The following is a 72,089-nucleotide window of genomic DNA, read 5'->3' as shown; positions in this document are numbered from 1 at the left end:
TCTGCCAAAAGCATCAGTTGGTGTGGGGGCGGGCACAAATAGCGTGGAAATCATTCTTCCTGTGAAGCCAGGAAAAGCAAATGTAGAGGGCTGTCAGGGTTGCCATGCAGGGACAAAAAATTGCTCGATCCTGTTTGTACCCACATCTGTACTACTACTAGGACTATGGCTATTTATATACCACTTTTCAGCAATGCTTCTCAAAGCGGCTTACATAGGGGGAAAAATAATAATAATAATAAATAAAGTTCTCCCTCTTGCTAAATATGAGAGATTCACCACTTTAGAAAGTACATATCCTGAGTGAGGTCAACTACATAGGAAGGCAAAGAGCCACCAAGATTTCTAAGCCATGTATTAGGAGTTGGGAGGAATGCTTTCATAAGCAAAACCTAGGGGTGTGCGAGCCGGCTTGGTTCAAACTGAGCTCAACGTCAAGCCGGCTCAGCTTGATGGGTTTGGAGTCGAACCGGACTAACCTTTGCCTCCAAATTCCTTAGTCATGCAAATGGCCTCTGTGCATTGCGTGGAGGCCATTTTGGTTACCTTCATGCCTGCTCAGAGGCCCAAACCAGCCCAGGCTACTCAGCAGCAGGCCAGTGTGGGTGGAGGAGCCACCGCCATCCCTACCACCCTTGCCCCGCAGCTGCTGCCAGCAGCACTTGTAAGGTACTTTCTTTCCCGCTGACTCTAACTTTAGGGAAGCCCCCCCCCGCCCCCTTGCCCTTTCCTGGTAAAGGAGAATCCTCACTGGATTCCTCTGAGCCATTTTGAACCAACTCAAACCGAGTCCGGTTTGATGGTGCAGAGAACTGGGCCGGGTCAGTTTGAATCCAGTTTGGATTCGAGCCAAAACAGCTTTGCTGGGTTTGTGCACATCCCTAGCAAAACCCATTCACTGTGGCCTAATTCACACACACACAGAGCAGTCAGATCACCTGACTGACTCCATTTCAGAGACACATTATGACTATGACATTATTATTTATTTATTTTGTTTATTACATTTATATGCTGTCATTCCATCAAAGAGCTCAGGCTAGCCTACATGAGTCCTCTAACATCTCCTTTTTGAAAATCCTCTCAAGAGCCCTATGAAGTAGGTTAGGCTGAGAGATGGTGTTTGGCCCATAGTCACCCACTGAGCTGGGTGAAAATCTGAACTTGGGTCTGTGCTGTCCTGGTTCAATCTAGTCATTACATTATGCTTGCTTTAAATAAGGTTGTAACATTCAGTTATGGTCATCCACAGTCATAATCACAGTGAGATCATTATATGTCCTCAGATCCCTCAAATCATACCTTTGATGGACCTCAAATGGTCAGCCTCTTGGCTTGCTATCCTTGGCAGTTGCCTGAGAGTTTTCACTCGCATGGCTGCGGATCTTCAAAGTCCCTGAGGCCAAGTAGGAGGGAACCTGATGGAGCTGTGGATGTATTGTTGAGTTTTGTTAGTCAGAGGCAGTTATTTGGGAACCTGGTTTTATCTGGGTGTCTGGATAGACACTGGATTGGATATCACTAAGAAAGGATGATATGCTCCATGTGATGGGCTTGGATGTGGGGGACCTTGATTTACATCTTTGCTTGTTCATTATGGACCTCACTATCCTCAGTCCACCAATGGTCTTTCAGCCTCCATTCTACATGGAAGCAATGGTGACTTATGCCACAAGATCACTCTAAGGCAGGGCTGCTCAACTTTGGCCCTCCAGCTGTTTTTGGACTCTAGTGCCCATAATCCCCAACCACAGGGGCCAATAGTCGGGGATTATGGAAACTGTAGGCCAACATCTGCAGGAGGGCAAAAGTTGAGCAGCCCTGTGCTAAGGACACAGATAAAGATTAGAATGTGTTTTTAACATGAAGGTTGCAATCAGGCTGAGTGCACTTGATGCAGCCACCTTTTTGATGCTAGGCAGGCCTGGGTTGGTCAGTGCCAGGAAGGAAGAGTGCCTGGAAATCCTATGTATACCACCTTGAATTCTACCATGGAAGAAAGACAGAATATAAATAAATCCATAACCAAGCATACTTATTAGGAGTGAGCTCCTAATAATAACTCCTAAAATGGAGTGACCCCATTGAACTGAGTGAACCTACTTCTGAGCAAGCATGGGCATATCTGGCTGCACAATATATATAAATTATAAATGATAATATTGTTCTTGCATGGTCAGAATCTGAGATAAATGTATAGAAGGAATCTTTCTATGATCTGAAAAGTACAAGACAGAGTTAATAGTAACCAGTAGGCCTATGACAACTTACCCTATAAATATATCAGGGACTTGCTGCTATAAAACAGGGGTGGAGGGGAAAACCCATTCAACATAACCTTGTCATGATATCTTCACAGTTTTATTTAACTGTTCTCAGGTCACAAACTAATTTGCCAGAAAGAGGTTAACCGCAGTGCACCGAGACATCATTTCAGAGACAAGTTTTCAGGCTTGCAAATCCACACTCCAAGCTGTGTCAGATCTAAGCCTCTCAACTCTGTCTTTCCCCCGCTAAAGCCCTTGTGGTTTAAATAAATTGGTGATTCCATCTGATGTCTTGGGATGTTTGGACTTTAGGATTCAGCATTGTCAAATTGTCTGTTTAGTGCCAAGAACACAGGTTAAATAAAGGTCAGGATTGATATATAAGCTCACTAGGCTGCACAGAGATTTGCATCTTTCAGGAAATCTATAGTGGCTGTGCTGCTACTAGCTATATTCGGCTGGTGATCATGCAGTACACACACATTTTCATATACCGGAGCACACTCATATGCAAAGAACATGAAATTAAGAAGGCATGTTTCAGGGATCGATAGCATAGTTCTAAGTGTCATATTTACCTTGTGATGTTGTCAATCAAAGGGGTGGGGTGGGGAAAAGTATGTGTTTAGTCAGTCATTTACAGGGCAAACCAATGTATAGTTACTCAGAAGTAAGTACCACTGAGTTCAAGAGGGCTTATTCCCAATGAAGCATGCAGTTGAAGCCTACATGTATATTCTGCCTTGCAGTCCTAACAGAACTCAAGGTGGCTGCAAAGGTATCTAAAATCACAAAATAAAATGCAATTAACTAAAAACTGTACAAAGCTTATAGGAAAAAAACATACAGAAAACACAGCGGGAGTAATAAAAGTGTGTTTCTATAAACAAACAGGTTTATCCAATAGAGGTGTGCAAGAAAAAAGTCTTTTCCACCTCTCCATTTGTTTTGTTGCTAAAATCTTCATCGTTTGTGTGAATTTTTCAGTAATTTAAATTGTGTGTGAATAGTTAGTCCATTTCAGTAGTTTGTCTATTTCCCCCTGATTTCAGTGGCAGAACCCAGCTGCAATTCTCCTGCCTCTGACTTCACCAGTTTCTAGCCCACTGATATGAAACTTGCTGGGATTCTAGGATGCCTCTAAGGCAAGCCTGCTCAACTTTGGCCCCCCAGCTGTTTTTGGACTACATCTCCCATAATCCCCAGCCACAGTGGCCAATTGCCAGGGATTATGGGAGTTGTAGGCCAACATCTGCAGGAGGGCCAAAGTTGAGCAGCCCTGCTCTAAGGGATCACACCCCTTTATGATTTTGTTGGGCTGCTGTTTTACTGCGGCTCTGATTTCATCATTATGATTTATATACTACTCTGTCTAACGTTACTTTATTTTAATGTTGAAAGCCGCTTTGGTTCTTTTAAGACAAAAGTAGGATAAAGATATTTTAAAATGAATTAAAAAATAGATATAGACTTGCCAACTTTCAAACAGAGGGGACAAAGAGGCTCAATTTTAGAGTCCATGAAAAAGGGCATACAGCTTCCCCTTTCTCTAACTGAACAATAAATCGGACTAAAAACTATAGGCACAGCAGAAAGGTGGCCATGCTGGCTGACCTGGATGCGATGTGATGGAGCACCCAGACAGGCAGACTTTTTCAACAGGATTTAGCACCAGAGTTTAGCACGGTGACATAGGAGTGACCAGGATTTCTCCTGTAGGATAGGAATGTCGAATAACTGGGGTGTAGGGCTAGTTGTTTGGAAACCAGATTTCAAATGAACTGCTTCCATGTCCTGCTAGGGAAAGGAAGCCCTCCTCCCACTCAAAACATTCAACTCATTGTCACAGGCAACTGCTGAATAAAGAAAATGCACACAGAGTTGGAATAACGGGTGTATGGTGGGATCAGTTGTTAATCCTATTGTGCTAGTGCAGGTACCTAGCACAATGACATTGTGCAGAAAGGAACATCTGTTCTGGAGAACCTTTTGCACTAGCAGAAGATATTGATGTGTTGCACAATAGGCTGTGCCACACCTTGCACAATGGTGAGCAACTTTGTATGTGTCTTGCAAAACATCTCCCACTAGCGGCTGTGCAACGTCATGAAGTAGCACAACTTCATGAGCTCCACAAAGAGTGCATGCAACTTCTCTCATTACACTAGCCAATCCCAGTCTGGATGTCAGCCAATTTTTATTTTTTTTTAAACCCCAAAACTTAAAAAACCAAAGCCTGGCAACAAAGGCAGAATGAATGTGACCACATGTTGCGTGAGTATGTTTTGCTTCCTGAACATCCCTCCCCTTGCCACTCTGAAATTGGAGGTCTCTCTGTGTCAAGAAGCTCAACCAGATTCTTGGGCAATGTGGTTAGAACGCTTCTGAGTTCATGCTGGGACACATGATGTGTCAATTCCTCCCCTCTCTCCCCACCCTCATATCTGCTGCTGGTTAGGAGAAAGGAAATTGAAAGGGACAAACAAGCCCAAATGGGATGCAATGGTTCACTGCTCACCCAGGACTTGTTCATTCCTATTGTGTGCAGATAATCACAAATGCCAGATGGAATGAAAAGGTCCAGTTCATCATGTTTTCTCATTTGTCATGAACGGAATTCACACCCTTATTTTCTGCCCTAAAGTCAGAGAAAAGGGAGACAGACAGAGAGAACATGCTAGGCAGGTCTCTCTGGGAAGTGTATTCCACTAGAAGGTGACAACTGAGGGCAGGCAAACCCTAAGGAGGCAAGGGATTCTGGAGCAGAGCTGCTTCCACTGATGTGAGCACACAAGGTGGTGATCCTTAAGCTATTCCTGTCCAAAACTGTTTATGCCTAAACAACTTGGCATTGTTTCCCCATTACTTCAAAGAAGACTTCACTTATTAGTCTTACCATCAGGGTCTTTTCTTCATTCCTGTGAACCTTAGCATACTGGAACATAGGAACAAAGGAAGCTGCCATATACTGAGTCAGACCATTGGTCTATCTAGCTCAGTATTGTCTACACAGACTGGCAGCAGCTTCTCCAAGGTTGCAGGCAGGAGTCTCTCTCAGCCCTATCTTGGAGATGCCAGGAAAGGAACTTGGAAGCTAGATACTCTTCCCAGAGCAGCTCTATCCCCCGAGGGGAATATCTTCCAGTGCTCACACTTCTGGTCTCCCATTCATATGCAACCAGGGTGGACCCTGCTTAGCTAAGGGGACAAGTCATGCTTGCTACCACAAGACCAGCTCTCCTCTCCTCTCCACTGCTTGGACTTAAACTGTGATGACAGTAGAGAATCTGCACTGGAGCCACGATGACCATCAGTCACAATGTAATACATCTGCCCAGATTGTTTGCCATAAATAAAAACACCTGTGATGGCCTGTGGCCATTTCCATGAGGCTAAAAGGACCTCAGAAGAATTAAAACATACAAAATGTAGGTAGCTATGTTGGTCCATTAAAACAAAAAATCCCAAGGCTGGGCTGCAATTCATAAATAATAATTATAGTGGCTGACATGCTGTGCAATGGACAATCCATGTTTCCAAATTGCCAGGGCTGCTGTGCATGTGAAAGGCAGCCTTGAGAGTGTTGCAGAGGTGGGTGGTTGCACAATGACTTGAAACAGTGTATGGGTACATCCACTAGATTACTTCCATTGGACATAATGAAAGTAGCGCAATGCAATTGCCCATCCGCCTTTTCAAGTCATTGTGCAATTGCCTGCCTCCACAACACCCTTGAAGCTGTTTTTCATGTGTGCAGCAGCTCTGGTAGTCACTAGTACTACTACTACTACTACTACTACTACTACTACTACTACTACTACTATCATTCCTCTAATGTGACTCCTGAAGAACTAGTGACTCATAAACAGGTGTCATGACTGGAACACCAGATTGACATTTACTTCACTTTTTAAAAAAATGATGCTGTAAGGATGTGCGAAATCAGACAGACACATCTGTGTTCACAAGAGATCATTATAACTTTAGAACACTCTGTGCTAATGGTAAGTAATAATGGAGGGTGGGGCTGTCCTCAAGAAGGTGAAGCTAACTATTTACAAATGGGTGAACCATGGATGGTTCACCCATGCATGTGCAGTAATTGCTTTTTTTTTGGTCCCTTCATTATTCAACACTCGATATCTCAAAGCTGAATGTGGGAACTTATTCCATTAGGAAGTATTGAGACTATTCTCATGATGGGGGCGGGGGGGGACTGTGAATTCAGCCTGGTTTCCCCCCATCTTGAGAACTGCCAGGCTCGCGGGAGAGCCCGGTGCTTCTCTGGAGGGTAGCCCACCAAAGAAGCCCTCCTTTTAAACGGGGTTAGTGGAGTGAGTGCTCCACTAACCCCATCTTCCCAATCATGAATCACCATGGCACAGATCTGCGCTGCAGCAACTCACAAGGAGACCCCCGCCGGGAGGCTAAAATGAGCTTCCCAGTGTTGGGGATCTCCCCAGGATGCCCCATGCACTCGTGCGGGGCATTCTGGGACTCCTTAGGGCCAGATGGCCCTCAGTCCTTGCAGCCCCTTCCAGCTCCGTGACAGAACCAGTAGTCGTGTGGGCGGCCGATCCGATCCAGCAACGTGTGGCTGCTCGTCTGCCGGGAGAGTGGGCTAAGCCACTTCTCCCCGCAGAACCCTCCCAGGCTTTACACATGGATAGTGTATAGAGCCTCATTATGTTGTAGAGCTCGTCTATACACACATTTACCATAAAGATCATCATCCCAGTGACAAGTTTCCCATCCACCTTTGCCTCAACTCTATTGCTTAGCACAACTCACTGCATATGTCAAGTATATTACATGGGTGATTAAAGCTCACGAGTTGCTGGCCCCAACTCACATGTTGCATTGCATGCTACCAAGTGTATGTAAAAACATAAGAAGAGCCCACTGGATCAGAACAAAGGTCCATCTCATCCAGCCTGCTGTTTCCCACAGTAGCCAACCAGCTGCTTTCTGGAAACCCGTAAGCAGGGCTTGGATGCAAGAACCCTCCAGGAAGTGCTGTGTGTATGTCGTCACCACCACCAGAATGCCAATCCCAAAAGCAAGTGCAACAGATAGCGATGCTTAGACTAGATAATGTCTAGTGTTATGAAAGCTTTATCTCTAGTAGTATGCCAGGATGAAAGATCCCAGGGGTTCTTGGGAAATGCAGTTTTCTCATGGGCTACTGCAATGATAGTACACCTTTCTGGAGAAATGGCTTAGCTTATCTCTGAGCAAATCCAACACTAGCTGGAAAGACATTACCTATCACTAGTCTGTAGGGTCCCAACTGTGATGGCTCTTCCACACATGAAATTATTGATTGATGCTGTAGTTCTTGTCATGCTGAAGAAGCCAGCATTCTTGAAGGGTGGGCGGTGGGGGGAGCAGCCATTCTATTGACCTTCTTCACAAATGTACAAATGCTCAGCTAATGTTAACAATTCTTCCATATGCTCATGTTAAGACAAGCAGACCTGGCTGCAAAGAAAACACTGTTGTGCTAATCATCTGCTGTGCTCTCCGTCTGGCCAGGAACCAACAAAAGAGGCATCTTATAAGAGCAAATCTTTTCATGCTTTTTGTCACGCCCCAGAGAATCTCCTCATATTCTGTCCTTGCACTACGAAGCCTGCTGCCTTTAAAAGTCAAGAGGCTGATATAAGCCTGCACGGTTGTCAAATCACGCCTGGCTTCCTCCACAGTTCTGTATGTCCTCTGGGGATACAGTGGAAAATTTGTTTTTATATGAATCTGAGTCAAACTTAGCAAGGCAATGTCAATCTCAAATTTGTCTTCTGGGGATACGAGGGTTCACGGGATTGCTACTTTCTTTGTGACATTGCGTTTATAGGGGGTAGAACCAGAATATTAAGATCATTACTTCCAGATGCAACGATTGGAAAAGGGGGGGAATTGGCACTGAAAAGGTGGACAAACTGATGGGATAAGACTATGACATATTGAAGCAATCTAGGTGGAAGATGCAATGTTAGCCAAGGCTGTCAGATGGATACTTTTTAAAAGTGTCATTTATTTCAAGGAATTGCATATCCTGTGGTTCTCATTTTGTATATATTAACAGCTTGGGACTTCTTCTTCTGCTGCTGCTGCTGCTTCTGCTGCTTAATGCCTACTTTCAGGTAATCATTAATTCAATCACTTCCCCCCGCCCTTCCTTCAAGGACCTCACAGCTGCAGTGTTCTCTCATCCAGACACCAACTGGATCCATACCGTCTTATCTTTAGCAGATGGCTTCTTTCTGTGTCTCCAAACCATGTCCTAGGACCACATATACTCTACATATAACCTATTCTAAGCTAGTGGTTCTTAAATGAGTGCAGATGCTTACTTATAGCCAAAGGTTATTTTCTTCATACAAGTAATGGTGCAGTGCTTCCTGTAAAAATGGATATCTGATTCCCCCCAAGCCCCAATCATGCTTCTGTTTACAGAGATGCTCTTGGATGTAATTCTTAGCAGAACCTTTCCACTAGGGGGCACCTAAAGCACACAAGACGAATCGCTTCTGCATAGTATATGTAGAAATATATTTTCCAGATGTCTTGTCAGTGGAAAATGCTTAGGGCCCTTTTAGAGTTTGAATACCATTGTAAAGTATGCAGAATGCAAACTACCAGTGTACTAACTATGGTGTGTGTGTGTGTGTGTGTGGAGAGAGAGAGAGAGAGAGAGAGGTTCTAACTCTCAGCACTGGATAGTTTTAATATGTTTACTTTACAATAGACAAATGTTTGTTTATTACTTTCTCAAAGGCATTAATGGGGTTGCTTTAGAAAGCCAGCTTGTAAAGAATATAGCCCAACTTCTCATTTACATCCACCTTTAAAAATGTTGTCCACAATCTTCAGCACATTTATTTAAATCCCATTGAACAAAGTGAGACTTACCTTTGGGTAAGCAGGGTTTTTTTTTTACTGGGATGCATGCTTGTTTTATAAGCCTTCAAGGAACTGCAACATGGAACACACCACTGTCTTTATTGAAGTGGGTGTCACATGATAGATGGTGGGTATTTATCACGATAAGGGCCAATTCACATGAGAACGTCTTAGACTTATTTTTGCTCCATGGTGACTTTATCAAATCAGCCTAGACTGTGATCGAAAGATGGCAAAGGGGACAGCTGAGCATTCCGCCAGAGGCCCAAATCCCAATTTAGCATGTAAACACTTCAGAAAGATTATGTGCAATGGAGTGCTGAGGTGATCTTTTCACTATCACCACATAAAAACTGGACTGACCAAAAAAAAATGCCATCCCTGATTGAAAAATAAGTCCAAGAACCTGAATAATCCTTTAAATTCATTGGCCCTGACACAAACCACTGCTACAGCTGCAGTTCTCAACACACACACACACACACACACACACACACACACACACACTCAGTAGCAACGACTACAAAAAGCACCAGTGAAATTATTGTTGATAGTGCCAATCATCTGCTTAGAGGCCACTGAATTTCTCCTCTTTCAACAACAGATGGTCTGATCAATTTATTACATTTATATGATTCCTCCTTCTTCCAAGATGCTCAGCATGGTGTACATGGTTCTTTCCCACTCCTTTATCCCCTTGGCAAGCTTGTGGGGTAGGTTATAAAATGGAGAATGGCCCAAGGCCATCCCAGAGAGTTTTGTGGCCAGATGAGGATTTGAATCTAGGCCTCGCACCTAAGCCACAGTGCTAATGACTAAACCACACCAGCTGTCACAGATTATGTATCTGGTGCTACACACAAGAAGCTGTGGATGGGCCGGTGTTAGGAACTCTGGCTGACAACCTAATGAAATGCTGTTGCAATGGGAGAAGCACTGGTGCTCCTGAAGAATTCAACCAACTCAGCTCCACTGTTGGATCAGTGGCAGGGGCAAATTTTGACGACCTCCCTTTCCACAGGATGTGCTCTGTGAAACCTGAAAATATGTCCATGAGGGTCGCACAGAGGGCTTCTGGGGGAAGGAGGAATTGTTTAAATTCCACAGGCATTCATCTGGAACTCTTGAGAAGCACTGGTGCTGCACTGGTGCTTCTCCTGTTACACTGGTGCTGTGTTAGTCAGGATGTCCACCAATGTGTACAGCAGCTGTTTGAAGCATCTGTGCAGTCTTCCATTTGCACACACCTCTAGCTGGATTAGGGTGACAGAGTCTGTAATCTGATGTGCACTTGGGAATCATCCCTACTGAACTCAGTATACTTTTGAGTGCACATATACATATGATCAGGCTGCATATTGTCTTGTAGTTCTGTAACAATGTATGCATTGTTCCGAGTTTGTACCAAAAAATAATGCCATACTCTTTGTACAGGAGTGTCAGTCAACTCTTACCAACCCTCCCCACTCCATGTTTCAATCCATGGGTCTCTGTCACAGGAGTACCTATATTTCTCCCCAACTCACATGTAGGTAGCTAGCCACTGTTATAAATTCATTGGGCTTATTATACAGGCACAGTAGTGCCTCTATAGTTAGTGAGATGTAAAAATCTCCTTTCTGCTATTATCAGCCCTTAATATTCTATTGGTCATAAAATCTAAACCATTTGTACTATTCGCCAGAGCTATGTGACCAGAACCACTAAGTTTTCGACAGATCTGTTGAGAAATTACAGATATATTGCATTCAAAACTGATCACTTAAGAAGCTGCTTTCATGTGTTGGTGACCAAAACACAGTGAACAAACCCCTCCTAAATTGGCAAAGAGGCACCTTTTAATGTGGTGATTCTCTTTTATTTAGCAGGGGGAGGGTAACTGGCCCTATCCACCCCCAGCACAGTACCTCCAGTGACTGTTGCTGGTGTCTTAAATAATGTTTCTTTTTAGATTGTGAGCCCTTCAGGGACAGGGTTCCATCTTATGTATTTATTATTTCTCTGTGTAAACCGCCCTGAGCCATTTTTGGTAGGGTGGTATAGAAATAGTATGAATGAATGAATGAATGAATGAATGAATGAAAATCTACTGTTCTGTTTTTGTTTTTGTTTTTTAAACTTATCCTTTTAAATGCAGACCTTACTGGAATGGATTCTTTTGTTGTTTTGTCGGGGGAAACCCCATTGAATATTTTTCTAATTATTAGTTTTTGAAGCCCCCATTATAACATAGTAATGAACTGAAGATGCGTATCACTGCACATATCAAATGGTCTGACTGACCTTCCAAGTAGCAATCTTTTCTCTCAATAAAAATGGCTGTTGCTTGCATTTCTCCTGAGCTATCTGGGTCAAGTGAGCCACCATAGCAAGCTCACCTGTGTGTCTAACGTGATCCTCATTCAGAGCAGAGATTGCTTTTGTGTTTGCAGCAACTACCTAACAGTATAGTCCTTTGCATGTTACTCCTTTACCAGTAAGTCTTACAGGCTGACATCCTGACCAATGAAGCATTCACACTTCAAGGGACTTCAGGATTTTGATGGGAATGCTCGCACACTCCTCCAAATAATATTATGGCTTGATGAACATACATGCCTTTCCTTCGGCATTCCTGGGCAGTCTGCTATTATACTGATAAAAGACTATGCTATCAACTGTATTCTCAGAGTTTAGGAACATAGGAACATAGGAAACTGCCATATACTGAGTCAGACCATTGGTCTATTTAGCTTAGTATTGTCTTCACAGACTGGCAGCAGCTTCTCCAAGGTTGCAGGCAGGAATCTCTCTCAGCCCTATCTTGGAGAAGCCGGGGAGGGAACTTGAAACCTTCTGCTCTTCCCAGAGTGACTCCAATCCCCTGAGGGGAATAACTTGCAGTGCTCACACATCAAGTCTCCCATTCATATGCAACCAGGGCAAACCCTGCTTAGCTATGGGGACAAGTCATGCTTGCTACCACAAGACCAGCTCTTCTCTTTGTTGGTTTAAAATCTGTTTGTTTAAAATCCGTTTTTCCATTATTTTCAATTGCACAACAACCAAAAAATGGTTGTTGGAGGAGAAAGAAGGGAGGAGAAAAGGGACTCGGGAGAGAGAGGAAGGGCAAGTCCTCAAGGTGTTCCAAGCAGTGGAAGTGGGCATCTTTGTGGACATCGGTATAAAGAAAGGCAATCCATATCAAATGGTAGTTGTTGCCAATGCAGACCATTCAGAGACAATGGTCAGTTCTTCATTCCATTGGAGTACTGAAGGCGCAAATGTCTCCTTCCAAAGCTCCAGTGCCCATCACTTAGATACTGTAATATTAAGTAACATTCATATGATGGTATCAGAAGGGGTCGAGATGGTTCAAATGGAGCTGTACACTATGGCTGGCAACTCCTGCCTATGCTAGTCCCTGTCTATCACATCATAAGCCTTGTTGTTTAAAATAAAGAACCATTCTAAAGCAGGATTGCCGGAAAATCTAGGACCAACAAATGGAAGTATTTTTTCACACAACGCATAATCCACTTGTGGAATTCTCTGCTACAAGATGTGGTGACGGCCAATGACCTGGATGGCTTTAAGAAGGGTTTGGATAACTTCATGGAGGAGAGGTCTATCAACGGCTACTGGTCGGAGGGCTGTGGACCACCTCCAGCCTCAAAGGCAGGATGCCTCTGAGTACCAGTTGCAGGGGAGCGACAGCAGGAGAGAGGGCATACCCTCAACTCCTGCCTGTGGCTTCCAGCAGCATCTGGTGGGCCACTGTGCGAAACAGGATGCTGGACTAGATGGGCTTCCTTGGGCCTGATCCAGCAGGGCTGTTCCTTATGTTCTTAGGAAGCAGGCATTACACTGTGATAGCACAAAAACAGTAAGGCACTTGGAAAGCACCTACTTTGCCATCTTCCCATAGTTCCAATGTAATGCTCAAATTAAGAGACAGTGTCATTGGCCCATCCTCCTCACAAACTAACACTACAGCTTTTTGTTAATTTTTCTCTTGTTGTTCTGAGACTCAAAAGAGGCCTGTAATTTAACCTTGGAATAAATCCAGATTTCCTGTGTCCCAGGTCTTAACTTCCATTCTTACCCAAAGGTGACCATAAATATTTGAGATGCTCCAGGCAAGTAATAGTTTCTTCCTACTGCATTAGAAGATTCAAGTTACAAAATGAAATTTGTAGTAGGAATCCATTTCATTTCAGTAGTGTCTCTCTCTTTCTCTCTATTTATCTGTTTTCAAAATCACTTTTTTGAAAACTGCTTTGTGTATTAATGATTTCCCCCAGAATGTTTTAGCTTTCTAATGTTCCCAGAACACATGTTTATAATCACTTAAAACTTATGAGCAACTCCAAAAGGCTGTATTATCTCTGAAATCAAGTTTACCCAGGAGGGCTAGTTTCCAAGAGAATTTATTTGGGATTAGAAAATGGAATTTACTAAAGCTCCAGTGCTTTATCTGCAATCATTTTCTGAGTTTTCTCCAAAATTCTTACCCATTGTTCTTTTGTACTTTGGATATTTAGAATGTGAAGATCGTGGGAGCAAAGTCAACCCCATGATAAGAGCAAAAGAAGGGGGAGAAAAAGTCAACTTGATCCCAAATTCAATGAGTGTAATTTTTAAAAATGCTTTTTGTTTAGAGGAAGGAGCAGATGGAGGAACACTTCTCATGTAATGAATAGAGAAAGGCTCCATATCCCTGACCAGAAACCATAGTGGCAACAGCAATGGTACTGATGGTGGTCATGTGACTGGAAGCAAGAGCAAGGCATTTTATTGCTTGCAGTGGAAAATCAAAATGGCACTCCCTCTGTCAATACAGTCCATTCGTTCTCCACTTGTTCATTTCAATCCTGTTCATTTCAATGGGGCTTGTGCCTGAAAACATCCTAATTTTGCACAGCTTTGCCTAGTGTGCCAGCTGCATCCTTTCTTGGAGAAGAAAGACCTGGCTACTGTCACACAGTATTTGATTCCTTTTCAGTCTAGCATGAGAGGCCTGGTTTTGGAATAGAAATTGCTTTGATCATTCTGGTGGATAGCCTCCCAGGAAATTGATGGAGTAAGTGCAACTTAGCTGATTCACCTGGACTTCTCAAAAGCATCCAGTAGGTGCCATCAACAGTATTCTTCTTGGATGCCCTGCATGGTTGCAGTAAGGGGGCATTGTGTTGCAATGATTCAACTCATTCCTGGTAGGTTTATCTCAGAAGATGGTGCTGGAAGAATACTATTTCATCCCTTAGCCATTGAGTTTCAGAGTGTCACAAGATCCCATTTTGATTCCTGACTTTTTAATATCTACATGAAACAGCTGAGTGAAGTTTTCCACAAGCTTCAGCTGAAGTGCTATAGTATGCCCATGGTGCAAAGCTTTCCATCTTCTAAACCTGGGGAGGCAGCAGGGGTGATAGACTGATTCAGAATTGGAAGGGAGTGAACAAACTGAAATCCAGATAAGGCAGAAGTACTGTTGGCTGGTATCTCTGATCATTCGGGAAAGGATATTCAACCTCTTTTGGTCAGGGTTACCCTCCACCTGAAGCAACAAATATGTAACTTGGTGGTTCTTCTTGGCTCATTGCCTTTTCTGGATACATAGATGACAAAGGTGGTGCAAAATGCCTTTTACCAGCTTTGGCTTGTTGACCGGTTGTGACCTTTCCTAAAGAAGGTGGATTTGCTGTCAGTAATCCATGATCTAAGTCACATAGAGAGCCGTGATTTCTATGCAAAGCTGCCTTTGAAAATGATCCAGAAACTCCAGAAAGTGCAAAATGCAGCTTCCAGGATGCTTGAAAAGCTGGGTAGTGCTCCAATTGTAATTCATCTACAGCAACTGCCAACAGGTTTCCATCCCCACTTAGTCCTGATATTGACCTTTAAAACCCTAAATGGCTGATGAAGCCATCGCTGATGATGACATGGATGACCCCAATCCACCTACTCCTATATAAAACTGCCTGACCTTTACGATCAACCAAAGAGGGTCTGCTCTTGAACTGTTCATTTCAGAAATTAAGTAGGTGGGTAATAGACAGGACTTTTCTGTGAGAATCCCTCCCAGTGGAGATTGGTTGGGCTTCCTCACTGCCTGTCTTCAGATGGCTAGTGAAAACCTTTTCATCCCAGTCACTTTTTAATCTGTGATATGATGTTTTAAACCACTATTGTTAATATTTAGTTTTGTACACCTGTCTGTATAGTCCACCTTAAGTGGCACAGTGAGGAAATGCTTGACTAACAAGCAGAAGGTTGTCAGTTAAAATCCCCACTAGTACTATATCAGGCAGCAGCGATATAGGAAGATGCTGAAAGGCATCATCTCATACTGCATGGGAGGAGGCAATGGTAAACCCCTTCTGTATTCTACCCAAATAAAACCACAGGGCTCTGTGGGCGCCAGGAGTCGAAATCAACTTGACGGCACACTTTACCTTTACCTGTATAGTTTAAATAGATGCTGGTGGGTTTTGGGGTGTGTGTGTGTGTTATTGATTTGTTTTAAGTTTGTTTTGTTATGTATAAGGTTGTATTTTATTTGTAAGCTACTATGACTACTTTATGGGGAGGATCAAAGTAAATATATTAAACTGATTGCCTTGGCTACATCCAGATTAGGTTGCTGCAATGCATTCTCTTTGGGACTGCCACTGAAAAGTGTTCAGATAGTTTAGCTGTTGCAAATGGCTGCGGCAGAGAGTCAATTGGGGCCAGGTTTACAGAGCATGTTATCCAATAATGTTTAATCTTCATTCGCCCCTGGTTTGTTTCTGAGTGCAATTTAGTTTACCTCCTCCAGGACTAGGCTATTTAAAGGATCTTCCACAAGATTCTGCCATCCATGAAGATAAGCAACTGAGGCCCTACACTGTGTCCTGCCACCATCATAGGCAGGTTGGGGCTATGCAAGATAGGACCGTCTTGGTTTTGGCACCCAGATTGGACAACTCTTTGCTCCAGGAGGCTCACCTGGCTCTCTGTCTTTGTTGGCATTTCTGCACTCTGTTCTTGTTTTGTGGTGCCTTTGGGGCGGAATAATTATCACTACATCTGTATGATGATAGGTGCTGCCATGATGGTCTTTGCAGTTTGGTTAGTTTATAGATTATTGCTTATTTTATCTTGTTTTTAAATTGATTGTTGTAAGCTAACTTGGAGCTCCAATACGGGGAGTAAAAGATTAGGTATAACTATTTAACTTAATAAATGAATTGCCTCACGGTTCAGAGAGGAGCACAATTTAGTTAAAATTAGGTGGAATCAGAGGGTGAGACTTGTGGATTTCATTGGCAGATCCCTTACCTTTCCCTTGTAATCAAGCATTGTTTCCTCATCAATTTCGTGAGCAAAATAATGGGTTTTTGCCAAGTAGCCAAAATTCCAGTGATTCCAATGGTGAGTTGAAGAAATGCTTGAATATCTCCCAGTGAAATCAATGAGGCTTCAGCATTCTTATGTTTGTCTGAATTTGTGTCCTACAATAATAAACAAGTTGTTCTAGTAAAAACTAATCTGCCTACTTTCCTTTCACTGTCTCTTCAACGGTACTAAATTTGGTCCAAATTAGTTAGGCTGTTCACATGTTTGCCCATTTGTGCCTTAAATGTTCACTCATCTGCCATCTTGAATTGGGGTGGATGACATCATTACAAACTATGCATTTGAGTTGCCCCTATGCGTCCCTATGTGTACCAAGTTTTGTCCAACTCAGTTTCCACTTGTACGTCAAACATCCACATGTCTGCCATCTTGAATCAAGGTGGGTGACATATTTACAAACTATGCCCTTGAACTGCCCCTGTGTGTCCCTACACCTGCATCAAATTTGGTTCAAATTGATTAGGTGGTCCAATTGTGCCTTAAATGTTTACATGTCCACCATCTTGAATTGGGGTGGATGACATCATACAAAACCATGCCACTGAGGTATCCCTGTGCGTCACTCACTACGATTGTACCAAATTTGGTTCTAATCAGTTAGGCAGTTCACAAATTAGCCCTCTTGCTCCTGGAACATTCACGCATTTGCCATCTTGGATCAGCATGGATGACATCATTACAAACTATGCCCTTGAGCTGTCCCTATGTGTCACTCACTACAACCATACCAAATTTGGTTCAAATCGGTTAGACAGTCCACAAGTTAGGCCAAAACACCTCATACATTTAGGCATCTACCTTCTTACATTGGGATGGATGACACCATTACAAACTATGCCATTGAGATGTCCCAGTGTGTCCCTACAGCTGTAGCAAATTTGGTTCAAATCAGTTAGGCAGCTCACAAGTTAGCCCACTTGTGCCAAAAACATTTATGCATCTAACGTCTTGAATTGGGGTGGATGACATCATCACAAACTATGATGTTGGTGTCCCTATGTGTCCCTACAACTGTACCCAATTTGGTTCATATTGGTCCAGGCATTGCAAAGACAAACACACAGATGGACATAGACATGAACACACACACACACACACACACACACACGCACACACACACACACACACACACACACGCACACACACACACACACACACACACACGATCTCATAAGCCTACTGGAAAGTAGGCTAAAACATTGTGAATGTATTTCAAGACATTGTATCTGATTAGAGTCCTTAGGCATCAGTTCTTCCTTCTGTATGTTCATGTTTATTACAGTCACTCATCTTCTGTTCCTGTTTAGCATCCATGGTCTTCCTTGTATTCTTTTTTGGTGAAATTTTGGTCTACCAGTTTATCAAATGTGACAATGATTAATAAGGAATAAAATGTCTGCTTGCGCTGTGCAGTGGTTTTGGCAAGGATTTTGTCTTCAAACTTCCCACTATCTTCCAAGGAAGCAGGAATTAGCCTCTGCAGCTGTTTGGCATGTGATAGTTTGATCTTAGTATTAAGTGTTTTATTCCGGGCAGCCAATCAAATCACTTAGATTTCTAAACATTGTCTACACATTTCCTCCCCTACAATTTATTGAAACTTTCCCCTTCAAACAGAAGGGAGACGGAGCTATTACTATTTGATTTGAATAAACTGAACTCTGAATGTATTATTTCAGTGCCTGATATATTATTATGTAGTCCTTGTGGGTTGCTCTATACTCAACAATTATAAGGTGTATCATTTGTGATCTAGTTAGAATGAAGTAATTCCTTTTCATTTAACAGGCCTATACTTTGGTTGGTCTGAGATTGTTCACAAGGTGAAACGTAAATTGGGTGAAATGTACATACAAGTAGTTCTGGTAATATACATGTGATTTTCCACACTGGTGTCGGTGTTTTATGAACAGGGATCTGAATTTGTGGTTTAATGGGCAAAATGCACAGATGGCATAAGGGTAGTCCCAATCCCTGACACATTTATTTGGAGGAAAGTATGGTATGTTTCATTGATTGCAATGGAACTTACTTCCAAGTAAATGTGGACCATCTACTTAGGGAACACAGCTTGCCTGTTTTAAACCAAACTGGTTGTTCTTAGGGCTAGGTCTGATGCTCCTTGTAAATGTTCCTTCCGCAAAATCTGGCAAATGTAAATTCTGTGAATACCAGGGCATATAAATTGGTCTCTGTGTTAGATTAGATTAAATGTTTTGTACTTTAGTATTAGAATTTATCTGTTTGAGTGTTGGTGTAGCATAGCTATGAATGTGAGTTATTAGTCAAAAGGTCCTGAATTCAAATTTTATGAATGAATGAATGAATGACTAATAGGTAGACGACTGGAGTGCAAGTGGAGAAAGACTCAGCACAAATCTGACAGATTGCAACACGACCGTCGGACGGCAAAAAAGTGGTTCTTCTCTGCCCTCATCACTTCTGCAAATTCATGTCCAGCTGAGTTGTCTAGGGTTGTGAGGGGGCTAGTTCATGCCCCCTTCACCTTGAATTTGAACTTAGAACCATCTGTCACTCTCTGGGATGTGTTTAACAGTGTTTTTGCAGATAAAGTATCTTGTATTAGTGCTGAACTAGACTCCACAGTTCAGAGTCTGTCGTAGAGGTGCCCAGCAACCCCTCCTGTAGGACTGAATTGGATCATTTTCAGTTTGTTACTTCTGAAGATGTGGACAAACTCTTTCAGACTTACACCGCATCACCTGCTCTCTTGACACTTGTCCAACTTGGCTTATTTCACCTGGCAGTCATATTGTCAGAGAGGGTCTGGTAAATATCATGAATGCTTCTCTTAGGGAGGGCAGGATGCCTCCTTGTCTTAAGGAGGCTATTATGAGACCTTATTTGAAGAAACCTGCATTGGATCCCTCAGAGTTAGCTAATTACAGACCTATCTCTCATCTTTCTTGGTTGGGCAAGGTGATTGAGCAAGTGGTTGCTTCTCAGCTCCAGGCAGTTTTGGATGACACAGATTATTTAGATCCTTTCCGGACTGGCTTTCGGGTGGGCTATGGGTTTGAGACTGCCTTGGTTAGCGTGATGGATGATCTCCAATTGGCGATCGACAGAGGGAGTGTGACTCTGCTGATCCTTTTGGATTTTTTGGAGGCTTTTGGTACCATTGACCATGGTATCCTGCTGGGTCGTTTGCAGGAAGTGGGACTGTCTGGCACTGTTTTACAGTGTTTCTGTTACTACCTCTCTCCACTGGTAGATATTGTCAGGAAGTTTGGTCTGGGATGCTATCAACATGCTGATGACACAGAGATCTGTTTCTCCATACCAACCATCAGGAAATGGCATGACCGCCCTAAGTGCCTGCCTGGAGGCGATATTGGGCTGGATGAGAGATAACAGGCTGAAGTTGAATCCAAACAAAACAGAGGTACTGTCTGTAGGGGGTTGGGATCCGAGAGATAGTTTAGATCTGCCTTTTCTGGATGGGTTTACACTCCCCATAAAAGATCAGGTTCATAGTCTGGGTGTGTTCCTATATCCCAAACTCTCCCTGGTTTCTCAGGTTGATGCAGTGGCCAGGAGTGCTTTTTATCAGCTTCAGCTGATACGCCAGATATGTCCATTTCTGGAGAAAAATGACCTTAAAATGGTGGTACATATGCTGGTAACCTCTAGGCTTGACTACATGAGGCTGCCTTTGTACGTAATTCGGAAACTACAATTGGTATGGAATGCGGCAGCCAGATTGGTCTCTGGGTTTACCCGAAGGGACCATATCGCACTGATTTTAAAAGAACTGCACTGGCTGCCAATGTATTTCCAAATGAAATACAACGTACTGGTTATTACCCATAAAGCCCGTTTGGTGGCAACTCAGGACCAGGCCTTCTGTGGCTACCCCAGGGCTTTGGAATGCGTTCCCTGCTGAAACAAGAGCATCTCCTTCTCTGTTTGTTTTTAGGAGGACCCTGAAGACGTACCTATTTTCCCAGGCTTTTAAAACTGAAACCAATTTTTAAAATTTTAATGTGTTTTTGTCTATTATGATTTTTATCTTTTTTGAATTTTAAATGTTTTATATTTTATATGATGGTTTAATTCTGTACACTGCCTAGAGATTTCTATTTTAGGTGGCATATAAATGCAATAATAAATAAATAAATAAATAATAGTCATATACTGCTTTTCAACAAAAGATCCCAAAGCAGTTTATATAGATATGAATGAATGAATGAATGAATGAATGAATGAAATGGCTCCTTGTCCCCAAAGGGCTCACAATCTAAAAAAGAAACATAGACACCAGCAACAGCCGCTAGAAGGATGCTATGCTGGGGATGGATAGGCGAGTTGCTCTCCCTTTGCTCAATAAAGAGAAAATCACCACTTTAAAAAGGTGCCTCTTTGCTCAATTAGCAGGGTTATCTCAGCCATGAGCTCATTAGATGACCTTAGGCAAATTGTCTTGCAGCTTTAACTCCTACCAGAAGGGCAATATGGAAGTAATACTACATGCCTACCAAAACAAAAAACAAAAAAGGTAGAGATTAAGATAATGATTACTGAGATAAGGTAAGGATTACTGAGATAGTAGCAGCCCACATGTTTCTGCGTTATGCCAGCATTTCTGATTGGCCCAAGCTGCTGTGAGTGGCTAAGAAAGCATCGGTGATCGTGAACAAGAGTTCAAGTGTGCAAATACTTAAAAGTTGCACACTGGCACTTTGGGAGTGCAACTTACATTGGCTGACATTCTGGGCAATGTTACTTGTCCATAACACTGTGCTGTGGGACTTTGGTGGTGATCGAAGGAAGTGCTGGGGCTGCACAAATGGGGTGGTTGTGTGAGCAGCGCTTCACCACTGTCCTCATTTGGGACACCCCATTTTCACAACCCTGACGCTTTCTGCAACAGGGAGTGAGGTGCTCAAACTCACCGTCCCATAGTAAACTCCGTGCCTGAGGCCATCACCTTAGCATGCCTCATGAGGAAGCTGCCCTGGTGAGAGAGATTGTGTTTTGAATGCCAAGCGTCAAGATTCAGTCTCTAGCAACTTCAGTAAAAAGGATATCAAGCTGCTGGGCTGGAAAGGAAACCCTTGTATGACATTCGTTTGTTCATGTTGAACTGCGATCTCTCAATTAGTTTGCATTGACATGCATTATGAGAAGAGCATACTATGTATAGCTTGGATACTTCAGTTGGGCTTTCTATAAAACAGAGATAAAGTCTTTGTAAAACAAAAACAGCTCCTGACTGTAGAGATAAAAACATGCTCTAGACTGGCAGACAAGCTTAGCACTTAATTTTGTTCTCTGCTTTTGTGCCTTTCAGATTTTTCTATCAGTTGTAATATCTGGATGGTTTACAAGTTAAAAGAAAAAGAAAAAGTAATGATTGAACCTGGAACCTGCAACATAGCCAAGGAATGTGGCTATTCCATTTCTATTCCATTTCTATTCCAGTTCATTAAGATTGACTTATCATGCAGATGTTTATCGCATGAAAGAAAACTATCCTTGAAAACAGTATTATGTAAACACTTGTTTAGATTAGCTGCTAGTAATGTGGAATATATCCATGTTCAGAGGCAGATTACCTCTCAGTACTGGATGCTGAGGGCAAACAACAACAGGTAAGGTCTTCATATCAGTTTCCACTCCTGGCCAGTAGCCACTGACAGAGCAAGAATGCTGAATGCAGATGGACCTTTGGTCAAAAGCAACAGAACTCTGGTTGTGCTCTTCAAGCTGCCACCCATTTAGGAGTGGTGAGCAGCGTTCCCTGTAAGAGGGATTCCCAGATGTTATTGACTACAACTCCCAGAATCCCCAGCTGCAATAGCCTTTGGCTGGGGATTATGGGAGTGGTAGTCAACATCTTGGAATCCCTCTTACAGGGGACACTGGTGATGAGGCAGCAAACACTTCTACCAGAAGTAGAAGCTGTTGGCACTGAGGCTGGGAGCAAAAAACAGGGCAGGTGGGTGCAGAATGGGCTGCAGCTGCTTTAGCTTTAGACATGGACCCTATGCCAATGAGCAGCCCATGAAGCTTAAGTAAAGCTGGGGCAGAGCAAGAAGAGAGAAGCTAGTGCGGCTCATTTTGCACCTGCCACCACTGTCTGCCTGTCAGTGATAATCCTCTGAGGTATTTCATCACAACAGCACATTTGCTGTTGGGAAATGTATGAAAAACAGCTGCAAAAATACAAAGAGCTGGCTAATGCCAGTCCTCTAAGCAAGTTGGAGAGTAGTTTGTTCAAATAATCTTAGCTGAAATTGCAATAATTGGGACAGAAAGGAGTGACATTTATTGTTCACAGAAATTGTGGTGTTTTTTGTTTTTTTTAAATGGTCCTGAATCCAGTAAGGGATATTCATATACTGCAGTATCCTGAACTGCCTCCCACTTTGCATCTGGGCCACATTGAACTGGCCAGATATAGCTTTTGCTATGGATGATGGTGTGTGACATCATTGTGCTACTAACTGTTTTGGGTGACTAGCTGCATGGGCCTATAGCTGGACTGGGGCCAAGGTTTATAGCTTTTTTTTGGAAGATCCAGTAAAGCCTAGAACAGAGCACTTACTGCAGGTGTTCTCAAACGTGGGTCCCCAGATGTTATTGAGCGACAACGGACATCAACTGCCCTGATCCATTTTGGAAGGGTGGTATACAAATCAAATCAAATCAAATCAAATCAAATCAATCAATCAATAAAATCATTCCCAGCCACAGTGCCTTTTAAGTCTGCAGCAGCTGACTCTGTAACACTGTGAGTCATGTGTACTATGTACATATGAGGTTGCTTTATACTAAATAAGGTACTTGGTGCATCTAGCTCAGGCTCATCTGACTGACAGAGGCTCCAGGGATTGATAGGGGTCTTTGGACCTGGGACCTTTCATCCCATTGCCAAGCAAACTTGCCTCCTCTGCAATTTAACACAATATTTTTAAAATATTGTTTTTAAAAGTGCACAGGCTGACATCTTGATTAATGGTGTGGAGGTGCCATGCAAACCACCTGAACTGCATATGCAGGAACAATATTTGTAGACTAGTATTTTTAAGCCCGTTATGATAACGGGCGCTAGCTTTCTCTCACGCCTTTTAGGGGTTTTTTTTTTAAAAATTTTTTTTTAAAAAAACTTTTCTGAGGCCGGGAACGGGGGTGAAGCGGTGGCCCTAGAAATCATTTTTTAAAATGCAGCCGCAGCCGCCGCCGACCTACCACCCTCCCTCCCAACTGCCAAGCCCACCTTACCCCGGCCCGTGTCAGTCGGGCGAAGATAATCCTTAATTTCAGAGGCAGAGAGGAGCTTGCAAATAGAGCTCCTCTCTGTGCAAAGGCTGTGCCGGAACTGGCAGCATGGATGTAAAGGACGCAGTAGGCATCCTTTGCGCCCAAAACACCATTTGGGGAAGAGGCTTTGCACAGAGAGGAGCTCTGCTTGCGAGCTCCTCTCTGCCTCTGAATTTAAGGTCTAGCTGTGCCCGACTGACATGGGCCGGGGTAAGGTGGGCTCGGCAGTTGGGAGGGAGGGTGGTATGTCGGTGGCGTCAGCCGCGGCAGCATTTTTTCCTCCCTCCCGCCCGGCTCCAACGGCGGCGCCAGGCCTCGGCCGGCTTCCCCCGCCGCCTCTTCCCCCCGCCTGGCTTCAGCGGCGCGGCCAGGCCTCGGCCGCGCTGCTGCCTCTGCCAGTGTCCCCCGCCGGCGCTTACCCGGCTTCTTCGAGGCGGCCGCTTCTGGCCGCCCAAGATGGCCGCCGGGTGCTGGCGGTCATGTCTCCCAGCTCTGTTCTGGGCATGCGCTCCGTGCATGCCCAGAGCAGACGAGGCACGAACGCACGCTTGGTGTCCATCCACGGACGGACACCAAGCGTTTTATTAGAGAGGATACCCCCTCCCCTCAGAAGCATGCCTTGAAACCCATAAGTAAGTCCCTGAGAGATCTGTGACCCTCAGGGACCTACTTCCAGGCTGCAAGGAACACTTCCAGTGGGAGGGGGCATCAGCAAACATTTCACCCTCATGTGTGCAGTGTGGCTTAGCATTACTGAATGCTGTGGAGACAGTTTGCAAAGCATGCTACACCTCTGCCCCATTAGTTAAGATGTCAGCCAACATATCTATTAATCAAACTGTATGAACTGTGCACTAACTGGCCTGTTTGGGTTAACAGTTTTAAAATTAAAGCAGTGCTTTACCCATTTCTTGTTCAAATAAAGAGTTGATAAAATGTGAAGCATGTCATGTTATGTTATCAGTTGCGCCAACGTATATAGCTAGAAAAGTATTCTAGGCATTCCAAGGCTTTAATTTGAATGTTTTCATTACTGGACATTTCTAATCTCCATGGACTTTCCAGCAGATGTTTGCGACTTCAAATCATTCTGTTTCAAAAGAAATAGCTGGGCTTATTATTATATTTGTAATATGTTCCTTTTGATCTGAATATTGTGACATAACTCAGACGTCTTTATTGTTTGCATGCTGTTTCTCCAACCCTGATGACAGATGATGTCATTCTGACCTTGATCCAGAAGGTTGCATTGGGGTACTGGTCTATGTTATGTGGTACTCGAAACCAGCCTGGCTGTTTAGAACTTGTAGGATTTGAGTCCCAAAATTGTCTGGAAAATAAGGAAGAAAAAATGACCGGAGGGAAGCTTTGGTGGTAATCATTCTGTTAGCAGGAGGGATGAGAGCTCTGTAAGTCAAGGGTGGACTCATGGAGCTGGAGAGTGGGGGCGGGAAGCCAGCCTAGAACAGGATGAGGTGAATCGTTGGTGAGCCCCAAACCAGACACCCATCTTTATAGTGTGCAGCAAGGTCGCTGCCTTTTATTTCAAAGCACTATATGTGCATGTAAACTCTGTATTTTGAAATTTTAAGAGATGAAATTTTTAAAGATGAAATGCCACAGCCCCACAAACCTGAACCCTCCATGAATTTCACTGTTTCACCAGGAAACACATTTCTTGGTGATATGGAATGAATACAGCTGCCTTTTGTCTGCTAGACATTAACCCCTAAGGGAACTTTTCCTATGTGAATACTCCCATTGTATGGCAATAGCTTTGATATATCAATTCCCAGCCTGCTGTTGGATTCTCCAAACATTCTATCACACTCTAGTGTGACCAAAAAGCAGAATTCCAGGACAGAACTACGCACAGGAGATCTTCGAGTGGTCTTCATGAAACGAGTTTGATTCTCAGTGGTCTGAGTCCCCAGGTCTGGTTCCCCACTTTAGGGCTTCCCATGAGTACACCTTTTTACACTCTGCTATACAACTAAATGGCTGTCATGCACTGATATGGAGAAATAAAACACTACACTTACAGTGAGGGCTAAAATAGCCCATCAGTATTGACACTCAGGGGTGCGTGCAGCCCTGACTGATAGCAATCCTGCAGAGGGCGTTATGTATCCATGGTGGGGAGGGGAGGAAAAATGTGCATTGTTGCATGTGTATCTAATGCCTAGCAAGACTAGCAACTCCAGTTATGGGTTGCACGCGCGCACGCGCGCACACACACACACCTCCACATTTTGTCCATTGTGATGCAGCAGCACAGTTTCCAAACCTGAACAAAGTACATACAAAGGCACCTTTATGCACAGTCCCTATCATCTAGTGCCATTGTGCTGTTTTGTATATTGATTTAATAACCATTCTGCTGTGGTAGGCATCCTATAGGGACTTGTGGGACTATACCTATGGTCTATGAAATCATCAGATGTCCACAACCGCCGCCCCCACCTTGACTGAAGGGCAGCAGGCTAGACATGAGAGGAGCAAAACTGTGGGTGGAATGGAGTCTGCTTTTGCCTCTCTATAAAGCAGGAAGGTGGCTAGCTTACCCCTGCCAACTGGGCAAAGAGGCATTTTTTTTAAGAATGGCTCTGTTATTTAGCAGCAGGCAGAGGCGTAACTATAGGGGGGCAGGGGGGGCACGTGCCCCGGACGCCATCTTTTCTGGTCACGTGGGGGGCGCCGCCATGACCAATTTTTTTTAAAATTTTTTAATTTTTGGTTAATACAAATGTTTCCTGCTCAGTGCAGCAGCGCTGCAGCAGTCAAGGGAGTGCGTTGGTGCCCCCTTCCCCACGAGCGGTCCCTTCCGCGCCGCCTGCGCCCCCCCCATTGCTTTGCTGGCGCCTGGCGGCCAGTCAGTGGCCTGGCTTGGCGGCGGCAGGCACTTGTGAGGAAAAACCTAAGTATAATGTAGTATGTTGGGGGGGCGCGGGGGGGCGCCATTTCAGTGCTTGCCCCGGGCGCCGTTTCCCCTAGTTACGCCTCTGGCAGCAGGGCCAGCTTCGAGGAGTGGCACTGTTGGACCTTGGAAGGGCCCACTGCTGATCCCCAAGACCACCTCTGTGCCCAGAGACTTTAGGTGGTAGTGATGGATGGAATCTTTGAGGGTCTACATGGAGGGCAGTTTGCCAAGAACACCCTAAGCATCGGAAAAGATCTGTTTAGCAGGACAGGAGGATAATACAGCATTCCTTCCCGTGGTTGTTACTGTCATCTCTTTGTGAGCCTCTTTGGGGACAGTCTTCAAATTCCTTTTACTGCTTTGGGGATTTTTCATTTTTAAAGCAGTATATAAACATTCTAAATATAAATAAATATTTAAAATCAGAGCATGGGCTGGAAAAGGGAACAGAACCCTCCCTCCCCCTGCCCCCAGTTACTTCTGCTTTTCTCCTGGAGGGACTGTGTGACTTGGAGGAAACCTTTAGCAGGAGAAAAACAACTAAAAGAAAAGCATTTGGGCTAGGGGTACGTACAAAACCAGGTAGCCCGGTTTGGTTCAAGTCTGGACTGGACTCGAATCAGACCAAGCATGTTTGGATTTCCCCCCCCCCCGAATCCCCCCCCCAGTTCTGGGGGGTTTGTGAGGGTTTTTGTTTTTGTTTTAAATTAATTTTAAAAATTTCACTCACCACCCTGGTCTGAGACTTAGATCTGGCCATGGGGAGGTCTTCAGAAGTTCCCCCATTCCACCAGCCTCCATTATCTGTCAAATCACCCGGTTTGGGTGGTCTTCGGCCCATTCTGGGCCTCACCCCCATGGTGGTGGCCATTTTGGAGGCCGCCATGCATGCCCAAAGGGCCTCTGCATGGCTGGGTCATGGCCTAGGCCATGCAGAGGCCAAATGGGCATGCATGGTGGCCTCCAAAATGGCCACCACAACAGGGGTGAGGCCTGGAAAGGGTCAACGATTTGCACATAACGGAGGGCAGAGGGGGGGAGGGAGTTCTTTTGGTGACACCCTGCCCCTGTGGCCTAATCTAGGCCCCCAGACTGGGTGGTGGTGAGTGAAATTAATTTTTTAAAACAAAGTTTTTTAAAAAACTCGCAACACCCCCCCGCCCCCGGATGGTGTGTGTGTGTCTGTCTGTCAGTCCGATACTGAAATGAATTGGGAGGGTTCAGTACAATATTGGACCAATGAACCTGTTTGCACATCCCTAATTAGGGGATGCAAAAGCCCAGATGAAGGGAAGCAATTTGCCCCCAGCTCCCACCCAGGCTGCTGTTTAATATACTCTCCTTCCCCACCACTTTATAGAGAACTTGGATTGGGTCCTCCTGCCACGTTCTCGTCTTGCTGCACCCTGAGCCTTGCCTCGTGTGCTTACTAATATGTGTTCCATCCTAACTTGTAGCTCTGGCTACTACTGATAGTTCCCCTTCTTGGTTTCTGTGCCAACAGCCGCGGCTGCCAGCACTTCTAAAATAGTAAGTTGTATCTGAAGACTTGGAATGGGCTGGCTTCCTGCAGAGTGAGTCTAGCCAGATGGTGGATTGCACTAATGGGGCACATTTGTAATAGTTCAGACACTGAATTAATAATAGTTAGTTTAGCCCAATGGGAATACAACCTAATAGAGTGTCTCCTTAACATATCTGGTCCCCGTCATTTTGATTGCTTAGAGCCTATGAGGTTTTTCACCAAGCTTAAAGGTGATCTCTCAAGGATTTTTACACACACACACACACACACCACTTTGTTTTGTGACACATAAAGAAGGCTGGCAAGAATTTTTAAAAAATGTTTAGAAGTGTTTGCTTTAAGCACCTTTTAAAAAGTGCATATGAATGTGTGAAGCCCAATTTTTGCTAGATTTGGAGACTGTGCTAAGATACACTGCTAATTCCAAGAGTTTTCAAGCAGAAGGCTAAAAACGGAACTAGCCTCCATTATCAGTCCATTTTGGGGGGAAGGTAATAAAGGTTTTAAACATAATTACTAACAGTGATGATATCATCACAAACTACGCCATTGAGGTGTCCCTGTGTGCCCCTACAGCTCTAGCAAATGAGATTTAAATCAGTTAGGCGGTTCACAAGTTAGCCCACTTGCGCCTCAAATGTTTACACATCCACCATCTTGAATCAAGTTGGATGACACCATCATAAACTACGCCACTGGGGGGTCTCTGTGTGTCACTTACTACAACTGTACTCAATTTTGTTCAAATCAGTTAGACAGTCCACAAGTGAGCCTACTTGTGCTTCAAACATTAAGGCATCCGCCATCTTGATCTCAAATGTTTACACGTCCACCATCTTGAATTGGAGTGGATAACATCATAACAAACTACGCCACTGAGGTGTCCCTATAACTGTACCCAGTTTGGTTCATATTGGTCCAGGCATTGCGATGTTGATGGTGGCAGGGACACATACAGACCCATGGAACGCCTGGTGATCTCATAAGCCTATTGGAAAGAAGGCTAAAAATCAGGACCCAAGATCAGTCTATCAGAAGTAACAAAACAACAACAACACTGTTTGATTCATGGATATAAAGCAAAGCCACCCATTAAGCCCATGCACAAACACACAGCCATGCCCTGCTGCAGTTTTCAAACAAACATGCTTTACATGAAGCAGTCAGTTTGAAGAATCATTCCAGGACATTGGCAAGCTGTTTTCATTTGCTGAAAGGTCCAAACTTTTTTGCATTTAAAGTCAAATCAGTTTAACAAATGCCAGGGCTCTGCTCATCTGGATACCAAAGGAACCTGTTAGGCAAACCAACCCGAAGACAGTTATTTCCAGAAAGCAGAAAGATTCTCGGCAACCAACTGGTATGTCAACCAAATTATCTTTCAGAGATCCTGATTCTTAGTATGTTTAGGAACACAGGAAGCTGCCATATACTGAGTCAGACCCTTGGTCCATCTAGCTCAGTACTGTCTACACAGATTGGCAGCGGCTTCTCCAAGTCTGCAGGCCTAGGTATCTCTCAGCCCTATCTGGAGACGCCAGGGAGGGAACTTGGAACCTTCTGCATGCAAGCAGACAGATGCTCTTCTCAGAGCAGCCCCATCCCCTAAGGGGAATATCTTCCAGTGCTCACACATGTAGTCTCCCATTCAAAAGCAAACTAGGGTGGACCCTGCTTAGCAAAGGGGAGAATTAATGCTTGCTACCACAAGACCAGCTCGCCTCCAAATTTATTTATTTATTTATTTATTTATTCGTTTGATTTCTATACCGCCCTTCAAAAAATGGCTCAGAGCAGTTTACACAGAGAAATTATAAATAAATAAGATGGATTTATTCATTTATTCAAATGAATTCAGTATGAGAGAAGGACACTACCTTTCTCTCTTCCAGTTGGAGGGAGGTTCCAGAGCAGGCATGGAGGGAGACCTGTGGCAACACGGGCTGTCTGTCGCCACGATCCCACTAGCCTCGCCCCCTGCATCAGTGTCTTGACATCAGATTTGTTTTATTTTTATTATTTATTTATTATTAAAACATTTTTATACCACCCAAAACTTACGTCTCTAGGCAGTCTACAAAAAAACAAAAACAAAATAAAACATTCGTTAAGACAACGGGGGGGACGGGGGGGACACACATTACAACAATTTAAAAATTTTAAAATAATATTTTAAAACAGCATTAAAACAATATTAATTAAAAGCCTGGGTGAAGAGATGCATCTTTAAAGACTTTTTTAAAGCTGTCGGAGATGGGGAGGCTCTTATTTCACTAGGGAGCGCATTCCAAAGCCTCGGGGCAGCAGCAGAGAAGGTCCGTCCCTGAGTGGCCACCAGACGAGCCGGTGGCAGCTGCAGACAGACCTCTCCAGCAGATCTCAGTCAACGGTGGGGTTCATGATGAAGAAGGCATTCTCTTAAATACTCAGGGCCCAAGCTGTTCAGGGCTTTATAGGTTATAACCAGCACCTTGTATTTTGCCCAGAAACATATCGGCAGCCAGTGTAGCTCCTTCAATACAGGAGTTATATGGTCTCTCTAAGATGACCCAAAGATGAGCCTGGCTGCCGCATTCTGGACCAACTGTAGTTTCTGGACTATGTACAAGGGCAGCCCCACATAGAGTGCATTACAGTAATCCAGTCAGGAGGTTACCAGCAGATGTACCACTGTTTTGAGGTCGTTCACCTCAAGAAACGGACGCAGCTGGCGTATCAGCTGAAGCCGATAGAAGGCACTTCTGGCCACCGCCTCAACCTGGGACACTAGGGAGAGGCTCGGATCCAGAAGCACCCCTAGACTGCGTACCTGTTCCTTCTGGGGAAGTGTGACCCTATCCAGAACAGGCAGATCAAAATCATCTCTCGAGTTCCGACCCCACACAATGAGTACCTCCGTCTTAGCCGGATTCAGTCTCAGTTTGTTATTCCTCATCCAGCCCATCACCAACTCCAGGCAGGCATTTAGGGAGGTTATGCCCTCTCCCGATGATGCTGACATGGAGAAATAGATTTGGGTGTCATCGGCATACTGATAGCACCCTGCACCAAATCTCCTGATGATCTCTCCCAGCGGTTTCATGCAGATATTAAACAACATTGGAGACAATATGGAGCCCTGGGGAACACCATACAAAAGTTCAGATTTTGAAGAACAGCAGTCTCCAAGGGACACCATCTGGAACCTGCCTGAGAGGTCGGAGCGGAACCACTGCAAAGCAGTGCCTCCAACTCCAAACCCCCTCAGACGCTCCAGAAGGATACTATGGCCGATAGTATCAAAAGCCACCGAGAGGTCCAAAAGGCCCAACAGAGTCACACTTCCTCTGTCAATTGCCAATTGGAGATCATCCATCAGGCCGACCAAGGCAGTCTCCACACCATAGCCAGCCCGAAAGCCAGTTTGAAATGGGTCAAGATAATCAGTTTCATCCAAGACTCTGGAGCTGGGAGGCCACCACCCTCTCAATTACCTTGCCCAACCACGGAAGGTTGGAGACAGGCCTGTAGTTGTTCAAGTCTGAGGGATCCAGGGTAGGCTTCTTCAAGAGCGGTCTAATAATTGCCTCCTTAAGACAAGGAGGCATCCTACCTTCCCTCAGAGACACGTTTATTATCTCTACTAGGCCCTCTACAACAACCCGCCTGCCAGATAATATAAGTCATGTCAGACAAGGGTCAATAGAACATGTGGTAGGCCGCACCATTCCAATCAGCTTGTCCACATCCTCAGGAGTCACAAACTGGAACTGATACAACCTAATCACACAAGAGGAGTCACTGGACACCTCCACATCAGACACTGAGGTAATTGTGGAAACGGAGTCTAAGTCAGCCCAAATATGAGAAATTTCCCCCCACAAAGAATTCATTAAACACATCACAGTGAGTAATTGATGGTTCCAGATTCTGATTCAAGGGAGGAGGGGCACATACTAGCCCTCTGACAACCTTGAACAACTCCGCCGGACGTGAACTTGCGGATGCAATGCGGGCAGAAAAGAATCGCTTCTTTGCCGCACGTATGGCCTGAGCATAGGTCTTCAAATGAGCTCTATGTTGCAATCTGTCGGATTCAAGCCGAGTCTTTCTCCACTTGCGCTCCAGTAGTCTACCTTGCCGCTTCAGCCCTCGTAGTTCTTCCGTATACCAAGGGGCCAATTTTGAAGCAGGTCAGAGAGGACGCTTAGGAGCAATCATGTCTACTGCCCCAATGAGTTTGCTGTTTCAATTCTCCACCAAGGCATCAACAGGATCACCAGCAGAGCCAACACTAAATCCCTCCAAGGCTTCTTGAAATCCTATTGGAACCAATAACCTTCTCGGGCGGATCATCCTAATAGGTCCCTCGCCCCTGTGAAGGTGGGAAGTGATTGTGAGTCCGACCTTAACCAGATGGTGGTCCGTCCATGACAATGGGGAAATCACAGGATTCTCCACCCACGGAACACTGCCCTGATCAGAGTGAAAGACCAAATCAAGCGTGTGACCAGCAATGTGCATCGGCCCCGAGACCACTTGGGATAAGCCCATAGTCGTCATGGCCACTATGAACTCCTGAGCTGCCCTGGACAAATCGGTCCCGAAGTGAACACTGACGTCCCCCAGCACCACAAGCCTGGGGGACTCCAACACCAAGTCCAAGACCAAGTCTGTCAGCTCAGTTAGGGACTCTGTTGAGCAGCGGGGCGATTGGTACACCAACAGAAGTCCCAGTCTATCCCTGGTCCCCAAACTTAAGTACACACATTCGATATGGTCCGATACTCTAACAGCGATCCTGGTAAGGGAAAGGTTATTCTTATAGGCCACAGCCACTCCACCTCCCCGCTCACAGTTCCTCACCCGCTCCTCAACAGAGTAGCATGGAGGAAGAAGCTGGGACCACACTGGCCCCTAGCCTCCCCCAGCCAGGTCTCTGTAATACATACCAGGTCAGCACCTTCATCCAGAATCAAATCATGGATGGCTTCTGATTTGTTCTGGACCGACCTGGCATTACAAAGGAGCAAGGTGAGGTTCCAAGGATGGTTGGCACTGCTCCCCAAGGTCAAAGAGCTGGCAAGACAGCCGGAAGGGGAAACAGCTATTAGATTTCCAAGTCCCCTTCACCTGTAACAGCCCGCTGACCTGCCAACGTTACTTCTTCTGTTCCCCACCACAACCAGAATGACCGCCCCACAGTCGGTGGATATGCCCCCTGTCTCCCCATCTCCAGTTAAGCCCAGACACATTCTAAGATTGTCTCACCCAGGACAAACTAAAACAGAAGCTCCACTATTAAATGCCCCCCCCCATACAAATACCTAGGCCAAGAGACCTGGCCCTCGCTGTCCCCCGAAGTGGCTCCCCCAAAGGGGCAACCCCCTTTGGTGTTGCCCCTTCGGTGCGACACCACCGACAGATGCAGGGAGCGATTAGCCACACCCTCTGCATCTGATGTTAGATGCAGGGTATGTGGTTTAGCTCCCAAATGGGGCTGCGTGGACCCATTTGGGAGCTATACCACATACCCCGCATCTGACAACAGATGTGGGGGGGGCATGTCTGGTACAGGAGTTGCAGCCCCTGAGGAGTGGCAGCCCAGGTTCTTTGAACCCATTTGCTCAATGGTGGCACCACACCTGTTCCAGAGAATGTTTACAGGGTCAGTTCCTTCTTGGAGAGTATTGGATGTGATGGGTCCAACTCTTAACTTTTAAAACTACCAACTTCCAAGTTGAAAACAGGAAGACCTGTCCACCTCTCCAAGATAGTGACCACTAATTTTGTCCTGTACTTTGTAACTATTAAAGTCCCATCTCTTCTGCCTCGCCCAGTTTCTTAGAAAGGTAGCAGCCCAAATACCCCTCCTTGCAGAGTTTTCAGTTAATAGGTTAGTGGCTGACATACAGAGCAAGGATGTAGCAGTGCAGTGAGAGAGCAGCCTAGCAGAAGTTCCCAATTAATGATGCCTGCTTACAAACAGCATGGGTTGCTTCAATGTGGATCAAGCAGGGACAGTTGTGAGAAAACCTCACAAGGAAGCAGCCTCTGTCGTGGGATCTGTTAGACCTAAATAAAAGCTCAGCTCTGTCTCTGCACTGCACACTCCAACTGTCTCGTTGACCTTCTCTAACTATAGGCAGCCATGTAAACTAGCTTCAGTCATCCTTCATTTTATTTGTGTATGCTATATTATTAATGGTTTCTTTCATTTTAAAAAAAGAATATTGATTTGTATTATGGCTTGGGTAAAAAAAACCTGCACCAGCAAATATGGACTAGAAGAGCACCTTGTGGTTCAGCTGACACCTGGCAAATTCTGGGTTGTTATCCAGGATATGCAGAGGGTCTTCCATAAGAGCAGCATCAGATCAACCTTCATCTTTTTCTTCTCTTCTTCCCAATGTCAGGTTTCTCATAGTCCCCATCACTTTTACAGCACAATCCTAATAAAAGGATTTACTGAGGCTATCCACACATGCGGAGCTGTGCGTCTCCCGGCGGTTAGCCTGCTTAATTGTCCCCCTGCTTAAACTAAGTTAGTGGAGTGAGCGCTCTGCTAACCCTGTTTTGGTGATCGTGAGTTGCTGAGGCAACTCACGAGTAGACCCCCAACCGGGAGGCTACAGCAAGCCTCCTGGCTTCAGGGGTCTCCCCAGGATGCCCCGTGCACTTGCACGGGGCCTCCTGGGGCTCCCCGCTGCCCCTACCAGCTCCATGTGGGTGGCCGATCTGGCCACCCAGGGCTAGCCAGAGGATTGTCTGCGGGGAGAGTGTGCTTGACCAGCTCTCCCTGCAGAACCCCTGAAGGTTCTACACACGGAGGCGAGTCTCATGATCAGTGAGACTCGCCGGAAGGGGGTTTGCGCGGAGAGCAGGCTTAGCCTGCTCTCCCCGCAGACAATCAAGCCGGCAGTCCTGGGTGGCCGGATCAGCTGCCCACACGACTGCTGGCTCTGTCATGGAGCCAGCAGGGACTGCGGGGATTGGGGCCCACGCGGCCCGCAGAAGGTCCAGAATATCCCGCACAAGTGCGTGGGGCATCCTGGAGAGACCCCCAGGGCTGGGAGGCTTATTTCAGTCTCCTGGTGGGGGGTCTCATGTGTTGTCGCGGCGCAGAGCCGCACCACAGCAATACACGATCACAAAAACGCGCAGCAGCAATAGATGATCACAAAATCACGATCACCTGCTCCGCTAACCCCATTTAAGGGGAGGACTACAAAAGCAGGCCACCCATTTTGGAGAAACTGGCCTTGCCTGCGAGTCCGGTGGTTCTCACATTCAGCCAAAATCGGGCTAGGCTCCCTTAGCCTGATTTTGGCCGATTGTGAGAATAGCCTCACTGATTGTGTGTAGAGCCTCACTACTTGGTAAACATTGAGGTTATTCGCACAATCGAAAATCTTGTTCTACCCAGGTTTGGGAGCTGTGTGTACTCCCAATTTTCAGTTGTGTGGAAGTAAGATGGGAGGAAAACTTGGGTGGATGTGATTGTGTAGAAACAAGGTAGGAGGAAGAAACTGGGTAGCTTATCCTCCTACCTTGCTTCCACACAATCACTTCTACCCAGGTTTTCCTCTTACCTTGCTTCCACACAAGCAAAAATTGGGAGCACACACAGCTCCACAACCTGGGTAGAAGAGAGTTTTTGATGACTTCATTAATTGCAGTGGAATTTATTCTCAGTGAGTTTAAGATTGCAGCCTTAGGCCCTGAACACATATTACTTGCATATATTTAAGGCACTATTATTCCAAAGTGGAACAAAACACTTGCTGAACTTAGAAAAATGACTACTGTGCTTACCCTTCTGAAGCATGATCAGTAACAGTCTTTTCCATTCACTCAACCCCACCTTTTTTCTTCTTCTTCTGGGTGCTGTTTATGATCTTTGAAATCAGTTCAACGTTCACACAAGTTCTTAGATGTTCAGCCAGTCACAGCAGACATGAAGGTGCTGGTGGTTGCTGGGAGAGAGGAAGGAATGAGGCCGTTTTCTGCTACAGAAAACAACGGCTCCATTCTCAGAAATAATATTCTGCTGCCTGGATCTCATGGACTGTTTTGCCAGGTGAAGAATGCCTGTAAGATTAGCCTTTTTTAAAAAGTTATATGAAAAGCAGAGAACAGGCTTAGATTATAATTTAAATCTATTTGGAATTTGTTTATTTTCTTTCCATTACTTCAAATGGAAAGGAATCAAGAAAGTTCAGTTGGGAAATCAACTCATTTCCTGACACCCTGGTTCTAAGCCTATTACTTAAAAGTACGCCCCACTATTCCAGTACTTGTTTCCTTAGAATGCCTTTATGAATGGACAGTCCATTCACACTCAGCCAAATGTCCCCTTTTCACCAAAAGGCTTGTAGGCTGCTCCAAATTGCACCATCGAGGCATTGTTCAAAAGTCAATGGCATCTAGCCACTGATAATGAAGTTTAATTTTTTAAAAGTTGCTTGTCTCGCCTAACTAGAATTACAAGGTCTTCTGTGTCTCTTAGCACTCCGCTGCATAGCCCTAGATTGCCTTTTCCCCACTGTGGAATCAGAGCAGCTAAGCCAATGGCAGTTACCGAGGCCATGCTGCTTCATTACGTGACGTTCCCACATCAGAGCAGCCCAGCCAATGGCATCAAGAGAGGAAGGCCAGGAGATTAAGAGAGTGAAGAAAAAAGATCAGAGCAGACTGTAGGAAATAATAAAAATCCAGTCAATCATATTGATGAGCCATTAACTAGTTTATAGTCATAGCTCTCCTCCTACACAGTAAGTCTCAACATCTGAAGATCTTGATTACTTTTCATAGCACCCTCAAGCCACGGGGCAACAACAAAATAAAGGTTAATTTTTCAGGAGTGATTGTATAGGGAAACTGGTGCAAAATCAAGCTTGGCCAAGGAATAAATTGTCAAAACAGGGCCCTGCTAAGAGCTGTGTGTCTTCAGATGATTTTTTACTTGTGAAAATAAACCAATGACTTGTTTAGGGAAAACACACACATATACCATGTTACAAGTGTCACTCATAAGAGAATAAATACTCTTACAAAAATAAGCATAACATGGGGAGGATTTATGTACTTGTGTACTTTGGCACAAGGGAAGTTATACTCCATCATTTTTCCGCACAGTTCTAAGAACTGGAAAGGCGGGCTATAAATTTGCAAAATAAAATAAATATCTGCTTACAAGTTAAGTTTCAATTGAACCAGTGGAAGTTGCTTCTAAAATTTATCTGTTTAGGATTTAGAGTGAAGATATTAACAGCACAATCCTAAGCATATTTCCAAAGAAGTAAATGTTGCCCAGTTCAATTGGACTTGTTCCCTAGTAAGTGTGTTTAAAGCTGGAATCTGTCTCTTTCATTTAACACGGACCTCCTGAGTTAGAACAGACACACTGTAAATGTTCTCAGAAGTATCATCACAGTCCTGTGTGCCTTGATTGGAAAGAGTCTGGTGGGTTCTTACAACTTTTTTCACCTGCTCACACTGGTTTTTCTTGTAAGAGATCTCCTTTTCTTTTATTCCAACACTTTTCTGCAATCTAAATATTTATGACATTTCTCACTATAAAATATGGGAACAGAATGACAATGTCCACATCCATCTTTGATATATTTTTATTTAGGATATATATGTATATATTTATGAAGAACAAAAGGAAGTAACTTTAATGGAATTAAAACCAAAACTAAACACTGTGAAACAACAACTCCTCAGCACAGCAGAGAATCTATATAATTTTTTTTAACCAGCACGAGACTAGTTATGGACACATACTATAGACTGTGTGTGTGCGGGCATGCCCCCCCCCCACAAGCCAGTGCTACTAACAAGTGCACTAACATAGATGGCAGTTTATCAGTTCAATTACTCAGGAAGACAGGTAGTATTCTTAGGGCAGGCACCTATAATAGAAACCACTCAAGCCAACTTACATCCTAAGCTGAGGCGCACTTGTGGCATTTACATCTGTGGAACATGCTCGAGATCATTGCGTTAGTCCTACAGTATTAACAGCACTAAGCTGTTAAGTACAGGTATACCAGTTTAAGCTAGAATCCATAGCCCCATTTACTGTGACTTTAATGGGACTACTTCCGAAGTGATTCAGGAGAGATGGCAGTCTTAGATGGTTAGCGGACTGTAGTTTATGCAAACTTACGTGCCACTCCCCTCACTGAATTTGTGATTAAGAACATCTGGACTGAAATTCTACTTCTCAGTTTAATGAGATAACCCAATTAATATTTGTGCATACCACTCAAAATCTTACTCTCAAAATATTACACCAAAAGAGATCAACACCTAAGTTAGGGTGAATGCTGGCATCTGTGCAAAAACCAATGTTGTACCTCAATCTTGCATACATTATGTGGAAGAGGGATGTGTACAAACCCCCGTTTGTGCAGCTGTTCGAATACGAACCGGTTCATGGTTCGGTGAACCAGTTTGTTCCGGTTTGGCTGACCCACGAACCAATTTGGTGGTTTGAGTGCAGCACCTGGGGGGCACCATTAGAAATGAGTATAGCAGGTCCTTACCTTGATGACAGCCACTCCATGAAGCTTCCTGCTGCGGCGGCACTCCCCCCAGCAGCCTGCATGTGACAGTGCCAACACGCACATGGCCACTGCGCATGCGTGGAAGCTATTTGCATGGTCAGCATGGTTGCTGATCACACAATGGCTTCTGTGCATGCGCAGTGGCCATGTGTGTCCTGCCGCTGCACCACCACATGCAGGCTGCTGGGGGAGAATGCCACCGCCACCACCACCACCACCACAGGAAACTGCATGAAGCAGCTGTCATGCAGGTAAGGACCTATTGCACTCACTTTTAAAAGTGCTGCTCACCTGATGCCGCACTCGAACTGCTAAACCAGTTCATGGGTCGGCCTAAACCAGAATGAGCAGGTTCACCAGATCTTGTGAGCAGGTTCTGGTCAGCAGAATCTGGTGAGCAGGTTCACCAGAACTTGTTCGTATTCGAATTGCACATTCCTTATGTGGAAGTAAGTACTATTGGCTTAGACCTGAAGTTACTTTCTGCTGATGGGATGAAGTTCAGTTGTTGGAATTAAACTTTCCTGCCTCTCATTCCCTCTGCAGCCTCCTGTGTGCCGCCCCCCCCCGGAAATCATACTCCTGAGGGTGGGGGCCCCTCCCAAACAGGACAGTGTGCAACGAAGGAGACTAAAGCAGAAAGTGGAAAATTGATGAGACTTACGCCACACTTGCACAATGGAAATGCCTTCTGTGTCCAGATCAGTTCAGGATACAAGTCAAAGATGTTAGTGAAACTTGCTTGCAAACAATGTTTACGATCACAGCTTTATTCAACAGATGCAGGCAGACCATTTCACAGCTCACTGATTCTGGAAAAAACAATCTAACTACTGACTTTGTGCAAATCTGACATGCAGAGAAAGGCTTATGCAAGTCAGGACTTAGTGAGCATTTTCAAAGTAAAAGGTGTTACGTTTGCTGTAGAATAAATGTGAAGGCAAATGTTCCTGAGAGGCAGTATCTAGCCAAAGAAAAGTGCCTCACTGAGAAGCCTGAAGTAAAAGTACCTCAACAGGGTTCTTGTTTTGAGATGTTTCATGGCTGATGAAAGCATTTTTGAGCAAAGACAAACATCATTAAAGAAGCAACTCAGTGCATTGTTAAGCACACATTAATTAAATTTAATTGAGACCAGCAAGACTTAAAAATGCTCAGCTGTGCCCAGGATTCTGCTCCAAGAAGTGATTAGGGAACTGATACTGAATTGTGTTATTATATCACTAGTCAAGATTCTCTCATTTTTCTAGCTTTGCTCACCAAGGCAGAAATATGTACATTGACTGAGGCATTCACTAAAAGATTATACTCTCTAATATTCTTGGTATTCTTCTTAGAATACAAAAACAATGCTGTCACAAATTCCAACAGTAGCATGCACAGCTAATTCAGATACAAACACTGAACTATCAGCACATATTTTAGAAAGCAGACATACTTCCACTTTGTTTGTAGACCAGCTAAATCTTTCTCAATTCAGAAATATGCCGACACTTTCTTAAAATTTATTTTTCTTAAATAATCAATTTCTTGTAGACCAGCTAAATCTTTCACAATTCAGAAACATAGACACTTCCTTAAAATCTATTTCTTTTCCTTAAATAATCAATTTCTTTTCAACAGAGAATACTTTCTTTAAAATAAGCCGCTCAGATTGGTTGCTACTATGTATCCCATCTGAGATACAAAGTTGGGCTTCATATGTCTCAACAGAACAAATGCAGAAAATGATTAGCATCACAAAAATAACTATTTACTCTATCTTTATACAGCATTTCCCCATGGCATTTATTTTAGTAGCCCCACCATCACTTCACTGATATCCCAGAGTTTCCTTCCAACCAAGTCATCCATAGCTATAGGCAGAAGTTGTTCTTCCTTGCAGTCTCCAAAATATTTCCCAGATACACCTCCTACTTCTGGAGAAGAGGCCAGATAAATAGAAGTTTGGGCTCCTTCCAATGGGGATTTGAAGAAAGCCCAAGACACCAAATTGAAGAGGGGCTTGGCTAGGAAAGGAATATGTATGTGTCTACCTAGATTTGTTCTGACAATACCAGGATGAAGCACATTGACAGTGACCCCTGTGCCTTCCAAGCGGCGGGCTAACTCCCTGGTGAACAATATGTTCGCCAACTTGCTTCTACTATATGCAAAGCTTTTGTTGTAATGGAGCTCACTGTTTAAGTCATCAAAGTTGATCTCTCCATATTTGTAAAGTTTGGAGGAAACCACTATGATCCTGCTGGGTGCTGAGTTTTTCAGAAGTCCAAGAAGAAGGTTTGTGAGCAAGAAGTGACCCAAGTGGTTGACGCCAAACTGCATCTCAAAACCATCTTCTGTCTTCATATAAAGGCACTGGAATATTCCTGCATTATTGATTAGGACATCCAGCCTGGGCTCTTCCTTTACAACAGAAAAAAAGAGAGAGAATCAGATGCAGGAACATAATATTAAAATTACTCATATAAAATGAAAGATTTAAAAATCTGATCTCTTAAAGTAGGAGCAGAAAAACTCTCCTTTTCATCTGGTCACTGCTAATGTGTATAAGCATGTCTCCACCCTTAGTTCATGGAGGGCATAATCAGGCTGCTACTGATGGAAAGAAAAAGTACATGTATGTACATATGTGCAAGTCTGAATGTTTGAAAATATGTTCCTATGTGGCTGTGAAAGCCAAATTGGTCTAGGGATCAGGCTCAATTCTGTCTCAGGTATGAAGTTCACTGAGTAACTTTGGATGTGGTGCTTATCTATCTGTCTATCTATCTATCTATCATATTTATAGACAGTACTACCTGATCTGTGTAGCTCTAGGCAGTGTACACAATTTAAAACAAATATAAAACAGAGTAAAAACAATTAAGAGTAAAAACAGAGTCAAAACAATTTCACAGAATTAAAATGTTAACTCAATTTCATAGGATAAAAACAATTGAAAAAATTAAAATTAATTTCAGTTAAAAGCCTGAGAAAACAGGTGTTGAGGGTCTTACTAAAAGCAGTCAGAGATGGAGATGCTCTTATTTTGACAAGGAGCATATTCCAAAGCCCCAGAGCAGTCCCAGAGAAGGCCCAGTCAAGAGTCGCCACCAAATGAGCCGGTGGCAACCGTAACCGGACCTCCCCAGATTATCTTAATAGGTGGCTGGGTTCATGACAAAGAAGACACTCCCTTACGTACTCCAGACCCAAGCCATTAAGGGCTTTATAGGTAATAACCAACACTTTGTATTTTGCTCAGAAACATATTGGCATCCAGTACAATTCTTTCAGAACTGGTGTTATATGGTCCCTTTGAGTTATCCCAGAGACCAGTCTGGCTGCCGTATTCTGTACCAATTGTAATTTCTGAACTATGTACAAAGGCAGCCCCATGTAGAGTGCATTACAGTAGTTGACCCTGGAGGTTACCAGCATATACACCACTGTTTTAAGGTCATTTACCTCCAGAAATGGGCGTAGCTGGCTTATCAGCCAAAGCTGATAAAAAGTGCTCCTGGCCACTGCCTCAACCTCAGAAACCAGAGGGTTTTGGATCCAGGAGCATTCTCCCAAGCTATGTATCTGATATTTCAAGGGGAATGTAACCCCATCCAGAACAGGCATATCTAAAACATATTTTGAGCCCCGACCCACCTACAGTCAGTACCTCTGTCTTATTTGGATTAAACTTCAGTTTGTTATCTCTCATCCAGCCCATAACTGCCTCCGGGCAGGCATTTATACTATTTCTTGATAGCAATAGCAATAGCACTTACATTTATATACCGCTTTATAGCCAGAGCTCTCTAAGCGGTTTACAATGATTTAGCATATTGCCCCCAACATTCTGGGTACTCATTTTACCGACCTCGGAAGGATGGAAGGCTGAGTCAACCTTGAGCCCCTGGTCAGGATCAAACTTGTAACCTTCTGGTTACAGGGCGGCAGTTTTACCACTGCGCCACCAGGGGTCAATATGGAGAAATAGATTTGGGTGTCATCAGCATATTGATAACACTCTGCACCAAATCTCCTGATGATCTCTCCCAGTGCTTTCATGTAGATTTTAAAGAGCATTGGGGACAATATGGAACCTTGTGGATCTCTAAACTTTCTCACTTTGCAGAACAGCAGTCCAAACGATACCATCTGGAATCTAACCAAGAGCTAGGAATGGAACCACCATAAAACAGTGCCACTCAATCCCACCTCCCTCAGGTGACCCAGAAGGATACCATGGTCAATGGTATCAAAAGCCCCTGAGAGATCCAAAGGATCAGCAGTCACACTCCTTCTGCTAGTAGCCAATTGGAGATCATCCATCAGGCCGACCAAGGCAGTCTCAACCCCATAACCCGCTTGAAAGCCAGTTTGAAATGGGTCTAGATACTCTGCATCATCCAAAACTGCATGGAGCTGAGAGGCCACCACCCACTCAATCTCCTTGCCCAACCATGGAAGATTGGAAACAGGTCTGTAATTAGCTAACTCCGAGGGATCCAATGCAGGTTTATTCAAATAAAGTCTAATAATAGCCTCTTTAAGACAAGGAGGCATTCTGCCCTTCCTCAGAGAAGCATTTATAATATTTGCCAGATTCTCTTAGATAATACTATTACATACTATTACAAGATGAAATTAGCCAAATTGGGCAAGGATCAAGACAACAGGTTGTAAGATGCACAGTCCAAAGCAGTTTGTCCATATCGCCAGGAGTCACAAACTTAAAGTGATTCAATCTAATCCTATAAGAGGAGTTGCTGGACACCTCCACAGTAGACGCTGCAGTAACTGTGGAATCCAGTTTGGCCCAAATATGAGATAATTTATCTGCAAAAAAGTCATTGAAAATGTCAAAAATGTAACTGATGGTTCCAAGTTCAAATTCAAGGGAGGAGGGAGTATATACTAGCACCCTTACAACCCTAGACAACTCTTCTGGACATGAATTTGTGGAAGCAATGCAGGCAGAAAATAACAGCTTCTCTGCTGCCTGTACTGTCAGAGAATAAAGGTAAAGTGTGCCGTTGAGTCAGTGTTGACTCCTGGCGACCACAGAGCCCTGTGGTTTTCTTTTGGTAGAATACAGGAGGGGTTTACCATTGCCATCTCCTGCACAGTATGAGATGCCTTTCAGCATCTTCCTATATTGCTGCTGCCCGATATAGGTGTTTTACCAGTGGGGATTCGAACCAGCAACCTCTGGCTTGTTAATCAAGTCATTTCCCCGCTGCGCCATTAGGTAGCTCTCCTGCCAGAGCACAGATCTTCAAATGTGCTCTGTGTTGTGATCTGTTGGATTCACGCTGAGTCTTCCACCACTTGTGCTCTAGTCGTCAACCTTGCTGCTTCAGCTCCCATAGTTCTGAATACCACAGGGCTGATTTTGAAGCAGGTCAGAGCGGATGCTTAGAAGCAATTGTGTCTATTGCTCTATTGAGTTCATTATTCTATGTCTGCATCAGAGCATCAATAGAATTGCTAGTAGCGCCAACTATAAACCCTTCCAAGGCTTCTTGAAATCCTACTGGATTTAATAACCTGATTGGGTGGAACAACGTAATAGGTCCTTCACCCCTGCAGAGGTGGGTTGTGGTAGCAAGTCCTACCTTAACCAGATGGTAGTCTGTCCATGACAATGAGAAGATGACAGGAGTCCCCACCAATGGAACACCAATTTGAGCATGTGACCAGAGGCTACTTGGGATAGGCCCATAGTCATCATGGCTGCTATGAACTCCTGAGCCGCTCCTGACAACCCAGTCCCAAAATGAAGTCCCCTACCAACAACAACCTGGGCAACTCCAATGCCAACTCTGCAACTCCTAACAACTCTGTCTTAGAATAATAATAATATTTCATAATAATAAAAGGCCATGAGCAGTGTCTTGAGCACTTTGGGAACAGAGTGGGATAAAAAAAAAAAACCTTAAACAATAAAATCCATATAATCTTAGCAGATGACCTCAAATAACATGCATGCACAGATACCATAATTCATCCCAAATAGCAGGTGGAAATGCAATGTTACAGATCATCCCAGTTGCTAAAATTTATTCACTAAGATTACTCAACTATCTACTGGCAACATGCCAGGGTTGTCACATCTATTATTTTACAACATCACATCTCCATGATGTGTAAAAAAAATGCTTCCAATTCCATTATACATCCACTCCACATAAAAGGCACGGCAGTCCATTATATCTTACAACTGAAAAGCATTGGATCATTGATCGTAAATAAAATTCTTCTTCTATAATTGAAATTTTGAACCTTTACCCAGCTGATTTGAAATTACTTATGGCTCTTCCCAAGCTGAGGTTATTACAAATTTATTATGAATTTTCAGGAACATTTCAAGCAGTGGCAAAGTGAACACTACCTAAGAGCTCACATAGTCTTCACAAACTTTTTTTTTTTTAAGTGTGCTGTTGAGTCAGTGTTGACTCCTGGTGATCACAGAGCCCTGTGGTTGTCTTTGGTATAATATAGGAGGGGTTTACCATTGCCATTTCCCACTAACTACTATTTCATTCTGTAATGTCATGAATACTTGTTTGCTGGAAGGTCAGGTGATCTTTTCTGAATATTATTGCTGTAAAATGTGATTTCCAATTTTCAAGTTCTCTCACTGCCCCCACCCCCCACAAGTAACACACCAACATTTATATATATATATATAGATAGATAGATAGAGATAGATAGAGAGAGAGAGAGAGAGAGAGAGAGAGAGTATGTATATGTACATAAATAAAATATAAGACAGGTCAGACAAACCAGAATGACCAGCTCCTCTACCCACACACTTCTGCTTGTTTTTAAATCAAAGGATGCCAGTTGATAGCTGCCCTCATTTTATGATATGCTACAAATTATTTTGGCACTTAGATTCCACTTAGATTCCACCCTCCTCACAAAGTGAAATGATTGCTTCTCACTACAAACACAAGCATTGGAAAGGTAAAACCATTTGTAGTGTTGCTTGTGAGGGATGTGCAAACTGGCTCGACCTCGAGCCAGTCCAACATCGAAATGGCCTGACTCGAGGGCTCGCCCTTGACCTGGACTGGGCCCAGTTCTGCTAGAAGTCAAGCCGAACCAGCCGGACTGGTCCAGGGCCAGTTCAGGTTGTTTAAAATGGCAGAATTACCGCCACTGCTGCCTTGGGTGGGGTGGGGATTTCTGTCATAGTCGTGGGTGGGTGTGTCTCCTGTCTCCACTCCCCCCGCACCCCAATCATTTCCAGCCCAGTAGAAACTTCTGTGGTGGCGGTGGCCATTTTGGAGGCTGCTGCGCATGCCCAATGGCCATCTGTGTGGCCAGGTCATGACCCAAGCTATTCAGATGGCCATTGGTCATGTGCGGCAGCTTCCAATGGCCACTGTCATGGCAGAGAGGACTCTGTCGAAAATTACCAGGCCAGTGGGTGGAGGGGCACATCTGAAGTCCCCTCCCCCCATGGCCATGACAACACCCCCAGAGCCCATCAATGGCAGCAAGTCCACCTTTTTTGTTCGTTAAAAAAAATCTCCCCTAGTGTGCACAGAACCAGACCAGACTCAGTTCGAGTCTGGTTCTACTCGAATCGAATTGGGTTTTCCAGTTTTTGTCCACACCCCTATTGTTTGTTAGGTTAGCTACATTAAACTGTGACAGCCACAGATGATGTTACACTGCAGGAACCTACAGGCTACACGTGCTTCAATGACACCTTATAGATTAGGCTGGTTCAGAAGATACTCTGACCAGTCTATCCTAATCATGTGGGCAAGAAGTGTGGGTGTGCACCTCTCCCCCCGCCCCCCATCTGCTGTGTCATCCCACTGCCTAATCATATATGTGAAGAAGGGGGGTTCATCTGACCTGCCTCGCAACACATAGATAAAACAATATTTTATATAGCAGCCATGCACTGAAACATAGTTTGGACAAACTGCCACCCTCCATGATTAGGCTGCAGCAGGACATCACTCCAGATGGGAGGTAGATATGTGTGCTCACACTCTTTGCCGACATGACTAGGATGAACTGATGGGCATATTATCTGAACTGGCTGTTTGTATCAAGTTACTAGAAGATAAACATTTATGCTGATATATAATGAATTAAAGAAAATATTTAAAGTGACATTTCCTAAGAAGCCAGAATCCTTCCTGCTAGGAATAACACAAGGAGAAATTTCTACAAATAACTTAACTTTTTTCTTGTATGCTTCTACGGCGGCTAGAATAATATATGCACAGAAATGGAAGACTAATGAATTGCCTTCAAAAGAAGATTGGCTGATAAAAACTATGGAATATGCAGAGATGGCAAAACTTACAACACTGATAAAAGATCAAAGCTTAGAACGTTTCAGGGAAGACTGGAAACCTTTTTTTGTTGTTGTTGTAAAAGAATTATTTTCCTAATATGGATCTTACAGCTGGATTTGAAGTTTGAAATGCAGGTTGGGTAGACTAATGGTTTTTTCTTTTTTCTTTAAGCTTTAAATTTGTGTTTTTTAAAATTAATATTATAATAAGGTAAATTTTACAGTTTTTATTTCATGAAAAGAGGTGCGCGGGAAGTCCAATTGTGTTTATTATGGATGTTATGATTATTGTTAAAAATTAATAAAAAAATTAAATTTCAAAAAGAAAAGAAGATAAACATTTATGCTGATGTTTCTTCAATGAATAAGTAACAGTTTTAGGGAGTTTTGGTAATGTTTGAAAGAATCTGTTTCTTCCTAAACTCCCACATTTTCCAGAGGGATCAGTCAGGACCAAACAGGTAGCAGCACTCGATTTGCCAAGAAGCTTTCATATATAAAGAACCCTAAAGCCTATTGAGGGAGAGCAGCCAACTTTAATTAGGTAGTGGGGGGAAATGAAGTGAAATGGGCAACATTATTACCTCAGACACTTATTCTATGCAGCTTTCACCATGCAACCTGCATAGATACTACCCAGGGGTAGAACCATCATTGTGTGGATGGGTCCAAAGAACCCGGCAGCTACTCCCTGTGGAGCCGCCCCATCCAAGAGCCTTTGGAATCAGACAGTATATAAATTAAATGAATAAACAAGAAGTGGAAATGGGGCCACACGGCCCCATCTCCGCATATGACCACACCCCTGTGTCTGCCATCAGGCACAGGGGTGTATGGCTAGGGCACCTAGGGACTGGCAGCAGGTTGCACCCACACCGCCTCTACTACCATTCATGATAGCTGCTGTGTGTGGATAGGAATATATAGATGCTTGACCAACATGGCCATTTTGAGCTACCAACATGTGTAATAATGCATTACTATAATGTAATAATGTATTATTATTTGTGCATGTGTTGCATGGTAATTTGCACACAGCAGCAGTTCTGATAGAACTTTGATAAATCTATTTTATTGTGTAGGAGCATTTTTTGAGGAACATACTCAGGATAACAATGTTGACTGGTTACTCAGTAATATCTTTCAACCCACCTTGTGGTAATTTAGAGTGGGAAAGGAGCTTCTTTCTGAGCCATTTTTGGAAGGGTGGTATAGAAATTGAATACATAAATAAATAATAAATATTCATGAATGGCTGTACTGCAGATTTTTATTCTGCGTAATTGGTTCTGACTGCAGAACAAAGGGTAGAGTGAGGGAATGCTGCAGTCTGATCTTTTTAAGACCAGATCCCACTGTGTCCAAAGGTATTTAGGACAAGCAAGAGGTGCAGTCCAGTTACCTCCCAAATTAACATAGAATATAAAAGTGAGGCTGGAAGGTCCAGGAGGTATAATGGGGATTCAGTGACCAGCCATTTTTTCAAAATAACTCACAGACCCCCATAATGGGACATCTTAACAACAAATGACAGGAAGCGGTCATAGGGAAGGCACTGTAGCTCATTTGAAATATATGTTTTGCAGATTCTGTGTTCAATCCCTGAAATTTCAAAAAGGAGCTTCAAAAGACCCCTGCCTGAAACACTGAAGAGGCTGCTGCCAGCCAGCGTAGTCAATATTTAGTTAGATGGACCAGTGGTAAAAGGCTGCTGAATACATTCAATAACAGTTGAAACGCCCTGGTTCCCTCAAGAATGCGCTGAAAGCAACCAGCCACACGGATGTAATGTATTCCTATGGCTGTGGAAGGAACCAATGCATTTCAATGGCCGTTTCCTCCTATTTGTTCTCCCATTCCTTCCCCAATCCGGTTCTTTTGAACATATTGAGCCCTTTTATGCTGGAACGCAGAACTTCTAAGGGGAACTTCAAGGCCAGTCCCACGAGACTCAAGTTCAAAGCACCCTTCGCCGTCCCCCTCTAAGACTCCTCCTGGTGCCCAGTGCATGCCACGCTGCAGCCCCTCTGGCTTTTTACCTGCAGCACCTGCTGGCAGAAGCTGCGCACGGAGCGGAGCGAGGCCAGGTCGAGCTCTCGCACTAGCAGTTCCCCGCGGCACTCGCCACCGCCCCGCGAGCACAAGCCCAGCTCGGCACGGAGCTCGCGCGCGGCCTCCTCAGCGCGGCCGCGGTCCCGGCAGGCCATTATGACCCTCGCGCGTTGCCGTAGCAACTCCGCCGCTGTGGCCCGGCCCAGGCCGCTATTGGCCCCGGTGATAATCACCGTCTTTCCCTCCATCAGGCCGGTGGCCGCGGTTATGCTCTGCTTCACCCCTGCTGCCGACCAGAAGCGCCGGGCGATGAGAAGCAACCCTCCACCTAGAGCTGCGGCCAACGCGATCGCGGTGGCTGCCATCGCACACAGCTCCGTCCGAGCTGGGTGAGGGCGTGAGACCTGAGAGCAAAGAAGGTCGGCCGACCGAAAGGTAACCCGGAGTTACAAACCCCCCACGTGACTTCACACAACTGGATAGGAAGGAAAAACTAAACTTTACTTACTTAGGGAACGTGCTTATTGGCCGGCACATTTCGCATGGCATTGTGGTAGCCGTAGTTCAAGCGATCTCTTATCCTGTATTGCCTAGAGATAAAATACCTAGATTAACTCACGCCCTTTGGTTTCCGATCTGATCAGAGATTTTCTCATACGTTGTTAAAGGTGGAAGTGCAAGACATCTGCAGGGTTGAGGGGGACAATTTAACTAGATTTCACTTTGCTGCAGCGTGGGGTGTATTTTATATGGCTCTTTTGGGGGCGGGGGCGCGCTGGAAATCCAAAACAGCCATGAGCAGAACGTATAGCATTTTGAATTATTTGCTTATGTATTGCTTCATATATATGGTTCTTTTCAAAGATGAAAGAGCGGGTCCCTACCTCGAGGGGCTTATAAACTAGGTATTGCCTCAAGCACTATTTAAAACCTTGTGCAAAAGTATAGTTATTCCTTCAAACTACAATTCTGTGATTCTACGACTGAATAACTGAGCTACAGTGCAGGATTCTCAAACCATCCTCAGCGCCCACCTCCCGGCAATGAAAATAATAGCAGCCCTAACTGCAGTAGCATTGCTGTAAACCAGCCTTAGCTCCACCTACACAGACATATTAATAGTATGTCTTAGGGGGCTCTAGGGCTACTGTAAGTCATTCCTCCCTACACACACACACACTTTGCAATATAGAAATAACTATGGACTGTGTTTGCATTTGTAATACTTGTATTTGTAATACCTCCCATGAGTTGCCAGCAAAATCCATAAAAGCCCTGTGGATGGTGTCGAAGTACTTAATGAGGGCAGGGCCCTTCTCGGGGTACTTCTCCGTCACCACCCCCATGTATATAGTAAAACCGGAAACCCAGTTGTTCCAGTTATGCTCGATGGGCTTCCTCTTGGTCCTTTCCTTATCCTTTTCCTGTTCGCCCTCCTTGCCCACAGGCTCGGGTTCCTTAAAGAGCAGTTGGAAGACGTCTATAAACTCACCCCTCCAAATGCGCTCCTTTACTTGTGGAAGCAGGTGGTCGCCCAAAGGGACAGGCCCCCCCCCCGTCAATGCCCCTGCTACCGCTGGCGGTGGGCACACCCGCTGGGGTGGCACATACCCCAGGCTGCCCCGCTCCACCTTGCCACACTTGATTGCACGTTGCGTGTGGGGAGGCCCAATTCATCAGCCCGGGGAACCACCCAAAGGGCCCGCCTGGCGGGCTCCATGTTAAAACCCAAGGCCAGACCCCCTGGGGGGACTCACCACTTTGTCCCGCCTGTTTGTCAGAGGCTTCTCCCACTGCAGATCCCGCGGCTGCTGCGCTGCCCCCACTGGGTCCCTCCAGAGTCTTGCTGCTAGCCGGAGCCGCCATGGATGCCGTGGCTGCCTCAAGCGTTGCTAAACGATCGGTGAAACCTTACATCAATTTAGTCCGCTTTGCGGCCCTAGTCATTTTGCGTGGGCATGCGGGCGGGGAGGGGCCGCGCTCCCCGGATGCGCCATCCCCAGATGCCCCCCCATCCCTCCGCAATGACTCCCGCTCGCCAGCTATGGCTTCCAGCCGGGCAATTAGGGCCTTGATAGCCCCCAACTCCATATCCCGCTCATCCTTGGAAGAGGAGTCCGGTTGAGCTGGAGGCCCCTTGCGCGTTGCCGCACGTCTTTTTCCCTTCCTTGCCGGCGCCTTCTTGGGACCCATGTTGTGTGAGGGAGTGTGTGGAGCTGGACCCTAGCACCCCACGCAGCCCCCCAGTAAGCCCACGGCCAAAGTCGCCCCTCGCACCCCTTTAAATGCCCCTGTGACAGCTGCTTTTGAATAAGAAACCCACGAGGTGTGTCCCCCCAGGCCTTATGCCCGGCCAGCCCAACTCCACGCGCCTCATCCCCCAAACCTGAGCCGGGCAGACCCGGCTTGATGGTCCATGAAGAGTTCGCCTGGCCGGGAGGCGCCAATCGCGGGAGGGCAGGCGGGCATCCGCGTGACTCTCTGCCCGGCCCCGCTAGGATGCAGCTACAGCCCCCAGGCAGGAGAGAGACAGGGAGGCCAGCTAGGCAGTATTGTGGGGGGGATGCAGGTGGGCGTCCAGGCCCAAACCTCCCCACAGCCCTACTGAGCCAAAGCTACAGCCCCCCAGGCAGAGATAAGAGAGGGCAGACGAGATGGACGGGCCTTGCAAGCCCGACTCTCCGCCCTCGCGGTGCCGACGGTAGGGAGGGGCGGGCGGGTGATACCGCCGCAGCCGCCGATCCGGGTTGCACGTTCCCACAAGTTGGAGACCCGTCACCGGCCGAGCCTGGCCTCACTCACCCGCCGCGCCTGAAGGCGCGAGAAAAAGGAGGGCCGCCGTGGGCGGGCCTCCGGCCCGACTCTCCACTGCCCTGCAGCCGCTGGTCCAGGCCGCGCGGCTGGCAAGATGGCGCCCGGTGCCGGCCGGGCCTCGCTCGCCCGCCGCGCCAAAGGCGCGGGAAAGAACCGGTGTGGGCGGGCCTCGGGCCTGACTCGCCGCTTGCCCCCTCACTGGACGCTCCTCTAGGCCGGGCCGCGTGCTATTGCAGCCTAGCCAGAGCTCGTCTCACCGCATCTGACCTCTCCGAACGCGAGAGGCAGACTGAGCCACGTGCTCCCTGGGAAAGGGGGCTGGGACAAATTGGCCGCGCCGCGGAAGCCGCACCGTGCCTTTTCATACATTGAACTAGAAGGCAAAATTGATTCCAGTTTCTTTCTTTTGTGGGATTGGGAAGACATGCTGCTGCCTAATCATAGCAGTGCTAAAGTCCCAGATTGCACAATTGTTTCCTGTGGACAGTTGTCACTGTTACCGTTTGAAGTCCTGTCTAGGGATGCTCGGAACTGGTTTGATTGTGAACTGGTCCACTGTGAACCGGGCCGGTTCAAGCGGTTCAATCCCAAACTGGACCATCCTTCAGGAAAGGGAGCCGCTCTGAGATCGAACTGAATCAAGCCCCATTCAAAGTGAACTGGTTCAACAGTTCAAGTGGCTGTTGGTGGTTATGGTGGGCTGGCACTGAAAGGCACCTTTAGAGGTAAATGAGGAGGTGCTTACCTCTGGTGTACCACTGCACCTGGGAAGCTGCCTGAAGCAGTGGAGCTCCCCCCAGCAGTCTGCATGGCAGCGGTGCAACTCCAGCACTCACCTGGCCTCCACACATACGTGGAGGCCAGGGGAATAAAGGCACAACCCCACCCTGCCAACTGGGTGACAGTCATGTGGTCAGGCCTTGACAAAGTTTCTTTGAATCTTAAAGCCTGCCCCCAAATTTAGAAGCCAGACAGTGGACACTTGTGAAAATTCTAGGCACCATGGTTCCCAGGAACCTGGGATTTCTCAAGACCTGGCCTAGCCATTCCTAGTATTCAAGGTCAGCCCTTTTACAGCAGTGTCACACTGACACATCACATTGCACTTTAAATTGGCATTACAATGCCTTCTTTACTTGGGTTAGTTCCAGTGTTCTAGTTTTTTTCATCTGCGTGTGGAATGAGTTTTGTTCTGAGTGGCAGTATCAAGGCAGTGTGTGTGCATCATATGCATTCAAAGTGGGGTCTTCCTGATTCATCCTGAGCAGGATCTAAAATTAACTGAGCAGACATTAAAAACCATGTGAGTGCATGCATATGTGCATGCCTTAGAGGGAACACTGGTTAGTTCTATCAAAAAGCTAATCCATTTAGCAGAGGAAGATCTGGTGTAAGTGAAGGCGGAGGCATGATATGGTAGTAAGCAAACAAAATAAGCAAATTACCTCTGCAATCTAGTAGCATGTCTTTTTAAAACTACAAGACAACAATTTTCAAAGCAATATTACATATCCCACAACACCAAAAGCCTGTGATCTCATTTGCATGTCATATTTATTGTGATCGTCATTCCTCAAATGCTAGTATACTGACTATACAAGCTATGTAGCTGTTCAAAATAATGAAAAATCTTGGTTAGAAGTACGTATCCATGTAAGAATAAATAACATTTTCTGGATGACATGATGTGCAGTCTAACAGGGCCAGAACACTCTGTCTTGAGGCTGCAGCAGAGCTGGAAGCAACTCCGGTGCTTTTAAAAATTGGCACCTGTGCAAGCAGCATTATCATATTTATCCCCATTGTCACAAATGGGAATAGATGTGGCAATGCTGCTTGTGCAGCCACGGTTCTTTAAAAGTGTCTGGGCTGCTTTCTGGCTCTGCTGCAACCTTGACATGGACTTTTTTGCCATGGGATGTGGTGATGGCCACTAGTTTGGATGGCTTTAAAAGGGGCTTAGACAAATTAATGGACAAGTCTGGCGACTAGTCTGGTGGCTATAGGCCACCTCCAGACTCCCAATACAAGTTGCAGGGGAACAACAGCAAGAGAGAGGGCATGCCCTCACCTCTTGCCTGTGGGCTCCCCAGAGGCATCTGGTGGGCCACTGTGTGAAACACGATGCTGGACTAGATGGGCCTTGGGCCTGATCCAGCAGGGCTGTGTTCTTATGTTTTGGCTATGCATCATGTCAGCCATTATATTTTGTTTTCAACATGCATTAATGCCTCATTCTGAAGGTGCAAATCAAAATGGAAGATATGTAGTGAACTTCTGCTGGGCAATTGATCAAAAGTTAGAAAGCTCCTGTAGAAAATTTGTAAATAAAGAGAAAAATGCTGATAGTCTCCAAAGCCAGCTTTTATTAAAGTGGAAAAGTAGTTTTAAAAGGTTTGGGAGGAAGGTGCCCTGTAAATAAAAAGACCCACAATTCTGGCATTTACCAATTGGTTTACATCATTATGTACAATATAAATCCTATAACATACAAGGGAATGTAGGCCCCAAACTACTGAGCCCCTAACCAGTAACTGTTACATAAAATATACCTTTGGTGTTTGAGGGGAACTATGTTCTTAATGCAGCACAGATCTAGTTCTAAATGGTGCACTGAAAACCTGTTTAGAGTGACAAAAGGAGAACTATCTGCATCTCAATAAATGGAAACAGTATCAGTTTTATACTGGATTGTATTGTGTTAACCTGATCCTGCAAACACACTCCTAGTTCAATTAATTATGGACTAGTTTGTTTAGGAGTAGATATTAAAATAGCCCCCACCCCCCGGCCACACACAAATATGTATATCGTAAAAAACATCTCCTGTGAAAATGGATCAAGAACTGCCATCTTGTAAATATAATCCTGTTAAGACCCAAATATGGAAATTTCAAACTTTGCCTGAAACACACTGTTCAAGTTTAAAGGAACTAATTTTTGGCAGAGCTGTCTTTCAGTTTGGATTTGTGGTACTTCTGCCCAATACCATATGGCACATGTGCAGCAATAGTACCCAGTTGCCGTGCTCCCTCTATGTGGAACATCTGATCATCAAAAAAAACATGAGGCCTGATTTTTGCCAAGACTGGTCCCTTGGGTGCCCCTGCGAGGAAAAGGGCCTCGTCAATCTGCACCCCCCAGCTGCGGAGAGTCTTCAGCACTCTGGCTCCAGAGCTAGCAGCACTTCTGGCTGTCACCAGGTAAGTCCTGATTGGCGAATCCAGCCGTTCATTCTTGACATAGAACTTCTTCTGGATCCTTCCCAAGTCTTCCAGAAAACCTTTCAGAGGACCCTAAAGGTACAATATCAGGAACACATTAGGCATGGTGATTTCAGAAGAGAACTAAGAGGGTTGTAAAAAGTCTAAATGCTAAATAATTCTGAAACAAACTTCTCTAGGAAAATAGAAAGGGATGCTGAAAGCATTTTCATTCTCAGTTATATCTTTACATTTGGATAGAAAGGTTTGGCTACAATAGGGTGGGTTATAACATATACATTTTAAAAGCAGTATCTATTTTTAAAAAATTCTTAAGATACATAAGGGATAAAACTCAAAAATTAATATACAAAAATTTCTCATCCTCAATATTTTAAGAAAGAGGCAGAAAATTTATCCATCACTGCTCCAACCCCTTATCTGTTAAAAGTTATAGGGGCTCCAATCACAAAAGTATCTCTGGACTGCAAGTACCTCCCCATTCACTTCAACAGAATGAAGGGAGATTATATTTATGTGTGTGTGTGTGTGTGTATGCATGTATGTTAGTTACCTCCTCAAGTGAAATGAATGGAGAATACAAAACCTATGTCTGAACACTGAAACTCCTCTAGATCCAGGGCACTTATTTAAGATTGCAGGGCAAGAAGCAGTTTGGAAAGAAAAGTAGATTAAACATTAGGGAAAACTTCCTAATTATAGTATCAGTCCAGCAAATTGCCAATTCAGGCTGAGGAATCTCCTTTCTTAGAGACCAAAAAACCAAATAATCATCTGCTAAGAAAGAGGCTGGAACAGCAAGACAGAGATCTGTTTCTCTAAGATTCTATTACTCTTCCACAAATATTTCAACACTTTTATTAAGTGTCTCCACTGACTGATCAGGCAGAATAATATCACCTTGCCAGTTTTCATCAAGAAAACAGTAAAGAAAAATGCAAAACTTAGCCACCATACCTGTGCCAGAGGTTTATTTTCATTTATTCGCTCGTGCTCAAAAAATGTATCAAGGCCATGCTCTTTCACAATTATTTCAGACTCATCAAAAAAAGAACAGCATCCCCATCAAAGGCCACACGGAGCTGCTTATCATCATAAGGGACATTTTTATTCCCTGTAAACAATGTGGCAGCAGCAATTCCTGCAAAAACATTATTTACATAGTTAATCTTGTATCCTATGTAAGATGGAGGCCATCTTTACTCTTAACATTATAAGATACTTTTAATAAGCTGCTGGTGTTTGAAGCAGCACATTGTAAACATCTGATTTTGGCAGATTCCAAAGGTAGCCCACCTCAATGCTACATGCTATCCCGTTCCCAACTCTATTATCCAATTCTAGCTTTTGGGGATGTACTGGGGCAGGATAGTTTCCTTCTGCATAATGTTTTGATTCAGCCCATTAATCTGAACCAGGGACCTTGGAAAGATCCAGTGCCCAAAGATAGTATGTGGTGGGAGAATATACCTGCCACTATAAATTGAGTAGCCATGTAAGCAATTTCTCCAAAAGGTGCTCCGAACTTGGAGTGAAACAGAAACAGGAATTACTGGAAGTTACTCATCTCCAAGAGTAATCCTAAAGAAAAGGGTTTTAGTCAAACCATGGAAAGCCCCCTTGTATAGAAGGGGGTAGCCAAATTTCTTCAGGTAAGGGGGCTTCTTGACAACACCCTTACTCTTATCCTAACAAACTTTAGTTAGATGAACCAGCAGAATCAATAGGACCTATTTTCAAGTAAATGTGTTTAGGATCACCTATTTTTATAAGAATCTGAATAAAGCCAGAGAATTTTCTTTAGCACCTGATCACTCAGAAGATTTATAGGGGACCCTTGCAAAAAAAGATAGGAGTGAGCAGTTGATATTACTGAAAGCATCAACAGAACCACTCAATAAAGAACAACCCAATAATCCAAAACCCTTCAGTTTAAGATGCTTTACATTTCCACTCATGCTCTAAAAAGTATGGAAATTGCAAGTTAAAGTGCCCATCTTAACTTCTGTGGCATATAAGCTGTAAAGACTTTGTACAGTCTGGTATATGATTATGGCTTTAGAAATGAGGCCCCATGCACCCACACCTTGCCTTGATCAGAAATACATCAGGCAGAAATTAATCAGAGGCATCTCTAGGAAGTGATTAGGAAAACTGCACCTGTTAAATGTCTGCCTGGATGCATCCCTCCCCAGCCCAATGGCCAACTGAAAGACCAAGGCAAAGCGTGGAGCCTCGTTTCTAAAGCCATCATCACACACCAGACTGTACAAAGTATTTACCTTTCCATTATGCTCCCCTCCCCCAAGACCATTTTTCAGGGATTGTTATTTTTCCTCATTATTTGGAAGCAAGTCCCACTGAGTTTAATGGAGTTTACTTCCTTCTAGGTGTGTCTGTACTGTAGGACTGCAGTACATACTGCTGGAAAAGGCATGTGTACTACAGCATCTTCTTTCTCACAATGCTAAGCAACATGCTTCCAGAATGTAGTGAAGAAAGGAAATCGAGAAACGATTCCCACCCAGTGCCAGCAAACTATTATTGTGATGTAGACTGCCCTTGAATGCGGAGATTCTGCATGAGAGCCAAACTGCCTGTGAATATGGAGGCTGCATTTCTTAAGTATGGCCAAGTGAAGCTTCCATATTCACTGATAGTTTGGCTCTGATGTAGAGCCTCCATGTTCAAGAGCACTCTACATCAGAATGATGGCTTATTGGTGCTGGGTGGGAATGGTTTTTAGGATTTCCTTGAGGTTCCATCTTTGGAACTTCCTAGCATGGTGTCCTCGGTCCCCATACTACACGTTTTTACTCAGAAGTATGCCCCAGAGAAAAAAATAGTCCAGCCTTCTATGCTTTGCTGAGGGACTGGGAGGAAGGGGGTGAGGGAAACAGAATCCACATTCTTGTCTAGGATTTCTGCTGGTCCTGATTCCTATGTGCATTTACTCAGAAGTAAGTTCCAGTAGATCATTGGAATTATTTTCTAGTAATTTACTCCAAGCTTTGCTGAGGAACTTTGCTTCCCTCTGCATTTGGTGCGGGTAAGGAAAGAGGGACAGATGGAGAAAACAAATGCCCATGAAAGGAAGGGGGTGGTGGTGGAATGGTTATTTAACTATACAACTGCCAGAGTGCTAACAGACTGTCCTTATGTGGAGCTAGCCCAGACAACAGGCTTTACTGCGGGTATACTATGAGGCTTTACTAAGAGTTGGAAGTTGCCCCCACAAACTGATGCAATAAGTGGACTTTTAAACTTCGATATAAATTGGGTTACACTCTAACACACAATGAAATTCCCAAATTGTGTGTGAAATGCTCCCCGGTCGCTGGAAAATTTGGCTGATATGTGAATGCACACCTCCATTCCAGAGGAGATGCAAACTAAAAGCCAGGTGTGAAAAACCTCCAGGCATCTATGCTCAGAACCAGGAAGTCACTTGCTAGAAATTGCCAGAACTTGCCCTTCCCAACGTTGGCTTCAGAATTCTCAGAGGGCAGACTCAGTTAAGCTCTTACTTAGTTATTTCCCTGTACTTATGGGGATTGTGAACAGTAATTACTCAAAAATCACTAGATTGATATTTTTCAAACCAGCAAAACACACCAATCCAGTTTGGACCTGAATTTGGGGAGATGCTAAAAAGATATCAACATTTAAAAATATACATTGAGGTTATTCTCATGATTGCAGAAAATAGGGCTAGCCGCAGCTAGCCCAATTTTCTGTAATCGTGAGAACCACTGGGCTCGGCTGCGAGCCCAGTGGTTCTAGAGTGGGTAACCCGCTCAAGTACCCCTCCCCTAAAACCAGGTTTGCAGAGTGAGCACTGCACAAACTCGGTTTTCAGGATCGTGAGTAGCCGCGGTGTACCTACTCACGAGGAGACCCCCTGGAGGAGAGGCAAAAAGCCGTCTCTCGGCTCTGGGGGTCTCTCCACTATGCTCTGCGCGCTTGCGCAGGGCATACTGGAGCTTCCAGGGTCCGCACAGACCCCAAACTCCTCAGCCCCTCGCCAGTTCCGTTACGGAGCCAGCAATCATGTGGGTGGCCGATCTGGCCGCCCAGAGCTCCCGCTTGCTCGTGTGCGGGGAGAGCGGGCTTAGCCTGCTCTCCCCGCTCAACTTCACAAACCGGGTGTCACTGATTGTGAGACCCGGCTCATTATCTGTGGTGAAAAACCGTGGCCAACACTTTTTAAACCTCTTTTTAGGAGTTAAACTGCTGTATCTCAGCCATTTTGCAATGGATTAGCACCAAATTCGGAGGAGTGGTGTCTCTGGTCCCCTAGTCAACGTGTACATGATATCAGAGGGATTGAGCAAATACTTTTGACTTTATAAGCAATAGAACGTTCAGGGCTTATAAAGGGGGAACATTGAAAAGCATCCTCATCTTAACTATACTGGCACGACTGTGCCGGTATAATCAAAATATCAGAAGACCTTTGATTTAAGATGAGAGTTAGAATACTTACATCTTTCACTTGTGCACTAAAAAGCATGGAAATTGCAAGATGTGTTGGCCACCTTAACATCTGCACCATGTAAGCAATAAAGATTTTGTACAGTTTTGTATATTATACTGGCTTTGCAAGTTACTCTCCATGCACCTGCATTTTGCCTTGGTCTTTTAGCTCAACACTGAGCTGGAATACATCCAGACAGAGAAATAATAGTGGCAGCTTCCCTAATTATTTGCTAGAGATGTACCAGATGCATTTCTACCTCAAGTATCACTCTAAGACATAACCTTTCCTCAAAATTCCTTACTATAATAGATCTCTAGCAGAAATTCCACAGTGCAGCAGTTTCACATATTGTTCTTCCAGCAAAACCTTTCCCTTCTCCAGTCATATTGATTGCTATGCAAGGGCTTTCTTGACCCTCAGCCTAAATGGAGATTTGCCAGGTTGCCACCTTTGCCTTACATTTTGTTGGGTTTTTTTGTTGGTTTTTTGCACATTTCCTTGCCTGCCAATGCAGTACAAGAAGATGGGGAAGAGGCATCTAGTTGCTTCAGAACTTGCTGATAATTCAATAATAATTTAATTTAAGACATGAGTCAATCTCATTGGGGGCTCATACTCCCAAACTTCCATGTATAAATTAACAACTTGCAACATCCTGTAGTAAATACATGCAGTCATTTCTGTGGCTAGTATGCTATGTTTGAAGCAAGGGTAAAATGCAATCCAAACCTGCTTCTATGGCTTCTTGAACTTTTTCAGAATCAGCAGAAAGGTACAGATTTGTAAGGTATGCTTTCAGGTAGCCAACAGGACTCTTTCCTCCAGTCATACAGAATCGTTCGATTAACAGACCTGGTTTGGGATAAGATAATTTCTCAGAAACAGTTGATGCACAGGCACACATGCAGTTTATTACATTCAACCATGTCGTGGTTGGGTTCAAATTCAAAAAGTAGCAACACTGAGACTGAGATGGGGAGGGGCAGGAAAGTAGGTCCTAAGAGAAATGCAAGACAGAGAGGCTATTCCCATGATCAGCAAATATCAGGCTAGGGATAGCTAGCCTGATTTCTCCCGATTGTGGGAAGCAATGGGAGCAGTGCAGCTCTCGGTAGCAAGCCCGCTTAAATCCCTCCCTTAAACAAGGTTAGTGGAACATGCACTCTGCTAATCCCATTTCTCTGACTGTGTCGCTGCAGCACAACTCCATGCCACGGTGACTCATGAGCAGCTCCCCGACCAGGAGGCTACAACAAGCCTCCCAGTGTCGGGGGGTTTCCCAGAAACTGGGACTTCCGGGGGCTGGGAGGCCACCAAACCCTGCCACCCCAACTGGCTCCATGATGGAGCCAGTAATCATGTGGGCGGCCGATCTGGCAGGGAGAGCAGGTCAAGCCTGCTCTCCCTGCAAAACCCTTTTAGGGGTTTTTAAAATAGTTTAAAAAACATTTTGAGATTTACAGGTGGAGATTGGGACTGCAAGATGGTGGCCAAGGTATAACTGTATACTTCCGCTTTTATGTAGTGACTTCTGAGAATACAGAGAACTCTGCAGAAACATACTAGGTGAGGAGCATTTAATTTCATTTGTGAAATCACATGCTAAACCGAGTTCTCTCACTACACTGAGCAAATCTGATGCACACAAATACTTTCCCCACAAATGAATGTTAACACTAAAGGAACTGCAGCATCAAGGAGGATGCAGCAGCAGCAGCCAGACTCACCATAATTAATCGTCAGACTTACCATAATGATTAATGCTGTTAATAAGTCTCACCCCCACTTGAGCATGGTTATTAGTCATGAGTACAATATCAAACAGCTCTTCATCCTCTGGGTAGAGCTCACGAAGTCGGGCGTTGACCTGCTCCACTGCCTGTCAGTAGCAAACACATCAGCACACATGGTAGTTCAATATCTGTTTTCATCAGATCTGATTTGAGACCCATAGGACTCTCCTAGAAGAAGAATGCACTTAGCCAGCCCAACTGGCATAACGTGTTCTATTAATTTTTCTTGATGTCTCAACAGCGCTTGTCAGGGCTTGTTGCAAGAGGAACTAACCCAAACTTCACCTTTTGTTAATTACAGAAAGTGAATTCTGCAGTCCATGGTCTTTCAGGCATCTAGGATTTTGCACATTTATTCTAAGTTGTTATTGTATAGGATCACATGAGCATATCAAAAGCTCCTCAGCTTAACATGAATACGTTCTGGAAAAAATCCCTCCCAGCAGAATTCACATTAAAGTAGATCCTTGAATCTTGCAGGTTTATCTTTCACGGTTTTGCCCTTCCATGGGCAAATTCTGTGTATACCCATTAATTTTTCGGGGGGAAATTAATGGGGAATAGTCAGAATAGTCTAGTGCATGAGCCAGTTTGCCGCCATCTCTGGTAAGTGCCAAACCGGCTTGGGTGTTGGCATTTGAACCGGTTCAATGTGGTGGGGAGCGGTTCCCTTAAAAAGCAGGCAAGCAGCAAATTACCTGCTTGTCCGTCACCAAGCCGCTTTCCCAGCAATGGCACCCACTCTCGAAAACACCACGTGCTGCTGCATGGCTGTTCCCTGCAGCCTCCATGCAGTATCAGCATATGCATGGCTGGCACACATGCATGCCAGCCATTTGCATGGTCAGCAACACCATGCTGACCACACTAATGCATGCCGGCCATGTCTGTGACAACGCAGTGCGGAGGCTGCAGGAAACAGGACCACAGCCATGTGTGGCCTTTTGGAGAGCAGGTGCCACTGCTAGAAAAACAGCAGGGCAGTGGATGAGCAGGTAAGGAGCTGCTCACCTGCTTTTTAAGGGAAACACTCCCCACCCTGGCTGCCCGAGCCATTTGTGCACATACCTAAGGGTAGTTTTGGTCATTCATGGGGTTTTCCAGCTGAGATTTTTTAAAGAATCCTCAACCCCAGGTATGACCAAAACTACTGCTATGCCACTTCTCAGTGGGGAAGCAGCCCCTTTAAAGAGCTTGGAGAAGCATGGGCAGCATCCTGTCCACTCGTGGAGGTGCTGCACTGTGAGAGCAGGCAGGAGGCTGCCCATGCTTCTCCAACCCTTTTTGATAGATGGCGGTAGCAGCATTCTCTGTCCCTTGTGCTCAGGCGAGAGTTGGAGAATGTGGCTTCTACCATCACCACTACCAAAAATACTGGAGAAGCCTCCCTGGCAATGTGTTCTGAGAGTGGCGCCTGGGACATGTGATGATGGCTTTACTTTTTAAATTCTCAACCCCTTCTCAGGAATCTAACCCAATTTTCCTGGTTAGCTTTTAAGCTTGAATATTGTAGTATTAGCTTCATGGAACGTTACCCCCATGATACTCACAATATTCAAGGGTATACTGCATATACATCCTTAAGAAATGAACAAAACAGGAATGTTTGCATACACAGAAAGAATTTATATAGCTGCCAGATATGTTTTCAAAAGAGTCTGAAGTCCCAATTGCCCAGTGCACTAAACCACCTTAACCACGTGGCCCTTACTGCAGTATCTACATATTGAACTCTTGCAAATGAGATTGTAAAAACTTGATCTGTGTGGCACTAAACATGGAGCTTAAGCTGGAATGCAATATTATGAAGAACACCTGGCTGTCACAGAAAGCAAAAATGTCATGTTTCTTCCTCCTCTCTCTTGGTATCATGTAGTATTACAAAGTATGTGATGTGACATCCTTGTGTTGCTACTGGTGGTTGGAAACTTGCAACAGTCAATGAAATAGAGTAGGGTTAGGGTAATAGTTGCAACATGATCACAGTAATACATGTTACACATTTTGTAATAATAGATATTACAGAGAGACACGGAGAGGAGGCGGAGGAACCATGTGTGTGCTAGTTCTGGCCTTGTTTCAGTTTGTTTCAGGGAGCTGGAGTTACTGGAGAGCAGTTAGATGCTATGAAGACAAAGCAACACAAAGAAGCTATTCTCACAAGTGAGTAAAACTGGGCTAAGGGAGACCAGCCCTGTTTTGCTCGCTCATGAGAACCACCAGGCTAGAGGGCCAGCCCAGTGGCTCCATGCTGGCAAGCCTGCCTATGTGGCCATCTCCTTAAACGAGGTCAATGGAGCGAGTGCTCCATTAGCCGCATTTTCTGGGTCATGTGTCAGCTGCGGCGAACACATGGGGGGGAGGGGGGATCCCAGGAATGCACTGTGCACTTGTGTGGGGCATTACTGGGGCTCCGGGGGGTGGGGCACCACGTGGCAGTGCAGGAGAGTCACCGCTTGTCTGGGCAGGTAAGTGATCATCTGTGGGGAGAGTGGGTCAAAGCCACTCTCCCCACAACCTCCTCTCGATACTTCACACTGCTCGTGTGAAGCGCCTCAAAGAATGAAAGAGATTTCACTTCTTTGTCAGAGATGACCGTAGACTCCCAAAGCTAAGGGAGAAAGTCAAGGGATGTTCCATATGATTTCATTTCAGGTTTGCCCCTCACTGTCCTAGTACCAGCCATTGCCTATCTCCGGTACATAAGAGCTACTTATGCTACTTATAACTGCACATCAATGCAGGCTTGTTTTTTTAAAAGTATCTTCTATATATTTATTTCTCCTAGGTGTATCTGTCACTAATCCCATATGTGACAGCTCTCGCGAGAGTTCGCGAGCAGCTGCCGGACTAGCGACGGGGAGAAAACGGCTGCCGGGATGAAGAGGTGGCAGTGGGCCACCCCGGCCCAGCCTCCAGGATTAGGAGGAATGAGGTGGCAATGGGCTGGCCTGGCCGCTGAGATGAGGTGGTGGTGGCCCAGCTGCCGGGGGCAGGCGGAGCTGGGCAGGAGGAGGGGACAGGCTGGTTTGAAAGCCAGCTGGAAACCCGCGGCCAGAATCCCGCCAGGTGCGGGGAGAAGCGGGCTGGGCGGGCCGGCAGAGGCACAGATGCTTTGCGCCCAGCCCAGCTAGTTCTTGATTAATGCTAGATTTGTGCATACAAACCCTTATACACCTTTACTATATCTCCAGTATTATGAACTAGCCAGATTCAAATACAGGAGGCCCTTGATTGTTGTGGGGGTTATATTCCATGATACCACTGCGAATGCCAAAACGATGATAATTGAAACCTTGTGCTTATGAGGGTGATGGGGTTATGGTCCTCGGTACATAACAAAATGACTAAAAATCTGCCCCAAAGAAAACCCACCAGGAAAAAAACAAACCAGAAATGAGAGGACTACAGCACTGTACTTTGGCCTCTCCAGATCCTCCCCCGCAAACAAAACAAAAATCCTCCAAATTCCACAAAAACACATCCCAATATGGCTCCACACTGCCTCTATTTATTTAACATATTTTAATACCACCCAAAACTTGTGTCTCCAGGAGGTTTACAATTAAAACATTAAAATTATTTGAATATTAAAATCATTTAAAACTAACATTAAAAGTTAAAACCATAATTCTAATAAAAAGCCTGGGTGAATAAGTGTGTCTTCAGTGCCTTTTAAAAATTTGCCAGAGATGGGGAGGCTCTTATTTCAACAGGGAGCGCATTCCAAAGTCCATGGCCAGCAACGGAGAAGGCCTGTCCCCAAGTAGCCGCCAAAAAAGTTGGCAGCAGCTGCAGATGTACCTGTCCAGATGATCTCAACAGGCGGTGGGGCTCATGGTGAAGAAGACATAGAGGCTCTTCTCATGATTGGTGAGCAGAACCTGGGGAGGGTTAGCGGGGAGAGCAAGCTTAGCCCGTTCTCCCCACACACGAGCAGGCAGTCTGCTCCGGGCGGCCAAAGTGGCCGCCCACATGACTGCCAGCTCCGTGACGGAGCAGGCGGGGGCTGGGAGGATCAGGGGCCGCATGGCCCCCGGAAGCTCCAGCATGCCCTGCATGAGTGCGCAGAGCATGCTGGAGAGACCACTGCGCCGGGAGGCTGCTTTGTCGGGGGTCTACTCATGAGTTGCCACGCTGCAGCAACACACGGGCACAAAGACAGAGTTTGTGGAGCACTTGCTCTGCTAACCTTGGCTAAGGGCAGGGGCAATTAAGCGGGTTACCTGCTTGTAAACCACCGGGCTCACCTGCGAGCCTGGTGGTTTACACGACCAGCAAAAATTGGGCTAGGCTCTCCTAGCCTGATTTTTGCTGGTCGTGAGAATAGCCTCATTATCTTAAATACGCAGGCCCTAAGCTGTTTAGGGCTTTATAGCAAGCCATAAACTGAGAACCAGAAAGCACACCACATTCCAAAAGAAGGAAACCCCACTACGGAAAGACCGCGTGAATACTCCAGGTTATACAGAGGTGTCAGTGCAGTACTTTATAGAGTGTAACTTACACCTGTTAAGCTAGAGTCTATTTTTCCATCACAGTAGGATTCTGAATTTTTGTGGTGTTTGAGTTTCAAATGTAACAGGGCAACCCTTAGCCTGGGAATGAAGGTTTTTAAAATTACTAATCATTGTACACTTTAAGAACCCAAATCTGAGAGTGCTGCACAGTTTTTATGCAAGTACAACGGCCCAGAGAGTTCTTCAACAATGAAGAAGTTTATTTTAAACTGCTAGACAAGGAACTTAATTATGCATGTTTGAATCTAGCAATTCTGATATTTTGTAATGATAACAGATACTGGCTGACATCTAAACTAAGTTACTCAATATTGCTATTCAGAAGTTACTCTAAATGACTACTAAATTTCAACAGGACTTCCTCTAGTAAATTTAGTCAGGATGCCAGTAACTGGCACTAAGATCCAAAGTACTAATTAATCCATGAAATTTAATTTCTTAAGAGACCATGAACTTCTCCGATTTAGATGATGCTAATCATGTGTTTGAGCCTCTGCATTAAAATATATTTTGACAGCTCAGAAGTGAAAATCTGAAATAATATAATTTTTTCTATTCTGAAAGTAGATAGATAGATAGATAGATAGATAGATAGAACTGAAGGTGGCTTGAAAGATGGCTCACTGCTTTTAGCGTGCAAACTCATCCCATTTTCACCTATGGTAAGCAGGGTTTGCGGATTTCTGTATTATTTAAAAATCCTGCTAGGGCTGAGAGAAATTCCTGCCTGCAACCTCGGAGAAGCCACTGCCAGTCTGTGAAGACAATACTGAGCTACATAGACCAATGGTCTGACTCAGTATATGGCAGCGTACTATGTTGGAGGTGACAGTAGGATTAAAGACATACAGGCCTTTACACTATGGAAAACAATGCTTCTCTCAGATCACTATCAGTCCTAGAAAGGACTGTCTGTCTCCAGCCATACCCTGTTTAAACAGGAATATGAATATTCTGAGCGTAGTCATTTCAGGTAGAGTATACCAGAATCTATATAGCAGCATGTTCATTTAAAACTCTACCTCTTCATTTAATATGGCCTGGACCTCTCTCTGCATCCTGTCTAATGATGTTGTTTTCAGGGAAGTTCTCCTCCCATCAGAGAAACCCAGGAGCCATCTTTAATGCATTGCCTTAACTCAGTGTGTTTGTGTGTGCATCTGACAGCAGGATTATATAACACAGAGATGATTTATTTAGCAGCTGATCTGGGCGCAGATAAAGCAGAGGAGAAAGACCGAGATAAGTGGTGTGAATGAAAAAGGTCTCCCCGAAGTTCTTAAGAGGATGTCTAGTTACCTTCACAAAAGAAAAAGCTGGTCCTGGCTTCAGGGTGGCATTCTCATTTGCCTGCTGATACTCCACATACTTTTCCACCCCTTGTTCTTCGTAGATTTTCCTCTCTTCCACCATATCAAAGAGAGCCCGGGAGGACACAGCAATGGTGATGGCATTTTGGGGTTTGGGCTATGGGTATGAGGGAGGGAAGAAAAAAGACCGGGGTCACATGCTTAAAGTTGATGGGAAAATAACTAGGATATACAAATCATAGTGTGTGAGGGAGGCAAGACTGTGTGTGTGTGTGTGTACCAAGCTGGATGCCAAGCTGAATGTGTGCACTGAAGAAAGAAAGGGGCTACTCATTGGGCACTTGAAGGCAGGGAGGAGGAGTGGCAAAGAGAATCAACGGGCAGCCATTTGGGGCGTGGAGGAAGGAAACGCCGAGCGATGGGGGAAGCTTAGAAATGCTTGCTCAGACAAAAGCTCCGTAAAAAGCGAGAAAGAGGGTGACACTTTGCCAGCTGCTCCCAGCCCAGTCCATCTGTAACTCACAGGTCGGGGTCTCTTGGTCGTGGTGAGGTTTTCATAGGCAGCCTTCGCCGCTTCCCAGTCCTGCTCGGCTCCGGCTGCTTCCTCCTCAGAAAGTGCCGTTTTGCTGCAGTTGGAGACGCTCGGCTTGTCGCCAGGCTGCTCTTTCTCTGGGCTGGAGCCGCTCATGGCGTTTGGCTGGCGGCCGCGCGGAGGCTGGTGGTAGCTACTGAAGGCAAGGAGGACAGGGCAGACAAGAGGGCACACGGAAGGAGAGGGAGGTCACCCGCCAGGCATCCCGCCCACCCCGCCTGCTCCAGCTAATAAGGAAGGCAGTGGCGGCGGCGGCAGCCACAGTCTGGCCTCAGGCATGCCTTCTCTTTTGTGCGGCACGTCCGTGGATGTCTCCCGCCTCCGCCACACCCTTCGCCCTCCGCCAGATCTGGAGAAGCGAAAGGACGAGCGGCGGCAGGAAATCGGGCCGAGCCTTGCAGCACGCTCTGTGGGCTGCCATTCTGTGCAGTGGCGCTGCGTACTAATTTAGAGTGTGTCGTATCTCCGAGGCGCGCCGCCCATTGCTTTAGGGGAGCCCTGGCACGCCGGAGAGCGCGCGGCGGGAGCTGCCTAACCCTGCCTGGACGCCATGGCCTCAGACCTCGAAGCCTGCGCTTTCCTTTCTTCTTCAATATATCGACTCCTCATGTAATAAGGGTGTTGGTCTCTACTCAAGGCCCAGGGTGTCCTTAGGGGAGTGTGGAGCTCAAGGCAATAGCAGGGGTGTGCCCAAACTGTGGCAGTGGTTCAAAGCCCGCTTTGAGCACTTTGAGGCGAATTCAAAAGGGGACTTTTAAGAAAAAGGAGAGCAGGTGCTTAGCTCTCCGCTGTCCCTTCCAGCTTCCTGCTGGGGCGTCATGCATCCCATAAAGCCCCATGTGCCGTTTGCACACACGTGGCATCCGCTCATGCATGGGTGCCATGTGCATGGCCAGCAACACCATGCTGACCGCGCAAATGGTGCCTGTGCATGTGCGGACACCATGTGCATGCTGGCAGCACAGAGCAGGTAAGCACCTGCTCATGTTTGAATTGGTGGTTGGGCACATCCCTAGTGTGGTGGTAGTGCCGACCATGTGCATGATGCCCATGCATGCATGGATGCCATATGCATGCTGACGATGTGCGGGCTTTGGAAGAGTGTGGAGCTTTCCCTAAAAGTGCTCGAACAGAGCTTTGATCCATGGTTCGGGCACATCCCTAGTTTGGGGCCCCATGAGAGTCACAGGGCAACATCTTCCAGTTGAAGCACAGCTGCCGTCTGCCACAGCTGCTGTGCTTTGACTCAGCCAGCCCTGTGGCACACTTTGATTTGCCAAGAAGAGCGGACTTTGGGGGCTAGCAGAATTGGAGGGCAGCTCCTGTGGCAGGCAGCAGCCAAGCCGTGGGAAATCTCCATGTTGCTGCCACTGGTAGAGTGCAGCTCCCGCCTGCTGCAGCACCAGACCCCACGGAGGGCAGCTGCTGTCACAGGTGGGAACCGCATTGTGGGCCAGCAGTGGTGGGAAATCTTTGTGCTGCCCCTGCTAGTAGAACACAGCTCCCGCCCCACTGCAACAGCTGCCCCTCAACTCAACGAGCCCCAAGGCACACTTGCTTTGGGGACAGGGAGATTCCAGCCTGGAATCTCTTCACCACCACTGCTGATGCAGGGCTGGGGAAGCTCAGGCCAATGTTCCGATTCACACATCCTTATGGCCGGTGGCGGCGGCTGCTACTGCTAATACTACTACTATACCACCATCAGTGGCATAGCATTTTACAGAGTATTGATTATTACTTCCATAGCAGCATGGCACTTTACACAAAGTGAGAGGACAGCTGCCTACAGTGGTGGTAAGGTGGCGGGGGGGGGGGGACCTGAAAGAGGTGCAGAACAAGGATGTGCAAAACCAGCTTGACCACAAACTGGTCCGCTGCAAACTGGGGCAGTTTGAGCCGTTCAGTTGTGAACTGGACTGCCCTCCAGGAAAGGGGGCTGTTCCAAGATTGAATTGAATTGAACCTGCTTCAAAATGAATCGGTTCAACAAGCACCGGTGAGGGTGGTGCCTGTGGGGCGGTGAGAGGCAACTTTAAAATTAAATGAAAAGGTAGGTCTCTAGCAGCAGTCCTGAAAGCTGCCTGGAGCAGCTGCGTTCCCCCCAACAGTCCGCGCGGCAGCGGTGTGACTCAGGCACTCACCTGGCCCCTGCACATCCGTGGAAGCCAGGTGAGTGCTGGAGCCGCACCGTCGCTGTGCGGGCTGCTGTGGGGAGCACCACTGCTTTTGGGGGTCTATTTGTGGACCAGAGGTTTGGTCCAAATTTGGACTCATCTGCGAAAAATGATCCGTGCACACCCCTAGCACAGAAGCAGCAAACTGCATTACGGCTGGGGGAACTCTGCCCCACATGTTAGATTTCTGAAATAGAAATGATGGGGGGAGATGGGGGGGCAAACCTGACTGCAGATCTCTGGAGGCCAGAGGGGGTGCTTGCCCCTCCTCTGGAGCCACCCTTGGCTCCCTGTCCCAAAGGCTCAGACTAAAAGAGAGACAACATCAGAAGAGATGCAGTGAAGGAATGGGGAATAGAGTTGCCATACTCAAGCTTTCCAAATCCGGGCATCGTAATTTACATATTATGCAGATTATGCAGCAACTAATTAGCATTTTATTTATTCATTTATTTGACAGATTTGTATACCTTTCCCTCCTCCTCTGCCCTCTCATGTGATCGGATCCAAAGTAAAATCTGGGCAATCCGGGCAGCACATTTGAAATCCGTGTAAATCTGGGTGGAATTTAGCAGCCAGGTGGAGGAGCCAAAACCCGGGGGCTACCCTAAATTCCGGGGGACGTGGCAGCCCTACTGGGGAAGAACATGTGATCACTTCATGCAGGCAGACTTAATTACATGCACTTTGTAACTTGGGGTTTGAGGTCAAAGACTTGAAGGAAAAGGTGGGTTTTGAGGAGGGATTTCAAGAAGAAGTGGCATCATGGATGTGTTCTGGGAGATGGCATAAAGAAAAGCAAGAGGGGAGAAGGGTATTGTTTGAGGGAGCAGGACACCTTCAAGTAATTGAGATTGGGTGGAGCCCCACTAGTGAAGTCACACTGGAAGTGGTATGTCAAAAAATGAGATAAGAAAAGGGCAAAGTGAGGTTATAGAATCTTTTGAAGATAAGGGCTAGAAGGTTTTGGGAAGCAAGAGCAGGGATTTAAGATGGGCCTTAATGTAACCACAAAAAGTCAGGCCTTTAGGTGCACTCTCCATTTTCATTGCACCCCCTTCCTATCAGTCTCCCTGAAAGGGAAGATCCTAGATTTCCCTGTGAGTTGACAGCCATGAGTTCAAAAACAGAAACAGCTTTTGGAATGGATGCAAGTGGGAGGCCCACAGCACCTTCCCTGTGTTAGTGAAGGGTTAAAAGGGTTTCTGGCAGAGGCATGGGTCAGTCTGACTGCTACTTCAGGAAGAAGGTACCTTGATATGCACATATTCTCAGGTATTTCCAAATTCTAATCAGAATGCTGCTGAGCTCAAAGCGATTCCTACCAGCCATTCATTGAAAGGTTTAGAGCAAGTTAGTCAAAGATCCCAGGGCCATTCCCAGGATGACAGGAACTGTGAAAATTCCTAAGCCAATCAGCCCATTAGGAGCCCTGGAATCTTCCCAGGAGAAGGAGTGACATGCACCCTTTCCTAATCGAAGAGCCATCTCCAAAAGAATGCCAGCTTCCCCAATGGAAAAATGAATCCAATGAGGCTCATGGACAAAGCAAGGAAATGCTCTTGTCTAAGCCTTCCCATTCCTGTTCCTTTCAAAAGACACCATCTCATTGCGCAGCAAAGCCCAGTTTAGAGTATAAGAATAGCCCTACTCGCATGTTATGTTCAGCACAGGCACAGTTATTCATGCTATGTACCACTTCCTATCGGTATGCTTCCTATCTGTACCATGCATTTCAAAATACCCGGGCTTTTAAAATAAAGATACAGATACAGTCATTCATGCAAAAACATGTATAAGTCAGTGTACAGGCATCTGTACACCCATACAACACAATAAGGTTGTGCACACAACAATTTTCTGTGGGTGGGGAGGGGATGGGGTGGGGGAGGCAAGCACTGTTCCTTCTAAGGTGTGCACATGTGCACACGCTCACAAGTTTTTTGATGTCCACTCAATTAATATTAGATCCCGCTCAGGTTGA

At 45.3% G+C, this 72,089-nt stretch overlaps 2 protein-coding genes across 2 annotated transcripts; both read right to left on the bottom strand.

Annotated features, from left to right (window-relative positions):
* Window positions 1–37,877: 37,877 nt before the first annotated feature.
* Window positions 37,878–49,669, bottom strand: RDH14 (retinol dehydrogenase 14). Its single transcript, XM_053285288.1, has 2 exons — window positions 49,183–49,669; window positions 37,878–41,244 (listed from the first exon to the last, which is right to left on the bottom strand). The coding sequence occupies exons 1-2, from the start codon at window positions 49,558–49,560 to the stop codon at window positions 40,627–40,629; spliced, it is 996 nt and encodes a 331-aa protein (XP_053141263.1). The 5' UTR covers window positions 49,561–49,669; the 3' UTR covers window positions 37,878–40,626.
* Window positions 49,670–54,355: 4,686 nt separating this feature from the next.
* On the bottom strand, window positions 54,356–68,462 carry NT5C1B (5'-nucleotidase, cytosolic IB). The gene is given in 7 exon segments (XM_053285287.1): window positions 54,356–55,305; window positions 56,191–56,279; window positions 56,282–56,374; window positions 60,443–60,565; window positions 61,463–61,592; window positions 67,326–67,493; window positions 67,860–68,462. Coding segments are annotated over 7 exon segments (1,131 nt in total). The 5' UTR covers window positions 68,025–68,462; the 3' UTR covers window positions 54,356–54,942.
* Between the last annotated feature and the right edge of the window lie 3,627 nt (window positions 68,463–72,089).

The sequence above is a fragment of the Hemicordylus capensis genome, chromosome 1 (assembly GCF_027244095.1).
Source record: "Hemicordylus capensis ecotype Gifberg chromosome 1, rHemCap1.1.pri, whole genome shotgun sequence".
Classification (NCBI taxonomy): Eukaryota; Metazoa; Chordata; class Lepidosauria; order Squamata; family Cordylidae; genus Hemicordylus; species Hemicordylus capensis.
Note: the sequence above shows the minus strand (reverse complement) of the source record. Positions and strands in the feature narration are given on the sequence as shown.

What these genes read in the sequence shown, in the direction of transcription:
- RDH14 (XM_053285288.1), bottom strand. Translation starts at nt 49,560, where the DNA reads ATGGCAGCCACCGCGATCGCGTTGGCCGCAGCTCTAGGTGGAGGGTTG. An exon ending in TCTGCCAGCAGGTGCTGCAG is followed by an intron (nt 41,245 to 49,182) that starts GTAAAAAGCCAG and finishes TCTGTTGTAAAG; the next exon opens with GAAGAGCCCAGGCTGGATGT.